Source organism: Dasypus novemcinctus, chromosome 12, assembly GCF_030445035.2.
Source record: "Dasypus novemcinctus isolate mDasNov1 chromosome 12, mDasNov1.1.hap2, whole genome shotgun sequence".
NCBI classification, from domain to species: domain Eukaryota; kingdom Metazoa; phylum Chordata; class Mammalia; order Cingulata; family Dasypodidae; genus Dasypus; species Dasypus novemcinctus.
The window spans coordinates 42552708-42624796 of NC_080684.1; the positions used below are offsets into that span (position 1 = coordinate 42552708).

General features: G+C 35.7%; 1 pseudogene; it reads right to left on the reverse strand.

The window, feature by feature from the left end:
- Positions 1–24093: 24093 nt before the first annotated feature.
- On the reverse strand, positions 24094–25868 carry LOC101436926 (NXPE family member 3 pseudogene; annotated as a pseudogene).
- Positions 25869–72089: the final 46221 nt, after the last annotated feature.

Below are 72089 nucleotides of genomic sequence, written 5' to 3' on the forward strand. Positions count from 1 at the left end.
GGAACAAAACATGATAAACTTTTTAAAATCCTCTGTATTGTCAATAGACACGGAGTCATGAAGGATAAATCATAAATCTTAACAGCAAAATGGGAAACGATATTTCAATAAACCATTTAAAAATTCAGAAATCAACATCTTATTTTTCAGGAAGCATAAAAATATTTCTGGGGAAAAGTGGTAATCTAAGTATATATATACATTGTTTATTTCCATTCCATCAATATCCTAGATTGATCCTGCAAAAGAAATGGTCTAATAAGTGTTAAAATAGCAGAATCTCTGCACTAGCTATAGAAATTGACAAAGATATTGAAAGTATACAGATCTTATGAAGTTCTGGTATATAGAATGCAGAAAAGATAGATTCAGCCTGAAATCTTTAGGTTGCATAGTTCTTTTGGTTGGAATCTAGTTGTGAGGATCTTAGATCTACCAATATATCTTAGGTTGCAGGAGCAAGGACTAGAGGCAAAATTGGGCTCCAAGTTCAAAACTCCATGTAAAACCAACTCAAGCTTTTAAAAATACTTTTTAAAAAATCTGTTTTAAAATGTTTATGATGATATTGCCAGTAAAGAACAAAGACTGGCAAGAGTTAAAAACTCCTGCATGCTGGAGTCAGTTGGGTTAACTATTTTTTTTTAAGATTATTTATTTCTCTCCCCTTTCCCCCCACCCCGGTTGTCTGTTCTCTGTATCTATTTGCTTCGTCTTCTTTGTCCGCTTCTGTTGTTGTCAATGGCATGGGAATCTGTATTTCTTTTTGCTGCATCATCTTGTGTCATTTCTCCATGTGGGCAGCGCCATTCTTCGGCAGGCTGCACTTTCTTTGGCGCTGGGCGGCTCTCCTTATGGGGCGCACTCCTTGTGCGTGGGGCTCCCTTACATGGGGACACCCCTGCGTGGTTAACTTTTAACAACAAATTTCTGTCTGACAGTCAGCTGCACTATTCAAAAGGCCAAGAACTCAGAGAAGAAATGGCAGGGATGCAGTGGATGGAAAGAACCTATTAATAAAGATAATCTAGATTTCTATTGACAAGAATATTGGAATAGCTGTCCAATAATTTTAGACAAAAAAACATTAAAAGTTTGAATAGTGGGGATAAAGCAAATCTACCATTATTGGCAGATGGCAAAATTGCCTATCTGGAAAATTCAACTTAAAAGCTATTCAATAATATCAGACAATAAAAAAACACTATATATATATATATTAGTATGAATAAACAATAACTATTTGGATAATTTAATGGAAAATTTTCCAAGAAATGGATGGGAAATAAATGAAGAAATGACAAAATGATCATGATGAATATGACACAGGGACGCAATAATTTTGTAAACTGAGGTGAAATGAGAGGATTGATGGCCAGAACATAGAACAATGCCAAATAAAATCCTTAAACTTTGAACAAAATTTATTTTCAGTTTGTTAATGAACAAAGGAATGAAAAGAAAAGAAAGCTATCAGTTATTCAATGGGACACAAGAAATTAGAAGCTAATCATTAAATAGATGGAATGTCATAGGGGAATAAGGTGCATACCTCCACAAGCATTATTAAGTAGTAGACTATGGTAAACCAAAAGTCACCTCCTTTATTCACAGTGATGCAAACTTTAACATACATTGAAAAACTCCTTTTATCTTTTCACCCATTTTCATTCACCTGTCAGTTCCCTTAATAGAGGTTTAGCTTTCCCATACAGCCTCATACATTTAAAAATAAAGGGAAAATATTTTAACTAGCTATCTAGTTGAACTCAATTTTGGCTGATTTGTTAGGGAGAAAAGAAAAAATAATCTTGTAATTGGAATAGTTCATTATGAAATGTTTCCCCCAAATTTGAAGCGATATAACTGTAAATTTAAATTTGAATTCTAAAATTGAAACATATACAATTTCTAATTGTGCTTCTATTCTCACTTTGGAAGACTCTCAGGTTTTCATAAGTCATGATAATTTAAGTGGAAGTAGTTTCAGTCTAATACGGGCTACAAATGGATTGTGGAGTGAGTTGCTATATGGTGCATCATGGAAACACTAATTCATGCACAGCAGAAATGTTGAGCAAATGACTTCCTTATTATTTATAGTGCATAAAGGATCCAAAAGAGCATCAGACAAGACTGCATCATGGTCAGTCTCCCAACTGCTCCAGACAGCTCTTGCACATCTCACTTAGTACCAGAGTGGAGAGACTAATGCTACTGCAGTACCCAAGAACAGCAGTATTTATACCACCCAGGGTAGGAGCCTGCCATTGAGATTTCCTGCTCAGGCTGCTCTATCTTAGCTTCCGGGTTCAAGTTATGGTCAGGCCTTTTTATTAGACCCAACATCTCCCCCGCTGTGGAATGGAAACCTTTGCCCACAATAAAAGAGGGAGCAGGAACAGGTAGGCAAGGGCTGGGAGATGGCCACTAAATATGTCTGTGACTTCCCCATTCTAGATATTCTGGTCACATATGTAATAATAAATACCTTTAAAAACCATACTTAGTATCTCATGCCTGGATGCCACTAAATCTTTAAGAAATCAAATTGAAACTAATTACGGTTATTGTAGGATCAGCATGGAAAGATGGATATCTATGTCAATCTTATACAAGTTCAATTGCATTAAGACTTCAGCCAGTAAATAATAATTCATATTACAGAATACATGTATATATTCTTTAAAATGAATCAAACTTTACTTTTAAGAAATATTCCAGGTAAATAAGTTCTCATTCTTTTTTGTTTTTTAACTATAAACACCTGATTTTTTCAGTTCAGATACTTTTAGGAAAAATAATATGGCACAAACTGATTTTAACAGTAAGAACTGTTTTTTTATTTCACATAATACAGAACATAACATAAGACTAGTACAGGATCGGTTAATTTGAGGACTCAAAAGATACTCTCAAAGCCCAGGTTTTATCCTGAATGATCAGAATGCCTTTTAAGATAAAAAATTATAGCAAAAGCTTTGCAATCCAAGCATTACACCCAGACACAACTCTATTCTAAAGAAGCTTTTTCATCTTATATGTCCCATTTTAGATGTGAGTGAATCATTCCCAAAATACTCTCCCATCCACCATAGGTTTTTCTCATAAGTAATAAAGAAAAATTATATGAAAGGCCATGCTTAAACCATTGAAGATAAGGAGTCATCCTTAACCAACTTCACCTCAGCTGAGTACTATTAAGAAAAAATAAAAATAAAAAATAATATGTTTTCACCTCAGGCACCCCATATTTATAATATAAAAGCTGATACTAATACCATATCAAAAATCATTAATTTTAATTTTCTCTAAGAATTAAAGAAGAATTGTAAGAATATGGCACAGAAGTCAAAAGATGTCATCTCATTCAGGATCTGCTATTCTCTGGTCACCTAACATTTAATAAGTTTTAAATCTTCTTGAGACTTGATTTCCATATTTGGAAAATGAGAAAAAAATTAACAGTCCTGTATACTGTTTAGTTTTGAGGATAAAACAAGATAACATATTTCAATATACTTTGTCAATTATTATGTTTTGTATAAATTTGAATTATTATTCTTATTTAAACTCCACCCATTTTAGCATATCAATTTTAGTTCTCCATAGAGAAATAGATTGGGGACTAAAAGGTAATGTAGAATGGGTTATTGAACATGATGTAGTCAGGCAGTAGAAAATCACAGACATTTTCTTTGTGGACCCTTAAAATTGCACTGTTAGCCCTAGGATTTTTTATCACATGAGCAGGCTTAGCAATAATTTGTGCTGTTGTTAGTAAAGACACAAACGTAGATGAAGAAAGAGCTAAAGTACCTTGTATGTGTTTTAAGTGTTGTGCTATAAGAGAGGAAGCAGATATTAATGAAACCCAGTCCTGACTTCAAAGAAATTTTGCAATATTGTGAAGGAGACAACCATGTACACATATAAGGCTAATAAAGCCTAGTGTGTAGAGTGTAAGCACATGAAGACAGGAGGGTCAGGATTCATTATCCAGTTCTGTGAGATTGTCTTTTTAACCTTGGACAAAATATTGTGATTTCTAAGCTTCAAGAATCTTTTTTTTTTATATACCATATGCTGCTGTCAAACTTTCCCCTGCTTCCTGAATCCTTATTCACAATTAAGAAACTGACATATAAATATGATAGACAGCATGAATAAGAGACACTATATATGATTTGTCAAGTGATGAGTTGCTTACAAAATTCTATGAATTTATAGCACTTTGGGAAAAAGCAAGATAAAATCCTGAAGAAAATGCTTTAAGCATTAGTCTCCTAATTCTTCTATAATTAAATAAAATTATACACTAAAGTGCAAATAAATTTCAACTTCTACCAATATAATTCCTAAATAGTTTGATCAAACCAAATACAGTACAAATGTATTAATTCAATATGTTTGACCTATTGTTTTGTTCTCTGTCTAAGCAATGAAATTACCTATTCATTTTTTATAGCATCTACATGAACTCTAATCCTATCATCTGCTTCAGGCTTTTAAAAACATCATTAAGTAGAGAGCTGAGATAAGAACCATCTAATGTTACTCTAACCCTGACTCTTGGATCTATTATAAGGTAACAGCCAAAAGAACTGGTCAGATTGGCCCATTTGAACTTGTCAGCAACAAAGGCAATTTAAAATTGTTATCAAATTAATGCCTCAAAGTGAAATGATTTTAATGTGGCTCAACTCGGTTTCATTCTTTAAAAGCAAAGCATAGCACTCCAATTGCTTTCTGCTTAAAATTGCTTTGTACCAAACTAACAGAAGATCTTGATTGGAATAATTATGATTATCAATCAAATTCAATTTATGCTTCCAAGAGCCATAGAATTTCTTATTGCTTACCACTTTCAACAAATGATTGAAAGCTTAATTTTTTAAAATGTTTCTTTCTTCCTTTATTCTCTTTTTTGCCCATCAATATATCACCTGAAACTATGCTTTTAAAAAGTTTCTCTTTAAAATATTCTCCAAAGTTATATCAATTCTGAGATGCATATTTTGTTCAGCAAGGGAAAATAACTTACATAGTTAAGAAAAAGGAAGATGGCTTTCAAAAAGAAAACATAAAGCATGTTTTCTCCTTACTTTGATTTTTTAAAAAATTATCTCAATAGACAAATTTCATTACCTGATATCTTGACTCAAAAATTGTTACCAATATTATTTTTAAGAATATTTTATTCAAAACATGTTCTTTTCCCTATGCATGATTAGAAGGATCTCATAGGGTAGTTGAAATAATAAGACTAGTGAATATAAAACTGATGACAAGGGAGATTTCTGGTCAAATATTTAAGTGTGCACATTTTTATACCCTCTTTATTTTATAACAATAAGCATAATATTAATTACTTGAAAATAAGGGCATAAGAAATATTACAGACATTATAATTAAGACTAACATTACATCTTCAGTGAAATTCATTCGAGACAAAAGTTAAACCTACAGGAAGAAACAATTCATAAAATGTTTTGGAAATTATAACTGATTATTGATATCAAAAAAGAAAATAAATACATAATTTATAAATTATAAAATTTAATATTTAAGCAACAGTAACAAATAAAATATTCATTTGGTAGCTAATGTCATACAAGGTTTGCATTTGTCAGGAAGAGAATATAGAATAGCTTCAAACTTTATTAGATATTTGTTATATTTAACTGTAATAAAAGCATATAACTACAGTATACAGAGCCCATACCATCGCAGTATAGTAAGGAGAATATATAAAGCTTTATAAATTCATCAGAAAACACAAAATTAGATTAGAAAAAAAATCAAAATACATTTGTAGAAACAATAAATTAATGGATTAAACTCAATTATAAAATCAGCCTCAGATTAATTTTTTTAAAAACAAATAAATAAGCAAAATAACAGAAACAGACATTTGCTTCTAAAAGGATGCGCATAAAACAAAACTATAGATAGAGGTTGAAAATAAAGAGGTGAAATAAACTATGCATGACAAGTACTAATCAAAAGAAGCTAGGAGATCAAAAATAATAATGGGTTAAACAGAATTTAAGAGAAGTAGCAGGATTAAAAATAATGAGAAACCATTAATAGGTTCTTAGGTCTCAGGAGATACATGTTGACTGTTCCAGGGAAAATTTTAAAAAAAGTTATCAGATTATCTAGACATAGTTCAGTGTTCCAGGAATTAACATATTAGGAAGGAGACCTACATGTTAACAGGCAATTTCAAGGTAGTATGATAAGTTTTAATACAGAGTATTCTGAGAGCCCAGGGCTCCGGGGATGCCCCCACTCCTTAAATGAAACACAGCCCCAGGCGAAAGCCACAGGCATAACACTCACTTTGAAAAGTAAAGACCTCCCTGGAGGAAAGAATGTGCAGATGGTACTGCAAATTTTAATCCTCTCAATGCTGTATACTCCCTTCCTGTGACAACATCACCAAACACCGCATTTGTGCACCTCATGTAACTCTTGCAGAAACTCCGTTCTTATACCCTATGGAATGTCTTTGTTCTGCAACACCTTATTTCACCCCTCACCTTCCCATTTAGTAGTGCAGAGCACTACAATCTTCCAGTGCCCGCTATCAAAGGGCCTCTCCTCTTCGTAAGTCCCAATAAGGCCCATATCTAACCATTTGCCTGGTGTGTTCTTTGGTCTTACAGCTGCCCCACCTCATGCCCTTCAAGGCTGAGTTGGAACCCACCCAGTCTTTTGGGAATAATCAAGAAAGGTTTCCTAAAGGCACTACACTTTTAGAGATCCAGAGAACTAGCAGAAGTCAGCCAGACCAAAAAAACAGGGGAAGAGCGTTTCACACAGGAGGAACAACCTTCATAAAGGTGGGGGAGAAAGCATAAAAAGCTTAGGCACCTGCGAGCATGGCTGCAGCATCTACTACAAAGCAGAATTTGGGACGGGATGTATGTCAAGGGATCGAGGGATGAGACTAGAATAGATAAGCAAGTCCTGTTAGGTTGAATTTGGACTTTCTCCTGTGAAAATTGAGCATAACTGAAAGGGTTTATATAGGAAAGGCATAGTTGGGTTTGAACTTAAGAAACAATTCTATGGTTACAGTGTGGATATTTGGACCAGATTGAAATAAGATGTAGGTACAGAGTTGTGCACTAATCCATATAAAAGATGAAGATGATCTGAATTAGTATAAAAATCCTGGGTTTCCATATTTGAAAATAAAAACTTAAGAAAACCCTAATCTCAGTTTCTCATGACAGTGACAATGGAAAGTTTACATTTATTCATTATGTCAAGAGTTCCAAGTTCTTATCACTTATATGGTGTAATAGTATAATTGCCACCTTGCCCTTATAAAAGCAATTTCTCATTCATGGAGATGTTTGACACATTTCTTCTTGATATAGATTTATGTGTTTATAATATCTTGGTATATTCTCAATCTCCCTGAAATGTTAGTACAAGAAAATGTAGGGAAACATTAATCTACTGAACATACTAGTCAATCAGAATTTAATATTGTATAAAAGAATAGAATTAGATAATTATAATATTTTTAACCTATTGCTTCTTGCAAATATTAATGCCCATAAGTATTTAGAGGAAGCACTACATATAATTTCTATACAGTGTAATTATGTATACATGTAAATGTGTAGCTACGCATGAACAATAATATAGTGATAAGTTCTTGATAGTGGAATTTCATGATTCATTGCATCATGGAGTTAGATTTATTGTAATGGATGCCAAGTGTGCACTTTTATAAAAATAGCATAATTGAGAAAAGGTACTCATACACAGAAGAGTCTTCTAGAATAAATCAAAATCAAGATTAATGTTAAAATCAAGAGATGTTAATAAAGAAAAGGCATGTCAAGATCACAAAACAAATAATTCGGGGGACTCAAAGATAATAGTACCTGTTCCCAACCAGAAATAGGGCATTAACTGCCATTTAATAAGCAGTACAATTTAACACATAATCTTATAAATATCTGTGCTTTAAAAATGAAGACCAAGTTGTTTTAGAAGGTATATCCTAAAATTAAAGGAGAAATAGAAAAAATTATATAGAAAACAATATCTCACAGGAAGCGGACTTGGCCCAATTGTTGGGGCATCCGACTACCACATGGGAGATCCACTGTTCAACCAGGGCCTCCTTGACCTGTGTGGAGCTGGCCCATGTGCAGTGCTGATGCGCACAAGGAGTGCCCTGCCACTCAGGGGTGTCCCCCACATCAGGGAGCCCAACGCACAAGGAGTGCGCCCCGTAAGGAGAGCTGCCCAGTGTGAAAGAAAGTGCAACCTGCCCAGGAATGGTGTCACACACACGGAGAGCTGACACAACAAGATGACACAACAAAAAGAGACACAGATTCCCATGCCGCTGACAGCAAAAGAAGCGGACAAAAGAAACAAGAGGCAGCAAATAGACACAGAGAACAGACAACCGGGGTGGGGGTGGGGGGAGATAAATAAATAAATAAATAAATCTTTAAAAAAAAAAAGAAAACAATATCTCAGATCTGTTCACTTAACTGCATTTTCACTACCATTACCCTAACAGAGGCCCACATCATCTTTTACCCAGACACCTAATACAATTTTCTCAATTAAATGGCTCCACCACTACTCCCAGGATAAAATCCAAATTGCATTCTAAGGCCCTTCATAGTAATTTGCATGTCTAAAAACAACTTTATTTCACTTTTGGTTTTTTCCTTTGTATTGTCATTTTTGACAGCTTTACTGAGATTTATGTATATAATAAATACATTGCATAATTTAAAAATAATTTGATTAATTCTAGCATGTGTAAAATAACTTGTAATATGCCATAATTAAAATAATGAACAAAGCTGTCATGCCCAAAAGTGTTCTTGCTCCTCTCCCTCTCACCCCAACTCATTACACACATTCAGCCTTATGAAACTACCGATCACTTTTCCATAACTATAAGTTAGCTTGTATTTTCTAGAATTTCATATAAATGGAATTACATAGTATCTATTCATTTTGTCTTCTTTCACTCAGCCTGATTATTTTGAGCTTCAGTCATGTGGCTGCACATATCAATAATTTATTTTTATTGTTGAGTAGTATTTATTATATGGATGTATCAAAATATGTTTATCCATTTACCTATTGATGTATGTTTGGATTGCTTCTGCATAAAGCTGCTATAAACTTATTTAAATATCTTTGTAAGGACATATGTTTTCATTAATACCTAGGAGTGGAATGGCTGTATAATATGGTAGATGCGTGTTTAACTTTTTTAAGAAACACCAAATTGCTTTCCAAAGTGGCCATACCATTTTACATTACAACCATTCATTGCTCCATTTGCTACACATACATGTTCCAGTTCCACTACATCCTTATGAACAGGTGATTTTAGCCATTTCTAATAGGCATGTAACTGTATCTCATTGTGGAGAGACAGTGGGACCTCTGTGCTAGAAAGTGGCACAGCTAGCTCCTAAGCTTAGCCAACCAAGCAAGTCTAAGAATGCTGGTGACTGGGGTGATTCTCACATGGGAAGGTCCACAATGGCCTAAGATTACCAGACCAAGAGGGCAAGCAGCTGTCCTTCAACACCAAGGATGGCTGTTAAAAGGCAAAGAATCCCAGCTCAGTCTAACACCTGGCCTATGGCGTGTGTCCAGAGAATGCCACTTAATAGCTCCTTCTTTGCACTCTCAACATTCCCACACTTCTCAGGGCTTGTCATATCCAATGACCCCCAAACCTCTAACTATCACCACCTATCTAGCTTCTTCTTCTACCCATTTTAGGAGCTCCAGATATGGATTCCATCCCAGAATTGCCTATTTGCCCATTTGTCACTCCCTTACCCCCATTCTGTCCCTCCTGTGGCTTACTTTCCAGAGGATAAACAGACAACAAACAAATAGATGATTTCAAGTAATGAGAGGTGCTACAAAGAAAAGTGAAGTGGGGTTAGGGGTTCATGAGCATCAGAGTGGGACAAGGAAAGGCTGTGCTAGCTAAGGTAGCCAGGGGCACCTCAGAGGAGGCTGCACTGAAACAGATCCAGAAACCTGGATTAAGCAAGATCCAGAGACCTGGATCAAGCAAGAGCAGCTGTGTGAAAAGGGAGTTGGGGATGCCAAAGCACACATTATTTATGATGCCGTGTTTTTATTTATTTTTAAATATATAATACGAAGAGTCTCTGATTTTATTCCCAACATACTATGCCTCCAGTCCCTGAAGAGAGGCCAATGGATGAAGTAATGTTAGATGGGACTAAAAAAATCCTTTGTGGGTAACATGTCACTATTTGATATTTCAACTTTTTTTCCATATCCATGTGTATTTAAGCAGTGTGTGTATTTAAGCAGTTTTATTTGCACTGAAAATGAAAGAACCTTACATTTTCTGAGATTTGTAGAGGAGAAATATAAAGCTTGAGTTTTCAAATGTCTCCCTCAAGTAGATGAAAATAAAAGAGCATAATCTGGAGAAAATGAGGCACTGAGAGGACAGTGGCCATTAAAATGGGTTTCAAATGTTATTTTGTCTACGCCCCAAAGTTACCTGCAGGGTCAACAATATATTGAGAGAGGTAATAGAGGAGCAGGAAGTATTCTTAACCAGTTCCCACTTCTGACTAAATAGCTATGCTTTTTTTTTCAAAGATTTATTTTATTTATTTAATCCCCCCGTCTTGCAGCTTGTCTTTGCCATCTGTTCTCTGTGTCCATTTGCTGTGCATTTTTTCTATTTCTGTTTGACTCCCTTTGTTGCATCATCTTGCTGTGCCAGCTCTCTGTGGTCATGGGCTGTCAGCTCTCCACGGCATGCAGGCCAGCCTGCCTTCACAAGAAGGCCCTGGGACATGAACCCAGGGCCTCCCATATGGTGGATGGAAATCCAACTGATTGAACCACAGGGGCTTCCCATCTGACCAAAATAGCTATGCTTTTTTAAAAATTTGTACACCATGATTCTGCTAAAGACTTTATCAATAAAAAGCCCTCAAAAACAAATATCTGAAAAACACTTAAACAGAACTATCCCTTTGTTTTTCATCAACTATCAGGCGAATGGCTCACCTCTCTCTTCCTGGGATCCTAGGATCCTCTTCTGCTTTTATGGAGCTATCTCTCTCTTCCTTGTATTTTCTTCTGTGTTCTCCTTTAAAGTTAGTGTCTATATATATATATATATATCCCACAAAACTGAAAATGAGTCACCCTAATGATGTGGTCAAATCAAAGCCCTAATCTTAGCTGAATCTAATACAATCAAAGGGTATCATGCTCAGAGGAACAAACCAGTTTGGAAACATAATCTCTCCTTTTGGAATTCACAGATAATCTCAAACTGCCACATGGTTGTTTAAGTTTTTTTTTTAATTGTTAGGTAAAATCAATATACAATTTAAGTGTAGAATCCTTCAGTAAACCATCATCCATCATTTTATTATAAAAATTCCAACATACAGTAAAATTGAAATGACTTTACACTGAACATCCATAAACCATCCACCTAGATTCTACAATTAAATTTTTATTGTATATACTTATCACATTATCTATCAATCCATCCTAATCAGTTCTAGAAGTAGTTTTATTCAATCCTCAGGGTTTTCTGTTTAAACAATGATGCTATCAGTAAATAGAGATTATTTTCTTTCTTTAAAATATTTTTATCTTTTACTCTTTCCCTTGTCTTATTGCACTGGCTAAGACTCCAATTTAATTTTGAATGTATCTAGCCCAGTTATTCCTGCCTTTTTCATAATTGTAAGGAAAAATGTTTTTCTTTTATTTCCTTATAAAGTATATTATTTTTATGTTTCTTATAGATTCCTTTTCTCAAATTGAGGAAGTTCTTTTATTTGTCTTCTGCTGTGAAATGTCGTCATAAGCAGATGTTAGATTTTGTCAAATGTTTTTTCACATCTTTGAAATGATCATGAGGGATTTTTTTCTGCTCCAGTGTATCTCCCTTCTCCTTGATTACGAGAGCAGATGTTACAACTTGGCATAATTTTTACATGTTCCTGCAGTTCTATTTATTTATTTTACATATATTTTCTCTTTTTTTTGAAAGGTTAAATAAATTCCATCAATCTTTCTTAAAGATTACTGATCCTTTCTTCTATCATCTCCATTCTGCTCTTCTTTGTATCTGGTGACTTTTTATTTCAGATACTGTAGTTTTCCTTTTCAGAATTTCCAGTTGGTTCTCTGTTCTAGTTTCTATTTCTCTGAATATAGGTCCTATATTTTCATTTATTAAAAACATGATGTATTTAAATCCATAAGCATAGTTATTATAGTTTTTTAAAAATCCTTTTCTTCTAATTTCAATATCTACTTCATCCTAAGTTTGGTCTCTTGTAGATTTCCTTATCTCTTGTGCTCATATGTTGCATAATTTGGGGTTGTATTTTGGATTCTGTTTTATTCCTCTAAAGAAAAATTATTTTTTTTGCATAAGTTTGTTTCAGTACTCATGTAATCTGGTTTGTCTCAGTTGTGAGTGCAATATCTCTTAAGATGGGTGGCTTTGAATCTGCCCCTGCCTTCAGTGTTCTCCAACCATCCATGAAACACTGGCCAACCCTTAGAACAAAGTCCATAAACATGGGATTGTCACTCACTTCCATTCCCTTCTACCAAGTTGTGACACCACCCACATGTATATGTATGTATGTATGCATGTGTACATGTGTGTGTGTGTTGCTATCAAGGTTGGGGAGTATTTTAATAGGAAGTCTTCAGCCATAATGGAAGCAGAACTGAAGAACTACTGCTTAATTGCTTTCTAATTCCTTTATTTTGCAGATGAAAAACTGCACACATCTCTCTTATTTTGCAACAACCAGAAATGTTTTCTTCCTTGATCACCTATCTTCCAAAGATTTACCTTAGACCCCCATTACAGATATAAGGAGGTGGAAACAGGATATTTGCATGATCCAAGATAGGCTTAAGAATGCTTAAAGAATGTATTTATTCACTCAACAGATATCCACAGAGGGTACATTGTATGACAGGCATTTTATTAGGCAATGTGTAGTCACAAACAAGACAGACAGGAGCTGTCATGGAACTTACATTCTAGTATGGGAAGGAGGCATTGCAAATAATTAAACAATAAAATTTCATATAATGATAAATGCTCTAAAGGAAAGGTTTGCTATAAAGAAAGAGGGGGAATGGGTGTAGCTCTAATTTATTTCAGTAGCAGGAGAAAGTCTTACTGAGATTTAGTGTTTAATCTAAGATGTTATTATCAAAAAGGATATAGCCGTGAAAGATCTAGAGAAAGAACATCCAAGTAAAAGGAAGTATAAATGCTTAGGCAGATGCAAACATGGTGTGTTTCAGAAATTCTAGGTATCCATTCAACAGAAATGTGTACATTTGGTGAAATGTGTTCACCGAAAGAAATATGTAAGTACATTGATAGCAGCACTATTGGGTTGGGCCTCAACCTGGAAACAACCCAACTGTCAATACTAGAATAAATATTATATTATAGAGCAATGAGAAAGTTTATTACAATCAAGATGATAAGTGTGTGAATAAAATGAATCAATTATGTAATTAAAAATTCATAAGAAATGTTTAGAAACACAAAGGATGGGCATATTATTATTACTTGACTATTATTATTTGTGTCATTACCATTATCATTATTATGTTTGAACATACTCACTGTTGGATTTCAAGCTGTTATTAATATTAAAAGGAATTTAATTGGTTTTTCTAACTGAACTTAGTATCATTAATAAGGATCATTGATCTATTTCAGCTTCTCTTCTTAGCTGTTTCCTGTCCATATGATTACTTTGGTTTTACCAGGTCTGCCCAACAGAACGTTTTGTGATTGAGGAAATCATCTATATTTGTGCTGTCCAACAGGGTGGCCACTAGTCACAGTGGCTACTGATCATGTGAAATGTAGACAGAAGAACTGAATTTTTCACTTTGATCAATTTTGAAATTTAAATAGTCACATTTAAATTGGTTAATGTGGAAAACATTGAGAAAGACATTAACATATTGTGAAAGACATATTTCCCTATCTCCCACATTTTATACTTTGCTTTGAGACTTATGTGAGCTTAATTTCTTTGTGCTTTCACCCTGTTCCTCTAGCATCTCTAAGCATCAACCCTGACACTTGCATAGGTCAAAGGACAAATCTTTGAGTAATTAAACTGAGAGCTTCTATCAAAAAAAACATCTTAATGATAAAGGTCTTTATATTTTCATTTCATACTGGTAACTATTTTTGCTAAATCTGTGAATAATTTATTTAGAAGTAAAATTAAGTATTACAATATATTTAAAACATAATATCTGATCACAATGGATATTATGTTAACGAGCTATATTAGTCATGTTATTTAATTTTTATTTTTGTTATTTATTTATTTTGTTCACATTAATTATTCTTGATTCTTACTTGAAATATCTATGCAAGAGCAATGAAAGACCTTACTTTTATATAATGCTGCAAAATATACAGAACATTGCATACATATTACCTTATTTTATCCTCCTAGTAATTACATGAGGTACATATTATCTCCAATTTAGACTATATGTAAACGGAGGATCAGCCAGTTAGTTAACATTTAATCCAAGCTTTCTCTCTCATTTTAGTGACAAAAAATTTTTTCTTTCTTAATACTAGCTATTCTTCATTGTGCTTATAATTCATTTTGTTGCTATTGTATATATACTCAGAATTTTAAGAAAACAATACAATAAAACTATTATAATAGTGGATTTCAAGCAAATGTTATTTGATGGAACAATATGTAGAATTACAATCCAGGGCTGTTCCCTATTTTTTGCGGATACAAAATTTTATCATTTAAGGAAATGAACTAGAAATTCTGGAAATTTTGGCTGATCCTTTTGCTGTTTTAGAATGCACCATACTGCAGACATACCTCCTTTTAGCGTATTTCACTTTACTGCATTTTGCAGATATTATGTTTTCTTACAAATTGAAGGTTTGTGGCAACTCTGCCTTAAACAAGTTTATTAACACCATATTTATCAATAGCGTGTGCTCACTTCGTGTCTCTGTGTCACATTTGGTAATTCTGGCAGCATTTCAAACCTTTTTATTACTATACATGTTATGGTGATCTTTGATCAGTGATCTCTGATTTTACTATTGCAATTATTTGGGGATGTCTTGAACCAGCCCTATAAAATAGTGAACTTAATTGGTAAATCTTGCCTGTGTTCTAGCTGCTCTGGGGGCTGGTCATTCCCTCGACTTCTCCCCAGGGCCTCCTTATTCCATGAAATACAATATTGAAATTAGGCCAATGAATAACCCTAAAATGACCTCTAAGTGGTTGAGTGAAAGGAAGTGTATCGCTTCTCTCACTTTAAGTCAAAAGCTAGAAATGATTAGCTTAGTGAGGAAGGCATGTCAAACGCCAGGATAAGCCAAAAGAAGAAAAAGAGGCAGAATAAGAGATGAAATCTTAGGAGGCAGGAATTTTTTCAGATTTTTATTTAGAATGTATTGTAATGGAGTTCATGCAAAGGGAGGGAGGTAAAGAGTGGGGACCATGTAGGGGACACAAGAACACAATGACATGGCCAGGGCCACAACTCTCATGAGGAAGGGGAATGAAGAGAAAAGGCCAAGGTTGGAGCTGGGGTGCAAGAGGGAAGGGGCAGATATGGCAGTTGCATTTCCCCCATCCTAGGAAGCACCTCCAGTCCCTGGATCCCTCTACTTATTGTACTAATTAGCCAAGCTGTGAATGCAAAGGAAAAGTTCTTGAAGGAATTTAAAACTGCTACTCCAGGGACCACAAGAATGATAAGAAAGCAAACCAGCAATGCATGTTACAGAGAAAGCGTTCATGAAAGCAAGAGTCAATTGTTGCAGCAAACTTCAGTGTTATCTTATTTTAAGAAATTGCCACAGCCACCCTAACCTCTTGCAACCACCACCCTGATCAGTCAGCAGCCATCAACATCACAGAAATACCCTCCACCAGCAAAAAGATTATGACTCACTGAAGGCTCAGATGATGGTTAGTATTTTTTAGCAATAAAGTATCTTTATTTAAGATATGTACATTGTTTTTAGACGTATGCTGTTGCACACTTAATAGACTACAGTATAGTGTAAACATAACTTTTATATCAGTGAGAAACAAAAAAAAAAGTGGGACTTGTTTTATTGTGATATTTGTTTTACTGCACTGGTCTAGAACTGAATCCACAATATTGCCAAGCTATGCCTTTAAATAGACTGAAAAGAAATACAGGAGTCTATTACCAAATCAGCTCTAATAGTAATAATAATTATACAGATTTGAGAAACATGTCCACCGAACTCCTTTCTCTATATAGTTTGGAATTGGTAGGAAGAAAATGGAGGTTTTCTCTGAATGTGGCTAAATGTTTAATAACCTATGTAAGTGCTTCCACAATAAGGTTTTAAGGAAGGAAACTTTTTTACATGGCTAGTGTCTCGTAAATTTCTGTATTTATGAAGCAAAGCTGTGGTGACAAAAAACAAATCTATGGTAATAAAAATTAAAACAGTTCTCTATAGAGAATGGAGATTGACAAAAGGATTTTCTGGGATGACAGAAAGAAACGTTCTATACTTAAGTGGAGGTTAAAAGGGTATATAAATTTGTTAAAACTAGTCAGATTTCACCCTTAAAACCTGTGCATTTCACTTAATATGAACTTCCCTTCAATTAAAAACAGAGAAAATAAAATTTATATATTAAAGTTCTGACTTGATGATGTCAGACTAAGTTTTGTCACAATACTCAAAATTTCAGTGGTTTGAAAGAATAAAGATATACTTCTTTTTTAAATAAAATAAACTTTATTTTTAAAGAGGGACCCTCCCTGCCACATTTGCCAAAAGAACATTCCCACAATTGTATTTTCAACCAGGAAAAGGTTTATTCTTTCTCATATTCCTTGTCCAATTTGATTCAACAGTGAATTCATTCAAAGTCCTCAGCAATCGAAGTGCCACAATCCCATGAAATCTTTATCTTAACAGAAAACTTCAAGATTCATGACTAGAGGAAAGAGATTCTAGACAATTGAAGAGCAAATCTTAATCCTTTTTCTTCAAATTGACACAGATCATACACATATGATGGGCTAAAGTAAACCCAATGTAGCACCTAACTTTATAGGGGTGGGATAATGTACTCCTCTATAAACAGAAGACATTTAAGTATCAGTAAACTTTATGGATGTATCCCACAAACATTTTAGGAATTTTAATCAAGACCATGCATTTAAAATAAACAATTTCAAACTTTCATTTTGAATAGAAAGAGGTGAAAAAATCATTAACTAAATAAAGTCAGTATGACCTAGCAAAAATAACTTTCTTGTCTTTGAAAATAGTCATATTTTTATCATGTGTATGTACAAGAAACAGCTTTTGAACAACAACAAAAAAACTACATTAGTGGCACTACAATACTCCTTAAAAAATAGGATATGCTTGGATGAGATGTAGGTAATCAGGATATGCTCTTATAAAGCATCCTTCCATAAAAGCTAAGTCATAAGTACTGAAATATTTCCTGAGAATTCTTACTGCCCATAAACAATTAACCAAATAACACAACTTATTTTATCATTATTGAAAACCAAGTCCCAGTATTTCAAGCAGAGAATCATGTGGTACTAAAAGCAAATCATTAAGAAGGAAAGAAATATGGTTACATGTGATGTATGTGTGTATGTGTCTTAATTTTTTTTGTCTGTTTGTTTGATTCTCCACTTATTTAGTCTTTTCTGATCCAGGATAACTTCCAGTCCCCCATGTGGCCGACTTAGCAACATACAGTTGAATTGATATCAAATATATTTAAAATGAAAGCCATTCTGATTAGCAAGGTATGCGTAACAGATACTACCTTAGCCTGTGAGATTGGTTGCATTCTTACAGAAAGAGTTCTTTAAACATAAATAAATTATTAATTAAGGTGACTTTAATTGTTAAAGTAATTGTGGAGAAAAATGTGATTAGGATTTATGGATTAGAACCAAGAAAGTAGTGTTTTTCCTTTGAGTGGAATTTTGAGGCCAACTATCTTTGGCACTTCCTTTTTTTTTTCCTTTTTTCTTTTGACCACATATGGAGCATCTTATCATCACTAAGCTTTTCCCACAGTTCTCAAGGTAGAAGCAACTCTCATTTTGACATTGTGAGATAAGGAAGATATTTCTAAATGTAAGTTGCTTGTAGGAGGGACTCAGTTTAAATGCTAGATCTTGGTTAATCAGCAAGTTGTTGCTCAGCTTTCCAAAATTCATTGAACTCCATTGAGCAGCATTTTCTACTTATGTTAATAAAGAAAATATGACTATTTTCCAAGGTTGGAATCATAATAACTATGTTTATCATCTCTTTGTTCTTGAAATAGCTCCAGAAAACACATAAAGAGCCTTTATAAAACTTGAAGAGCTTGTTGTTCTGAGACAGCTGAGTGATTTGGAGTGTTAACTATAGAACAAAAGAGAAAGCATGGCAATTATTATCTTTCCCTACTAAATGCCTTCAGTAAAGTAGGTCATTTACATGTAATTCATTTGTTTTAGGACAGGTCAGTAGTCTTAAAAGTTAATAAAGGGAAGCAGATGTGGTTCAATCCATTGGGTTCCCATCTTGGGGATCTCAGGTTCGATTCCTGGGACCTCCTGGTGGGGGCAAGCTGGCCTGCACAGCAGAGAGCTGGCCTGCTCTTCAAGCTGACACAACAAGATGACACAACAAAAAAGAGACGCAAAGGAAAGACAATGAGAGATGCGGAAAACCAAGGAGCTGAGGTGGCTCAAGCAATTTAATGCCTCTCTCCCATGTTGAGGGTCCTGGGATTTATTCCTGCGTCTACTAAAGAGAAAGACAAGAAGGGAACACAAGCAGACACAGACGAACGCACAACAAATGGACATAGAGCAGACAGTGAGCACAGGTGGCAAGGGTGGGGGTGAATAAATAAAATAAATCTTAAAAAAAATTGTTATAGGCATTTCTATGAAAGTCTATTAGGAAAATTTATGTTAACTTACTGAAAAAGTTCTCAATTTTGTAGAATTATTTGGGCTAAAATATTTCTTTACATGAAAAAAGTTTTCAGTTTATAGTCTTTGTTAGTAAATATAATTTAATGTCTAGATTCTAGAGAAGCCAGTAATCCAATGTCCACATAGAAGAGGTGGCATTGGATTGGGAAAAGTGGACATGGTGGCTGATGGGTATGGGGAAAGGCAGGAAGAGATGAGAGGTGGAGGCGTCTTTGGGACATGGAGCTGCCCTGGATGGTGCTTCAGAGGCAATCACCGGACATTGTAAATCCTCACAGGGCCCACTGGATGGAATGGAGGAGAGTATGGGCCATGATGTAGACCATTGACTATGAGGTGCAGAGGTGACCAAAGATGTACTTACCAAATCCAGTGGATGTGTCATGATGATGGGAATGAGTGTTGCTGGGGGGGGGAGAGGTGGGGTGGGGGAGTGGGGTTGAATGGGACCTCACATACATATTTTTAATGTAATATTATTACAAAGTCAATAAAAAATATATATAATAAAAAAAAGGAAAAAAAAAAAAGAATATCATGGAACTTGGGAAAATTACAACTAATGTAACTTATGGGTGACAGTTAACAGTAATATTGTAATATTTTTGCAGCAATGGCAAAGACTACATCAATTGTAAGGGACAACATTAGGGAGTAATAAGTAGGTATTTTTCTTTTGGAGGAATGAAAACATTCTAAAATTTACTGAGTTAATGACAACACTACTCTGTGATGATAATGACAGTCATTGAGTATACATTTTGAATGGATTGTACAAAGCATGCAATTGAGTAACACAGGGAATCCAGTAGTGGAAGATGGACTGTGCTTAACAGTACAAATATGAGAATGTTTTCTTGAACTATAGTAAATATATATTAATAAATCAGGGAGTTAATAATTTGGTGAGTTGGTAGAAAAATGCCAAACAAGATATGGGCTATAGTTAGTAGTAAGATTTTGACAATGCTTTTTAAGTTTGTAACAAATGTTTCACAACAATACAATGTATTGCTGATGAGGTGTTATATGGGAATAATACACGTTTGTTTTGTAAATTCATAATTTCTACTATACACTTAATGTTTATGTATTTTAATGCATGAATAATATATCTCAATAAATTGTATTTTAAAAACTAAAATAAAAATCACAAGAAGGAAAAAAAAAAAAAATTCTAAAATAAGAACACGTTCATAAGCATTGCTATGAGCCCAGGATCAAACTAGCTCCCCCTGGAGTCTTGTGAAGGATCTCTATTTGTGAAAATAAAAAAATATTAAAAATGTTGATTCTCTAAACTAAATGTCTTTTTTTTTTTTATTTTTTTTAATTGATTTTGTAATAATATTACATTAAAAATATATATGTGAGGTCCCATTCAACCCCACCCCCCCACCCCACCTCTCCCCCCCACCCCCAGCAACACTCGTTCCCATCATCATGACACATCCACTGGATTTGGTAAGTACATCTTTGGTCACCTCTGCACCTCATAGTCAATGGTCCACATCATGACCCATACTCTCCTCCATTCCATCCAGTGGGCCCTGTGAGGATTTACAATGTCTGGTGATTGCCTCTGAAGCACCATCCAGGGCAGCTCCATGTCCCAAAGACGCCTCCACCTCTCATCTCTTCCTGCCTTTCCCCATACCCATCAGCCACCATGTCCACTTTTCCCAATCCAATGCCACCTCTTCTATGTGGACATTGGATTGGTTGTGTCCATTGCACCTCTATGTCAAGAGGAGGCTCAGATTCCACATGGATGTTGGATGCAATCCTCCCACTAAACTAAATGTCTTTACAGCCTGTAATGATATTCTATGTATTTGTTTGTTGGTGAATTTGACTTTGGACTCTTTCTTTAAAAAATTAACTTATATTTAACATCCTAACTGATAAGTACAATTTGTTTTATTATAATAATACAACAGTAATATTAGGTGACATTCAAAATACAATAACAAGAGTTGTTTTAGTTACATAATACAACATGACAATAGTGTACTTAAAATAATTTATATCTCTTTTATCTGATTCCAATGAAGAGAAACCACTATGATTGAAGTTTAATTTCTTCCTAATTGCTACAAAGTAAAGCCAATAGCTGTGGCTATACGGTATTGCCAATGTAGCTAATCAATCCAATTGCTGTTTTAAATAATCAATTTGTTCTATAAAAATGCAAATTAACTGATAGATTTTTGCGATGATTAAACAAATGCTGTACTGACTATCTTTTTCTTTTGCTTCGGGTTTAGGTAGTATGTTAGTATAGGTTTTTTGCACACATTTTGAAAGGGGAAAATCTACATTCCTTTTCAAGCTCAATTATAGAAAACAGCTTTAAAAACAATTAAACCTTTTTATTCCTTATTAACAACTCATTAGCTGGATTCTCAAATTAATTAATATCCATCATTGTTTTTGAGTAGTAAAGCAGTATTAATCGGCACTGCTGTTATTATTCTTAACACTATATCTGTGTGTATGTGTGTGTGTGTATATGTCTCGGTGGCTCTCATGTGATAAGGAAAAAATTACCAACATTTAGGGAAATGTTAACTTCTATAATGCATTTTTGTAGTGATAAAAATGTGATATTTGTTCTGGCATATGTAGCACATGTTAACTGTTATATCAACCATTTAAGAAAATTAAAGCCATTCTAAGTTTGTTAAGGGGATATTGCTGGATATTTTCCAATAACAAAATAATTTGATAAGATGTTTATTTTTCCCAAACTGTGACTTAAACAAAAACAAGCTCTTTAAATGAACATGTTAGCCTCATACTTATGAAATCACTTCCTACCACCAAAAATCTGGGTGAATTTTACCAGTGACTAAAATTGCTTTGTAGCAAACCACTGATCCAGAACAACATCAGCTCTTTGATACGTAAATGTTTATTATCAAATGAAAATTCTGAGACCAATAGAGTTGGGGAAAAGAAATCCACAAAGCTGAATTTATTACTCATTAGGAAAGGGAGTGCTGCATCACCCCAAAGAAAGTTTATTGAGAGACTGAATTAAAAGCAGAAAGTTGAACATAAAAAGAGGAACTTTAGGAAGAGGATTGTAAAGTTGCCTCTAGAACTACTGATTGCACTGCTTTTTGTCACAAAAATATGTGCATAGTTTTCAGAAGGTTATATGTGTTGCTGGTCACAAAATAGGCACATTCTTACATGCATGCCTGACGACTGGAGAAATTTTCTTTAACAAGGTTAAACACACTCAAGAAAAGGAGGCTGGACATAAAAGCAGGATCTTCAAAAATTGTTTTAAAATAACACACTTAAAGAAAATATGAAGTGAATTCCTCAATATAACCTCCTCCAGATCAAGAAATATCAGCATTCCAAAATCTACCCTAATGGTACTCCAAGACACTAGTACCTAAAGTAGCAGCTTGTATCTTCTTATCAGTTTTGCCTCTTCTTAAACTTCATATAAATAGGATTATAAAATATATACTCTCTTGTGTTTGGATTTCTTGCTCAACAATATGTGTCTGGGACTTACTACATTGTTGCATGGAGCAGTAATTCATTTATTTGTATTGGTGTTAAATTTCCCTTTGTACGAATCCACCACCATTTCTTTAACCGTCTTTGCCTACCCACAAGGACATTAAAAATATCCTTTACGTTTTCTTCTAAAATCTATATTGTTTAAAATTTTATAATCCATATGGAATTGAGTTTTTATATGGTGGAGGATCGAGGTTGACTGTTTTATTATATGGATAAGCAAATGATCCAATACAATTTGTTGAAATGATCATCATTTCCCCACTGCTCAGGACTCTTTTCTTTGTCAAAAGCCAAGTAGTCATATAAGTGGGATTGTATGCCTAAATTTTCTATTTCCATTGATCTATTTGTATATCTCTGTGATGAAAATATTTATTAATCACTGTAGCTTTATAATAAGGCTTTCCAGTATTGTTAGTATTATAGTTTGCCTTTTCTACTTCAAGTTTATCTTAATTATTTGGGTCCTTTTCATTCTGTTATACATTTTTAAATAATCTAGACAATCCACAACTCAAATCACCTTTTTTTTTTTTTGACAATTTGATTGAGGCTTGCCTAACATAATTTTTGCTTAATACAATTTTATAGATTTTAATATCTAATTTTTATTTCTAATTTTAGTAAGTAGTTCAAGATAACCAAAAAAGAAACACTTGACATTGGTGGAAATAACTTTTACAACTTTAAAATAATAATACCATTATTTATGTAAAAGTCAATTCTCAAAGTTCTCAAACTTGAGAACACCCAAATGAGCTTCCACTTTGAGTTTTTCCCCTTCCAGTTCCAAAATCTGGTTAGTTTAGAATAAGTATTCATCATGTAAAATTTAGCTGAATCAAAAAAGAAACAATTACACAATGTAAATATCAATTCAAAGCACAGAATTTATATTTACTGCTAGTTCTCTCTTTTCCCATCTTTCCCTGCTATTTGAGATAATACCAGGATATAGTAAATATTGTCACTATTAAATTCTGGCAAAGCCCACTGGCCTTTTCAAGTAGCTAAGAAATGGTAGCTCATCAAGGGAAATTCCTAAGACCAGACAGTCTTCAGGGTATTCACAGAAGCCACTGATTCTAAGCCCTCTTTGGGTCACCCCACTAAAGATGTACCACTTGTGCTATTCATGCAGATATACTCAACTTCCTTTATTAGATAAGCTAAGGAATACTTCACTGCCAACCAAAGTTGTCCCTTCCAGTTAGGGTGAGAACATTTTTCACGCTTTTCAGGATAGTAATCTCTCCTCCCAAGAGAAAGCTAATTCGAAAACACTCATTAGCATTTTCAGTTATAAGGATAATACAGTGTAGATGCTGTTAACGAAGATTCTCCCATGGCTAAGTTAAGACTGGAAAGAATCCAATATGTAGATGTAAACATAACCTGCATTTCCTAAGACCCTTATAACCCATTATATAAAGTCCAGGTCCCTTTGAGGTGTTTTACATATCATTGGCAGCCATCTCTCCATGGGGCCATCCACAAACTTCCTATAAGGCAAGTGATGGTGAAAGTCACTGGAAGCAATCTCTCCAGTCCTCTCCAGGACAAGGTCCTCTCCAGGACAAGGTAGGTCTTCATGGGGCACACAAAGGACAAGAACATGTCCAACTGGTTCTTCACTATAACCTCATCTGGATGCAGCTTGTGGGATAGATAATGGGCTGGGGTCATCTCCCTGCCATCCACGAGATATACTCCAACTCTTGAGAACAACCTCTAAAGGATGGTGTTCAGCTGAAAATTGTACCAGTCACTGTTGAAAAGGCTCTGCTCAGGCCCCAGCTTTTGAACACTGGCCATCCAGATGACCATCACAGTCTTAGGGCTTTGATCCAGAAGCTGGACAACTACTCAACAGATGTTACTGAGCCATCAGCTGTACACTTCTGAAGGGAAAGTACTGAAATGAAACCATCTGGCTATAGCAACTATAGTTTTCTTCCCTCCCATGAGGCCATTCAGCTCATTTGCCACATAATGGAGCTCACTGCTGAAGACAGTAGTGTAGTGGATGGGTGGACCATGGCAGTGTAGTTGAGCAGGATATTGGTCCACTGCACGGAAGGTACCAAAATTCTTGGGACTCCCCAAGTTAAACTCCACTAAACGTGGGACAAATGTGGTAAGGTATTGAAACTATTGTCTGATTGTTGAGTCACTAACTTAAATACACCACTTTTCTTTGTAAGCATTCTGTAATGTTGTCAGTGTCATTAAACCGGTGCATCTTAAAATTTCTGGGCCTCCACTGGTCTTTGTAATAATACCCAGAAAGAAAATTTCTTGAGCCTTGAGATAGTTCTGAGTTGTTAGATTCTTTTCTCTCCTGGGAATTAGTCACCCTTTCAAGTCCACTGACATTTATTGGCATTTTAATATTGACACTTATTGACACCTCTCTGCATAAAAACACTCTCTGCAGCAGAGAGGAGCCCCTTTAGGTATCCACCTTTGAAATGGTTAATTCTGCTACTGCAAGGAAGCCTCTTTGGTTTGAAGCAAAACCAGAGCTTTCCTGGGTAGACATCTGTAAAGTTATACAGGGGCAGACTCTCACGAAGGCATACATTGCATTTGGAAATTTCAGAAATTCTTCCTGAATGGAAGAGGCCCTTGAAATAGACTCTGGTTTTTCCCCTAATAGGTGCTGAAGAACTCTGACCTGCTCACTGGCTACTTTAACTTTGCCTGGCTAGAGGAAGTTAAAAAAGACCTTGGAAACCCATTCTGGTAGTCTACCCCTCTACTCACAACCCCTGCCTGCAGCTTGGGAAAGTGGTTTCTGGCCTTCAGATAGTTTCTACCATATTTCTTGGGCTTTGTTTGAAAATCCTGTACATGACTGAGCACCTCCAACTGGCTTCCCACCTTAAAGAAGGCTGCAGTATTCAAGATGACAAAGTAGCTGGAAGAGGACCTGTGCTCTTTACAAAGGGGACTGGACCCATGTTAGTCACCTGCCCCTGCATGGCAGGCAGCAAGGAGTCCTCCTCCATGTGCTCCTGGCTGGACAGGGTCTGGTACTCAGAGCCACAGTAGAGATTCAGGCTAATTCCTGTCACCTGGGAGGAACCAAACTGTCCACTGCTGTTGATGAATATGGCTGACATAATCTCCTGGTCCAAATACTCCACTTGAGTAACAATAATGACTGGCACCACCATCATCAACACAGTAAGGAGAAAGCAGAAAAGCCATAGTTTGAAGAAATTGGTCTGCATTGTCCAGATGTATCTTGATCACCCATGGCTGGCACCATGCTACTTTCACTCTTCGAAATTCTGTGTCTTTGCTTTTCTGAACTGGAGATTAGCTTTCAGTTTAATTTGCTTCTTTCCTGCTTGTATCCTTAAGAGTTCTTTGTAAAAAGAGACTGGAGTTGATATAGGAGCACATTTTTCTTCAAGTAACTCCTTTTTGGAAATTCCCAGTTCCAAGAAGAAATGTTCACTTGAACTAGGACATTAGAGTTTACATTTAGCTTTCCTTCCAGTGTGAAATCCTGAACCCAGTCAATCATAGAAGCACCCCTTATTTTTTTCTTACCTCATTCAAAGCACACATTGATGACTTTTCATTTTTATGCCATTTTTCCTCCAGACCTCTCCTTGCGCTTTCCCACAGCTTGGAATATGGACACCCAGGGCAGTTGCTGCGTGCCCAACTGCAGTACCCTGTCCCTGCCTGTTATATCATTTCATTCCCTCAGTATATTTTTGTTGAATGAATGAATGAACGAATGAACAAGTGGAGTAGAGTAATTAAGAGATAAACTACAAAAGGAATCTTCCTGTAGGACTTCATCCTATGCCAAGTTTCTCTGCAGCACCAAAGTAGAAATAGGGAAGTTAATATCCCCTCACAGTCCTCTGACTAAATTCATTTTCAATCCCTTACTGTGTATTTATTGAGTACAATTTAACACTCAAAACTCTGCTGGTAAACATGACTTATTTTGAATTTCTTTACGCGATCTTGAAAGCAGAACCGGGGTTAAATTGATGCAGTATTACTCAACATTATCAACAAAGTAGTTTGTTTCTTAAAAACTTATTCTTATTTTGTACTTTTTCTAATTAGTAATTATAAATAGCTTAATTGCTAGGCTTATGTACCTGTTTTTAAATAAATATATTTGTAAGGAGAAAAAACTTACATGGAAACTGGCAACAATTTGAGACAGATAATTTTCAAGGAAGAAGCCTAAATATTAATATTATAGAAGTTAAATTCCACCATTTAATAGAGAGCTTCTTTATAAAATTCTTAACAGGTTAAATAAACAGTAAGTAATTTCATAAGTCATATCATTATAAAATGTCAGCATTTCTGAAATTTTGTTATTTGAAAACTTGTAGTAACTTTTATTAATATAATTTCACCAGAAGACAAAATTGGCAACATTTGGAAACTTTCTATCCTGAGGTCTTTCAACTTTCAATATTCATACAGCAAAAATTAGCTGACAAAAGTAACCAGTACATAATGGTATGAAACATACACAAAAAATAAGACAACACAACTCAAAGTAAACAGCAGGCTCCTTGGGAACTGGGAATCTAATATGGGAGAAGTAAGGACCTAGAAACATAATTAAAGAGGTACGGAGGTACTAAATAGACATGCTGTGAATAAAAATGAATTTATAATAGGGCTAATGAGAGTGGGAATACTAAAGCTGTATATTGGAACAACACTATACACTTGCTGGTTTCTGTGGCAAATTTATAGATAGGAATTTTTCTTTGCTTTCCCTTAGTAAATAGGAGTTAGAAGGACATTCCAAGAAAGCTAATTTTGGGAGACTATAATAATGAGAAAGGAGAATATTTTGACCAACCAGAAACATTAATATGAATATTAATATCATATATATGAATATAACTTTGAAAACATAAAAATACATTTATACCTCCTGGAAATGTTAGAAAAGTGAAGTGATTTTGAGATTTAGCAATCAGCAAGTGAATTTATTTCATGACTAAGAGAAGAATATCCTCAACAACAAAAAAAGGCCAAACAAAAAAATTTAAAATTCTTATATTAAATTGAATCAGTTCTATACATTAGTATTTGCTACATAATTTTGTAAATCAAACCGAGAAGTATGTATCTGACCAACTATTATTTTCTCTCTTTCCAAGTGAAAGCAGATCTGATACTAAAATATTTTATTTATGTATCATTTAGATAAAATATGGCCTTGCTGCATAAGACAAAGGATAGTTAGTGCCTGTAGTCACATACCTAGAACTACACTAGACAGTTTTCAGAGAATGGTAGGAAAAAAATAATAGATACATTTCTGTCCTCACATAGAGTACTTCCTCTTTATGGATACTACAGTTATATATATATGATAAGAGTAAGAAAAAACTTTTTAATATTGAAGAGAAAGTTTATTTTAATTACAACATAATACAAATTTTAAGTGTTTATTCATTTAAATAAGTTGCATATGCTAATTTAGATATGGTATTTCTCTTTTTGGTAATCATGGCAATATGGGATAATAGTCTATGAAAAATCATTAATAAACTAATGCTGCAAAAAACTAAGGAAATGCAAATATTCATCTAGGTACCATCAAATCCACAAGTGAAAATATGACAGGCTGAGGTTATACAGACCTTGGTGATTTCATCTTCTTGTGGAGTTGCTACATCCTCCTTATCCCTAAGGGAGCCTTAGTTTCTTTGACTATATCCCATCAAATAATGGTGCCAGTGCTTTTGTGCTTCTGAGAATTTGTCCTGTGGAAACTTGAACAGAAGAGAAATTCTAATTGAGTCCTATTGAAATATTTTATTCCAGAGGGCCAATATGATAATGTCTCTGCTACCATCATCAGAACATAATAACATGCCTCTAAAAAAGCACCATATATTCTTGTTGAAATGCCATTCACTCCTGAATTTCCACTGGCATTGTAAAGTGCTCTTTTAACCCCACCCAAACATGAATTTTACTACTTCTTTATTTTATTACAACATTCACTATATTGTATTAAAATAGCAACTTGCATCCTACTCCCCACTAGACCTTGAAGAAATCAAGGATCAGGTACTATCTAGGTTTGGCAAAGACACATAGCCAAAAAATTTTTCAATGAGTGAATAAATGGAAAGGTTTAAATATTTAAATGTTTTGGTAATTGAGAAAAGTCTTTGATTAATGAAATTAAAATTTTGAAGAAACGAAGCAGAAGGCTTGTTTTGTTAGACAGAACAAGCTCTTACATACCAATAAAAAGACAAATAATCAAATAGAAAAAAAGGGCAAAGTACATAATTTATGAACCCTAAACATAAAACGTTTAATAATGACCAATATTTATAACATTTTATTATGACTTAGGAACTATTATAAATGATTTACATATATTAACATTTTTAATCTTCACAATAACACTAAGAGGTAGGTGAAAGTTTTATGAGTCCATTTTATATAGGAGAGAAGTGAAGCACAGAGAAGTTACTTGGATACTAGTCACCCTGTTATTAAATAATGGAGTTGGGATTCAAACAGTGTAACTCCAAAGCCTGAACATTTAATCATTATTCCACACTGTTCTAAGAACCATGAATACATGAAAAGCTTGTCCACCTTACTCATAATGAAAGAAACGTAAATTAAAAAAGAATGGATACTACATTTCAACTCAATTTAATAGAGAAAGAATTTGAGAATATCCACGATTTTCTTTAGGAAAACGTGTATTCCATATACTGCAAGTAGGAGTGGAATTTGGAGAGCAATCTGGCAATATATATCAAATATATTTTCACATATGTGCAAAGAGACATATACAAGGAAGTTCAGGACAGAACTGCGTGTAAAACTTAAAACAAAACAAAACTGGAAATTATCTAAATCCCCAGGAAAAGGGTTCCGAATCTATACATGCAAGTATGGCCATAGCTTAACATAATATGCAGCAGTTAAAAAATAAAATACCAAAGTAAATTTATTCATAATGACATAGAAACCTTTTCTTGCTATAATTTCAACTGAAAAAAAAAAAATAAACCACTGCAAATTGCTGAAAAAAACATACTTTTAAAAATTTTATGACACAGATTTATATTTTAAATATGCTTAGAAAGTCTCTTGAAGGATGCTCTTTAAATTATTAGTAGTGTTTATGTGTAGAGAATCTGACTATTACTGAGGATAGGTGGATCTGGGACAGTTTCCTTTTTTAAAACGTACCCTTTTTTTTCACTTTGTTTTCTTTTTTGGTTACCCTTTTTTTTAAAGATACATAAATCACACAAAATGTTACAATAAAAAATATACCCCACTCCCACAACCCCCAGTCCTTCCACATTGACAACTTCTTTCATTAGTGTGGTATATTCATTGCATTTGATGAGTACATTTTGGAGCATTGCTACACAACATGGATTATAGTTTAAGCTGTAGTTTAGACTCTCTCCCAGTCCATTCAGGAGGTTATGGCAGGATATATCATGTCCTGCCTCTGTCACTGCAATATCATTTAGGACAACTCCAAGTCCCAAAAAAACCCCAATATCACACCTCTTTTTCCCTTTCCCTGCCTTCAGCAATTCCCACAGACACTTTTACAATAAATTTATTTTAATGGTATATATCATCTTAATATTGAAAATAAGATGACAATAAACTTCCTTTTGTAAATATTAAAGCATGTGCAGTCCAAAGTTTATACTTCCCAAAACACTCAACTGCATCCCCATGTGTTAGAGAGACAAAGATCCAAGCCGTCTATCCCAGCAGTGCTCACATTCAGGTATCCAGTGTCTGTTTTGGCCCCATTTAGATCTGTGACAGAATTTTTCCTGCCAAGCAAACTCTGATGGTATCATTCTTACAAACAGCTCCTTAGGGCTTCTTTCTTGTTACATTGTGTGGAATTTTCACAAAACCACAGCATAGTATAAGTTTCTGAAATTGCTGTTAGCTTCCAGAAAGGGGGAGTCAGGTGGCATTTTCTTTCCTTGTCTCCTGGTTCTTTGTGTTAATGCAGTATTAGGCTTCCCTGTAGGACCATTATAGACCTATTGTTTCTTTCTTAAGAACTTAAATTGATTGACCACATGTCATCAGACCCTTTACCTATACCATGTTTTGCCACTACTATCATTAGAACTTTTAGTGCACACGAGTTGGAATCAAATGATAAAGTATTAACTAGCCAGTAGAAAGGATTTTTTTTTCCCTCTCTATTTTTTACCAACCCAAACCTCCATTTCTATACTAAAATAAGTAGCTTCTTCCAACAAAGGAAAATCAGGAGGGTTAATATGGGTCACAAAGAAAAAGAAAAGTTTTCACACCTAAAATAAGGATAAGAATATTTTCACTTTCTTTGCCTTTATTTTCTTGAAGATTTACATTTGCTACAAGTTTCAGTATTAAGGTATATAGCACCTACTGAAAGATGGCAATGTAAAACAATTTGTAGATAGAGCAAGGGGTTACAAACAGGCACTGAAAATACAGTTTCTTATTTCAATTGTATAGCATTATTTTAATTATTTTAAAAACGTGTTCATTATTTCATTATTTCAATATCAGAGTGCATCTGATATTAGGTCAATATGCATGCTCTCATATGTAAATAAAAAAGCTTGCAGATAAATCCATCTCTAGATTGTCAAAAGGTAGAATAAATGTATACATATATGTGTGTGTAAAACTTGGCTTCCAAAAAAGAACACTTTAGAATAAAGGAAGTTCCTATTAGTAGTATTATAGGACAACAGGTACAAACTTGGACTCTTTACAGGCAAACCAGATAAACAACAGCAAAACAACAGCATAGAAAATATGCAAGATGGTAGCATAAGATGCTACAGGAAGACATTGCCCCACATAATCTTTGACCAACTAGCAAAACCTGGCAGAGGCATCTTATTGAACGTTTCAGAAAAATTTTAAAGGGATGCAATAACTAGGCAAGTGCCAAATCAAGAAAATACAGCATTAAAAGTGGTAAGAGGGAAGCAGCTGTGGCTCAATCGATTGGGCTCCCATCTATCATATGGGAGGCCCTGGGTTCACATCCCAGGGCCTCCTTCTGGAGGTAAGCTGGCCCACCCCCACAGAAAGCTGATGACCTGTGCCCATGGAAGCTGATGGCATGGGCCACAGAGAGCTGGTGCAGCAAGATGAGGCAACTAAGGGAGACAGAAAGACACAGAAGAACACGCAGAGATCAGACAGTAAGCAAGCCACAAGGGGGATGGGGATAAATAAATAAAAATAAATAAATAAATCTTTTTTTAAAGGTGGTAAGATATGTATGTTGCTCCCTTACTGGACCCTATCATAACCCCTCTTCAGCATGGTGTGGAGATAGCTTGTATTCCCATTGTTGGACTATGGCCCTATTTGAGAAGGAATAAAGTAACCCTTATGTTCATATGGTGGTACCTATATGTCAATGCCAATCTATTAGGTGCCAGCCTGAAAGACTGAAGCAGGAACATCACCCCTGCCTTCCCAGATTGTTCCCTGTAGGCAGAAGCAGCTTGAAGACAACTTAAGCAGTGTAAGAAAAAATTAAGTCAAAACAACCTCAGGCAAATATTACCTTCTTTAGGTCTTACAATAGAGCACCCAGGAAGTGGAGAAATTCTATTTCATAGGAGTAGAGAGGGCATTTGAATTCCTATAAATGGAGAATTATTAAGGCCACAAGTCCAAGATTAAACATAGGCTCAGAAAAGAAAAAGAGAACACTGCAGTTAAAGTTACCCTAGTGTGATCCTCTTGATAGGAGAACTAAACTCTGAAGGAGAACACTGGCATGCAGAGTTAGCTTGCAAAGATTGAGAAAGGTATTATTTACATTGGTGTATTTGTTTTTATTAGCTTCTGGCACTAAAGGAAATCTCTATTGTACCTCTAGTTTCATACAGTTTAAGGAGTAGACATGTCAGGGACTAAATCCCAAAATTAACACTTTATGTATTAAAATATAAAGTATGCAACAAAAGATTACATTACAAACAAAGAAGGAAATGGTGGTCCATCTAAAGGAATAAGATAAACATCCAGAAACTATTAACAAAGAATACCAGACTTTGAACATACTGAAAAAAGACTTTTAAGCTTGATCTTCAATATGCTCAAGAAAATAAAAAACAAAAGGAAAACACAGAGAAAGAACTATCAGGAAAATAATAAATGAACAGTATTAGAATCTCAATACAGAGATAGAAAATTTTAAAAAGGAAAAGGAACCAAACAGAAATACTAGAGTTGAAGATATTCCATCATAACTGGAATGAAAAATCCCCTAGAGAGTTTCAACAGCAGACAGGAGTTGCTGTCTGGTGGAGGAAAGAGGCAGCGAACTCAAAGACAACATAGTTGAAATGATTCAGGCTTAAGTGCAGAAAGGAAAAGGAATAAAAAAGTGAAGAGAGTCTGTATTAGTCTGCCAAAGGGGTGTGTATGCAAAATACCAGAAGCCTATTGGCTTTTAGAAAGGTTTTTATTTAAGGTAACAGCTTATAGATACCAGGTCATAAAGCATAATTTACTTTCCTCACCAAAGTCTAGTTCCACATGTTGGAGCAAAATTGCTGCCAACGTCTGCCAGGATTCATGCTTCCTGGGTTCCTCTCTTCCCAGGTCTTGCTTCTCTCTGGGCTCAGGGTTCCTCTCTTCCCAGGGCTTGCTTCTTTCTAGGCTCAGGGTTCCTCTCTTCCTGGGGCAGGCTTCTCTTTCCTCTGTGTGCTTACTTCCCAGGGCTCCAGCTTAAGACTTCAACATCAAACTCCAACATCAAAACTCCAACATTAAAAATCCCCAAACTCTGTCCTTTTCTGTGTATTTTACTTACTGATATGGCCCAATCAAAAGCCCTAATCATAATTTAATCATGCCCAGGTACAGACCAGTGTACAAACATATTCCAATAACTATTTTTGTAATTCATAACTATATTAAACTGCTACAGAGCCTAAGAGACTTTCAGACATCCAGAATACAAATATACACATAAGAATTACAGAAAGAGAGAAAGGAGCAGAAGGAATATTTCAAAAGCAGCGAAAGCATCCCAAAGTTAACAAAACACATAATATGCACATTCAAAATATGAATAAATCCAAAGCAGGTTAAACTCAAAGAGAACATGCCCAGGAATGTAGTGGTCAAACTGTCTAATATCAAGGACAAGGAGAGAGTTCTGAAAGCTGCAAGAGAAAAACCACGTGTTACATACAAAGAAATCCCAATAAGAGTAAGTGCCAATTTTCATAAGAAACAGTGGAGGCAAGAAGGCAGTAGGATAAAATATTTGAAGTGTTGAAAGGAAATAATTGTCAACCAAGAATTTTATATCCAACAAGAGAGTCTTACAAAAAATAGGGTGACATTAAGACATTCTTAGGTAAACAAAAGCTGAAGGATTTCATCATCACTACACCCACACTACAAGCAATGCTAATGGGAGCTTTTCTGATTGAAAGAAAAGGACACTAGACAGTGGATTGAAGCAGCAGTTAGGAATAAGTATTTCTGCTATAACTAGCCATATGGATAGTTATGGATAGCCATATTCTTATAGTTTTCGGTATGTGTCTCCACTTTTTTCCTTCTTGCAGATTTTTAAAATTCAAATGCATACAAATTATGATAAATCTGTGGTCTTGAACATAAAATGTATAAAGATATACTATGTAACAAATACAACAAAAGATGGGGGACAGTGGGACATAGAAACAGACTGTGTATGCTATTGAAGTTAAGTTTATATCAAATCAAACATGACTACTACAGACTTAGGATGTTAAATTTAAGCCCCATGAAGCCACAAGGAAATTATTTGAAAAATAAATACTGAAAAAATTAAAAGAAACTTAAAATGGTACAATATGAAAAACAAATAAATATGAAAGGATGCTTTAACATAAGGGTTCTTAACCTTCTTTGTTCCATGTACCCCTTTGCTAGTCAGGTGAAAACCATGGACTCCTCACTAAGTTCACACTATACTGTGTATTATTTAATAAATATGTCACTCCTACACCAACATGTCCCCACAAGAATAATGTTTTCTTTAATTTCAACTCATGCTCATGGACCCTTTTTAAGAATCATTGCTTTAGCAGAAGAGGAGAGGGAAAAAGGAGAAAGATTTTCAAAGACAAAAATGCAAAATGACAAAAAAAAAAAGTAGTCCTGCATTATCAGTAGTTGCTTTAAATGTAAAGAGATTAAATTCTCCGAAGTGCACAGATTGGTTGAATGGGGGGGGGGGGGAGGGGAAGAGCATGACCTAACTGTACACTATTTATAAGAGACTCACATTAAATTTAAAGACACAAGAAAACTGAAAGTGAAAAGATGGAAAAAAATATACCATGCCAAAGAGAACTGGAATAACATATTAATATCAGCTAAAATAGGCTTTAAGTAAAAAAATTTTACTATGAACTAAGATGGTCATAATTGCTGGGGAAGTCACAAACACACTAAGTGGCCACCTTCTAGCCCTTACCTAGCCACTTTTCTTTTCTGTTTTGTGCAGATGTTTTGATATGTTAACATTCCTTAGCCAGGGGACACATTAGATCTAATGAAAGGCCTGACTATACCTTAAAGCTACAAACCAGAAATAAGCAGCCCTACCCACTTATCAGGGTGGGAACTCTCTCTCCCTTGAGCAGCACAGATTTGTCTTTCCTCTTCAGCACAAACTGGGACATGTGGTGCTGCCATCCACCAACACTGACTCAAGTAGTTGGCCTCCCTAGGACACCAGCCATGATGGAATCTCTTCTTATGCTTTTTTGGACTCTTTGTGCTGTATAAGTAACAAAGCAGTCACTTACTGAAAGTTTTTGTTTATCCTGAGCCTATGTACACATGACACACTATATAGAAACTTGCTCTACAACTATGTACTGATAATGGGGTCAATTTCAAAAAAAAAGTATAACAATTATAAGTATAAATGCACTTAATGCAGACACCAAAACATATGAAGCAAATATTGTCATATAGAAGGGAGAAATAGATGATTCTACATCAGTAGTAGATGACTACAACACACCACTTTCATTAATTTTCAGAACATTTAGACAGAAAATATTATAAGGAAATAGAAGTTGTGAATGATAATTAAAAGCTAACTAGACCTAACAGACATATATAAATTGCTTTACCCAGCAGAATATATTCTTCCCTAGTACATACAGATCATTTTCTAGGATAGAACATATGTTAGTAACAAAACAAGGCTCAATAAATTAAAAAATACTGAATTATACAATGTATCCTCTCTGACTACAATGCATTGAACTAGAAATCAATAACATAGGGATAAATGAAAGATTCACACATATATGGAAACAAAACACACTCAAACGACCAATGGGTCAAAAGAAGAAATCACAAGGGAAATTAGGAAATATCCCAACACTTGTGGGATACAGCAAAGGGCAGTGCTGAGAGGGAAATTTTAGCTCCAAATTTTTACATTAAAAATGAAAAATGATCTCAGATAACAACTTTCAAGTTACAACTGAATGACCTAGAAAAAGAAGAGCAAACTAAACCTAAAGTGAGTAGAAAGGAAGAAACAATAAAGATTAAGACAGAGATAAATGAACTAGGGAAAAAACACTATAGAGAGAATCAACAAAAGCAAATTTGGCTCTTTGAAAATAGCAATATAACTGAAAAACATTTATCTAGACTAGAAGGAAAAAAGAGAGAGGATGCAAGTAACTAAAATTAGAAATGAAGGGGGGAATTACTACTGACCTCCCAGAAATGAAAAGGATTATCAGAGAATACTATGAACAACTGTGTGTCAACAAATTAGATAAACTAGATGAAATGAACAAATTTCTAGAAACACACAAACTATCTACACTGACTGAAGAAGACATAGAAAATCTCAACAGACCAGTAATAATAAAGGGATTAAATCAGTAATCAAAAAACCTACCAATAAAGAAAAGCCCTCAACCATTTGGCTTTACTGTTGAATTTTACCAAATATTCCAAGAAGAATTAATATCATTTCTGCTCTAATACTTCCATAAAATTGAAGGGAAAAGAGAAATTCCCAACTCATTCTATGGTGCCAACACCATCCTAATACCAAAGCCACAAAGCTATACTACAAGAAATAAAAATTACGAACCAATAGCCCTATGAATATAAGTGCAAAACTTCTCAATAAAATACCAGCAAACTGAATTCAATAGCACATTAAAGACTTAAATAACATGTTTAAAATGTGATTTATCCCAGGTATGCAAGGATGGTCCAGCTTAAGAAAATCAATTAATGTTATTTCCATATTAATGGAATGAAGGGAAAAACACATGAACATCTCAATAAATGTCAAAAAGTCATTAGATACATCCAGCATCCCTCCTTAATAAAAAACACTTAGACAAATTATAAAAGGAAACTTCCTCAACATGATAGGGCATATAATAAAAACCACAACAAACATCATATTCACTGGCCAAAGGGTAACAGCATTCCCTCTAAGATCAAGAATAAGACAAGGAAGCCCATTATCGCCACAGTTTTTCAACATTGTATTGGAAGTTCTAGCTAGAGCAATATGGCAAGAAAAAGAAATGAAAGTTATCTAAATTAGAAAGGATGAAGAAAATCTTTCCCTGTTTGTAGGTGACATGATCCTACATATGTAAAATCCTGAAAACTCCACAAGAAAATCTTCCAGAGCTAATTTTAAAAATCAGCAAAATGGTGGGGTACATAGCCATACACAAAATTCAGTAATGTTTCCATGCACTGGTAATGAAAAATCTGAAAAACCTGAAATTAAAAAAAAGTCCATTTAAAATAGCAAATATAAGAATCAAATATCTAGAAACATTTTTGACCCAGGCTGTCAAGGACTTATACAAGGAATATTATAAAACATTGCTAAAATAAATCAAAGAAGACCTAAATAAATCAAAAGACAATCCATTTCATGAATTGGAAGACTAAACATTGTTGTCAATTACACCAGATGTAATGCAATCCCAATCAAAATTCAATAACCTTCTTTCCGTATATGGAAAAGCCAATCATCAAACTTAAATAAAATGGTAAATTTCTCTGATTAGCCAAAACCATTTTGATGAAGGGGAACAAAATTGGAGGAAGCAAATTTCCTGATTTTAAACCTTATTGTGGGAGCTGATGTAGCTCAAGTGGCTGAGTACCAGCAGACCACATATGAGGTTCTGAGTTTAATTCCCAGTCCCAGTCCTAAAAAAAAAATTTTTATTAAAAAAAAAACTTTTTACACAAATAAAGTAACCTTTGTGTGGTACAAGGTCAATCATATACACCAGTGTATTGAAATTCAGTGTGCGGAAATAAGCCCCCACATCTATGGTCAATTGATGTTTTTACAAAGGGTTTCCAGTCCATAGAATAGTCTCTTCAAAAAATGCTGTTGGAAAAAAATGAATATCCAAATGCAAAATAATGGGAAGATGGATCTTTGCTCACACAATTTACAAAAATTAACTCAAAATGGACCAAAGACCTAAATAAAATAGCCAAAATTATAAAACTCCTAGAAGAAAACATACTGAAGCATTTTCTATAAACTTGTGTTAGACAATGGTTTCTTAGACTTTACACAAAGCATGAACAACAAAAGAAGAAAATAGTAAATGAGACTTAATTAAAATGAAAAAAAAATTTCTGCATCAAAGGACTTCATTATAAATGGAAAAAGACAACCTCCAGAATGGGAGGAAATATTTGCTATCCAATAAGAGTTTAGTATCAAGAATACATAAAGAACTACAACACAGCCACAAAAAGACAAACAACCCAATTAAAAAATAGGTAAAAGACTTGACTACATATTCTCTAAAGAAGATATAAAAATGACCAAAAAGCATGTGAAGAGTTGTTCAACATCATTAGCCATTAAGGAAATGTAAATCAAAACCAAAGTGACATACCATTTCACACCAGCTAGATTGTCTACTATCTAAGGAATGGAAAATAACAAGTATTGGAGAGAATCTAGGGAATGGAAAATAACAAGTATTGGAGAGGATATGGAGAAATAGGCATACTTTTTCATTGTTCGTGGGACTGTAAAATGGTGCAGCTGCTGTGGGAAGCAGTTCATTGGTTCCTCAGAAAGTTGAGTGTAGAATTGCCATATGATCTGGCAATCTCAAAAGAACTGAAAGCAGGGACTCACATAGATATTTGTACACAGATGTTCATTTTGACCTTATTCAAAACTGCCAAAAGGTTAAAGTAACCCCAATGTCCATTAACTGATGAATGGATAAAAGAAAAGCAATACATGTACAATGGAATATTATTCAGCTATATAAAGGTATGAAGTCCTGATACATGCAATGATATGGATGAACCATGAAGACATCATGTTGAGTGAATAAACCAGACTCAAAAAGACAAATACCATAGGATGTAATTGATATTAAATAATACAAATAAGCAAATCCATCAAGTCAGAAACTAGAATATAGTTGGCCAAAAACTGGGGTAGGGGTAAGGAATAGAATGTTAATGCCTAATTGGTACAGAATTTCTGTTCTGTGGTAGAAAATTTTGGTAATGGATAGTGGTGATAGTAGCAAAATAATGTGAATGTAACTAACACCACCAAATTATATACTTGAAAGCGGTTCTTTGGGGAAATTTAGGCTACATACGTGTTATTAGAATGAAAATTGTAAAAACATAGGACCACGTAACATAAATAGTGAGCACCAATGTAAACTATGGACTATAGTTAATTTTTCATTAATTGTAATTAAGGTACTACACTAATGCAAAGTGTTAATAACAGGGAAACTGTATGTGATAAGTTATATGGGAACTGATTTTTCTGTAAACCTACAACTTCTCTAACAGAAAAAAGTAGTAATAAAAATTTTTAAATATCAGCACAGCCTTTTAGAATGATCATCAGCTTTCGTGTTAGATAGACCTGTGTTTGAATTCTAATGCTCCAGTTTTGGGCCAAAACATTTATGTGAATCTCAAAGTTCTCATTTGCAGATGGTTTTAATACAGACACCTCCAAACTGTGGGAAGCATTATACTAAGCTATTACATGTAAAGCATGTAGTGCATATCAGGCCCTGTATTAGTAGTCTTGTACAATGAATAAATTTCTTGCTTATTGCTGATCTTTCTGCATTTAAAGTTTTTAAACACATCAGACTTTTCAACAGCAGTGCTCTTTGCCAGGAGAAAATGGAATAAAATATTCAAAATACTCAAAGAAAAAAATGTAAGCTGCAGTTTTATATTCAGAAATCCGATTTTCAAGTATAAAGGGCATAGATAAACTGTTTATGAACATGTAAGAACTCGGAGAATATTGTTCCCATGAGAACTTCCTATGTTAGCTACTTGAAAGCAAGATTTAAGCAGTCAAATATTAGATATACATTGACACAGAAACTGCTGGTAAGAATCAAACATATAAGTTACTTATAAAGCTAAGACTGAAAGATGATGAAAAAGAGAGTATAATGTGTAATGGCTAAATGCACAGGGAAAGGAATAAATTGGTGGTGGTACTATTAGTGCTGCTATTCTGGGACTGGTGCCTCATTACAACATAGAATAAATTATACTATTACAATTAAGAGACAGTGAAGAAGAAAGTAAATGAAAAATAGGATGTATTCGAAATTTGTATCCCCAGTGCCCTTCAAAATGAGGATTCTTGGTTTGGAAGATAATATAGATGTAGATAGAAGAGCCTAAATCAAAAATTCTCTGGTACTGAATTTAAAGTAGAAGAATCAGTATGAAATCATGAAGTATTTTATTACATATCATGTATATACCATATAACTTTATCTATAAATTCTACCCCTGTCCACCAAAGAGATCTATTCTATAAGCAATGACTAAACCAGTAGCAATGATCAGCCCTAGTGCACAGATTGTGGTTTTGAAAAATCGTTAATAAAGGAAAGCAGGCCTTTGGGGGAAATGTCTCCCTCCAGGTCTGGGTCAGAAATTGTATAAGGGGAGTTTGGAATATCTTGTCATATTAAATTGGAAGGAAGCTATCCTTGATTTGGGTCAAGTTAAAAGGAATCAAAAGCTAATCTGAAGAAGCTCTTGCTTCCCAAGATGGGAAATATGAATTTCCTTCATAATAGGAAATGCAATTGATTTGAATGTATCAAATGTACTAATCTACAGCCTTATAACAAAATTTAAGGAGAATGATAGGAAAGTAATTCATTATCTTGAAAAATGGGAAAGAAATAAGTGTTTACCTTGCTTTCCCTAGAAGCATTACACTACTGGATAACCAAATAATAGATAAAGGGAATCTTATCTATATGATAGCTTTCTAAATAATAAATGAAAAAGAAATTATTGAATTAGAATATCTATCTACCTTTCACAATCTCCAATAGTACAGGTTCTTCAACAGATAAACTATGAAGAAAAGAAATGGATGGAAGCATAAAAGGAGTAACAGTGTTTGAAAAATGGGCCAGATTAAATTACATTATTTCCATCTTCGCTTCATTTCTTGGCAAGCTCTGTTCTTTCCATTTCCTAATAAATTCATTTTACTGGCCTAACTTAAAAAAAAAAAAAAAAAAAGGGCAAGACTAAATTATAGAGGCCAGGGTGTGCACTTGGATGATAAAGCTATGAAGAAATACAAAGAAGTGATTGCTATGAAATTCAAATACTGGTTACTTTGAAAGGATAAAAGGAGTTGGGTTTAGAACAGAGGATATGGAGGGAGTTCTGGAGTGACTGACATTTTTTTACCTAAGAAATGGTTACAAGGGTATAATAATCTATATGACTTTAGTGAGATTTTCTGCACTGATGTTTTAGCTTAAAAGAAAAATTTTTTTAAATTGCATTGGTCCACTCCCTGACATTCTGATTCATTGAAGGGGAAGAGAGAGAGCATTAGAAGTTTTATGAAATCTTCACAGGTGATTTTAACATGTAAGTGCATTTTTCCCGTGCCTCTATGTGCTGGAAAAAAAATGAGATCCTTGAAACAGAACTTACAGTCTAGACTAAATCAAAAAGTCTTTTTTTTTTAGTTACCTTTTATCCATTTTAAGGTGTTGAGATTTATGTTAACAATATCTCAGAGAGAAGACATATATGATTGCATTTGTTTTGAACATCTATTCTACATTCACCAATACTTTCTGCATCAACAATTTAAGACCTAGTATTTCTCCAACGTCATCTTCAGTATTTGCATTCCTATGAAGTTAAAAACAAGCCCAATTTTTCCATTGCCAAATCTCCTAAGCTAAAAATGTAAATATATAATAATTAAAATTTATATTATATTATTTTAAATATAAATTTTATTCTATAATTTTAAATATATACCATAAAACTTTTGTTAAATAAGTTTCCCCTACACTGACCAAGCTTTCATATTTCTTCAAGTCTCTAGACTCCCTTCATTGTAAATGTTTTTGTTCTTAACTAAAATTTTTCTCCTTTATATTACTTGAAACATAAAATCTCTGATACTCTATTACCCAAGGCTTGCTAGCTTGTAAATTTTGTAAATTATCTAGGTCCCTTTATTCTCTTTTTTTTTCCTTGCTGTTTCTGTTCTTACTTATTAGCTTTTCCCTTGTTTATTTTGAATTTCCTCCACAGGATAGTTTAGGAAATGGAAATTAGATGACATCCAAATCAAACCATTCCATACTTATTACAATTAGTAATAAAGTTGTCTGAAGGAACACAGGGTGAATCGAAATGTTCACATTCTAGATCCTGAATAACCAGGCCTTCTCTGTTTTAACTGATGATAATATTCCACTATATGAACAGCCTGATTTTTAGTTTTCTTAATGGATATAATAGGTTTGCACTGTTTTAAACATGTTTACAAAAAGGCAGCACTTTTAAATATGCTATTAAGACCCAGGTACTTGATTTGGTACTCTTATCTAATCAACTTATTCCCCATAGTTAAACATAATTGAGAGTTAATTGTCCTTTCAACACTTTTAAAACATAATTCTGCACCCTAAGGGTAAATGCTTTTAATAATATATTTATTATCCTTTTTATATTTCCATCACAATAAAACTACAATCCAAAACAGTCTACTTTAGCATTAAGTGACTTGTCTTATTTTGTTCTTTTTCTAAAACCATCATAAGCAATAGAGAAAAGAAAAGGCTTCTACATGATATTTATTTAAGGAGACCACAATCCAGAGCTGAAATTAGCCCTCATGTGTGCTAACTACAGAGGCTAGTCACATATCTGCTGGCACCTACCGTACTAGAATCCAAGATTATAAGTGAAACATTGTTTTAACTCTGTCATTCTAAAATTATATTGTATTGCTGCTACCAGAACAGAGGTGAAAACAAATGAAAAAGAAACCATTGTAACACTTTGAAATTTAACAATATGCCTCTGAAAAACACCATCTTGAATCTCTTTTCTTTCTGTTTAAAGTCTGATATTTAAAGCTAGAGTGTTTTCATTTAGGATATATTTGAGGCTTCCCTTCCTTCCTTCCTTCCTTCCTTCCTTCCTTCCTTCCTCCCTCCCTCCCTCCCTCCCTCCCTCCTTCCCTCTGTCCCTCCTTCCCTCTGTCCCTCCTTCCATCCCTCCCTCCCTCCTCCCTCTCTCCCTTCCTTCCTTCCTTATTGCCAGATAAAATATGTTTATTTGTTGGGACACTCTTGAAATTTAAACAAGAATTTTTAAATAATTTATTACATTAAAATACTCATCCCTCAAAAAGCCTCTTCATAATCCATGGTCTCAAGTAGACCTATGCAGGATCTAAGTCTAATGCAAGGAAATTGGTTGCAATGAAAGACACACAATGAAACAATGAACTTTACGTATTCATTTCCCTGTTTTGCAAGAACATAGTTCATATATCCTCCCACTCTTCACTTAATTCAGAATTTTAAATAATTTTTAAATGCTTAAGAAAATTTTTTGACCCAACATTTCTGTACAATGTTTAAAAGTAAAATGAGGAGAGCAAATGTGGCTCAAGTGGAGGAGCACTTGCCTCCCACATGGGAGGTCATGGGGTTTGGTTCCTGGTACGTCTTAAAAAAAAAAAAAAAAAAAAAGCAAAAACAAGTGAAAAAAACAACTCAGGGAAGATGTTGCGGCTCAGTGGTTAAATGCTGGCTTCCCAGCACCTGAAAAATAATTAATTAATTAATTTAATTAAATGAGAAGGAGTATGAGAAGATGGCATCCAACTAACAGACTGGGCTCATGCTCTTACAAAAACAATGGAGAATGAGCCAAAATCTGTCCAAGGTACCTACTTGGGGGGTCAGCAGGCCAGGACAGTGATACACAACTCCCAGGAGGGAGAGAGACAGAGAAACAAACAACCTAAAACAACAATTGTGAATTATCAAGCCCCTATGGCAGCTGGGAAGAGCTCCCCTCCCCCACCCCCAAGATATTAAGCTGGGATAAAATCCCTATATTACTACAACCGACTAAGAGGGGAACAGACATCTCCCTCCCATCAGCTGTTTCAAGGGAAAAGGGAGGGGGAGTCAGGGGGCTTTTCTTCTGTGAATATGGCCATCAGAGCCTGCTTTGAATCTCCTCTCCAGAGATTCAACACAGGAACACAGGAAAGCCAAGACTAAAACACCTTCATGGAAAGGTGCACAAGCAAGGGCCATCAGCTAGCTGGTCTGGAAAAACCATGGGCAAAAACTGCTTTTGGTTCTTTCTGTATCCTAATCCTGGTAGAAAATCCATGCCCCATTAGTGAAACCCTGGCCCAATTTTGATACCTTAAGTTGGGCAATTTTAAAGACAGAATAAATTGAATCAAATATCAAAGAAGAGGTATTAAAAAAAAAAAAAAACAATAAGCAAAGAGAGAGTTGGCCATCAGAGTAAATTTACCAACATATTCAGAGGCCTAGACATTAGCAAAAATTACAAGTCACACTAGGAAACAGGAAGAGATGGCCCAGCCCAAAGAACAAACCAAATAAATTGAAGAGATATAGGTTTTAAGACAATTCATCAGTGATAATCACGCAACTCTCCTAAATCAATTCGAAGATGTTAAAGATAATATGACTAGAAAAATAAAGGAAATTAAGAATACACTGGGTGAGGAGCATAAAGAAAAATTCAAAAACCTGAAAAGTAAAGTAACAGAGCTTATGGGGATAAAAGAGATGAGATTACAGATACATTAGAGGCAAATAAGCACAGATTTGAATTGCTCAAAGACAGAAATCTAAACTGGAAAAGACAAGAGAGCAAAAAAAATAGAAAATGGAAAAAATGGAATAGAATAAATCAAATAGATGTACTCTGAGACACCTACTATTCAGAATAACAAATATCATAGGTAAAGAGAGGATTCTGAAAGCAGCAAAATACCATACACAAGGTAAACTCAATAAGTTTAAGTGCCAACCTCTTATCAGAAACCATGGAGGTAAGAAGAAAGTGGTATGATACATTTAAGGTACTGAAAGAGAAAAACAGCCAGTCAAGAATTCTGTATTCAGCAAAACTATTCTTCAAAAATGAGGGTAAGTTCAAAGTCTTTACAGACAAACAAAAACGAATAGAACATGTTACCAAAAGACCAAAATTACAAGAGATAGTAAAGGGAGTGTTGCAATCTGAAAGGAAAAAACAAGTGGGAGAGATTTGGAGAAGAAGGTAGAAATGAAGATTATTAAAAGGGTAGACAAAAGGGTAAGAAGACAGACAATAGAACAATATGACAACATAGAGCCAAAGGACAAAAATGGATACAGTAAGTAATGCCTTTACAGTAATAGCATTGAATGTTAATGCCTTGAACTCTCCAATCAAAGGACATAGACTGATAGAATGGATCAAAAAATATGAGCCATCTATATGTTGTCTACAAGAGACCCACCTCAGATACAAGGACACAACCAGGTTAAGAGTGAAAGACTGGAAAAGGATATTTTGTGTAAATAGTAACCCAAAAAGAGCTGAAGTAATGATACAATATCAGAAAGAATAGATTTCAAACGTAAATCTGTTATAAGGGATGAAGAAGATCATTTTATATTAATGAAAGGGCAATTTAACAAGAGGAAATAACTACACTAAATATTTATGCACCTAACCTGAGTGCCCCAAGATATATGAGGCACACACTGGCAAAACTGAAGGGAGAAATAGATGTCTCTACAATAATAGATGGAGACTTCAATACAGCATGTTCAGTATTGAATAAAACATCTGGATAGAGGATAACTAAAGAAACAGATAACTTGAATAAAATGATAAATATACTAGATCTAGCAGACATCTATAGAGCATTGCACCCCATAGCAGCAGGATATACATTTTTTTAAGCACTTATGGATTATTCCCAAGATAGACCAAATGATGGGTCACAAGTCTCAAGAAATTAAAAAATAATGAAATTAGAAGCAACACTTTCTCTGATCATAACAGAATGAAGTTAGAAATCAATAAGGGACAGGAAAAGGGCAAATTCATAATCTCATGAAGAATAAACAACACACTCTTAAACAACCAGTGAGTCAAAGAAGAAATTGCAAGAGAATTCAGCAAATATCTTGAGATGAATGAAAATGATAACACAGCATATCAAAAACTACTGGACACTGGAAAAGCAGTGCTGAGAAATTTATAGCCCTCAATACTTATATTAAAAATAGGAAAAGAGCAGCAAACTAATCCCAAACAAAGTCAAAGAAAGGAAATAGTAAAGATTAGAGCAGAAATAAATGAAATTGAGGGGGAAAAAATAGAGAAAATCAACAAAACCAAAAGTTGTTTCTTTGAGAAGACTAACAAATTTGATAAATCCTTTACTAGACTGACAAATTTAAAAAAGAGATAAGATGCAAATAAATAAAATCAGATATGGGAGGGGGGGACATTACCACTGACCCTCCAGAAATAAGAGATATCATAATAATACACTGTGAACAACTGTATGCCAAAAACCTAGACAATGTAGACAAGATGGACAAATTCCTAGAAACACACGAACCACCTGCAATGACCCTAGAAGAACTCTAAGACTCCAATAAACCAATCACAGGTAAAGAGATTAAAATAATCATCAAAAACCTCCCAGAGACCTGATGGCTTCACGGGTGAATTCCATCAATCATTCGAAGACAAGCTAATAATACAAATCTTGCTCAAGTTCTTCCAAAATATTGAACAAGAAAGAATGCTATCAAACTCATTTTAAGAAGCCAATATCACTCTAATAAAAAAAAAACAGATAAAAAAGCTATTAATACTAAAAAATAAAATTAAGATTAATACAGCTAATGAATATAAATGCAAAAATCCTGTCCACTGCCATCATTGTTATTCAATATTGTGCTAGCTAGATGGTCTAGCTAGAGTAATTAGGCTAGCTAAAGAAACAAAAGCCACCTACATAGGAAAGGAAAAGTAAAAATTTCACTATTCACTGAAGATATGATTCTGTATCTAGAACCTCCTGAAAAATCAACAACAAAGCTACAAGAATAAACAGATAAGCTCAGAAAAGTGGCAGGAAGCAAGATTAATATGCAAATATCAATAGTGTTTCTATATACAACTGATATGCAACCTGAGGAGGAAATCAGAAAAAAAATTCCACTTATAATAGCAACTAAAACAATCAAATATTTAGGAATAAACTTACTCAAGGATATAGAGGACCTGTATTAGAAAACTATAAAACATTGCTAAAAATACTTCAGAAGACTTAACTAAATCCATACTCATGCATTAGAAGATTAAATATCATTAAGATGTCCATTCTACCCCAACTGTTTTACAGATTCAATGAAATCCCAAAAATCTCAACAGACTTTTTTGCAGAAATGAACAAAGAAATCAAATTTATTTGGCAGGGTAAGGGCCCCAAATAGCCAAAAAACATCTTTAAAAAGAAGAGCAAAGTTAGAGGGCTCTCACTTCAAGACTTTAGCACATATTACTTAGCTACAATATAAAAACAACATGATACTGGCATAAAGACAGAGTGGCCAATGGAACCAAATTGAGAACTCAGAAATAGACCATTACATCTAGAGTCAAGGGATTTTTGACAAGGCAGTCAAGACCATCCAGGTAGGCCAGATCAAGCTATTCAGGAAATGGTGCTGGAGGAACTGGATGCCCATATCCAAAAGAAAGAAAGGAGACTTCTGTCTCACACCTTGTACAAAAATTAAAATCTCAAAATGGATCAAGGACCTAAACATAAAAGCAACAACCTTAGAACTCCTTGAAGAAATGTAGGAAAATATCTTCAAGATCTTATGGCAGGTGTAGTTTCTTAAACCTTATACCCAAAGCATGAGCAATAAAAGGGAAAAAAGATAAATAGGACCTCCTCAAAGTTAATCTTAGAGTTTACACCTCTAAGAACAATTCAATGGGAGAAAAAATTTGGCAATCACATAGACGATAAGGGTTTAACATCCACGATAAACAAAGAAATGATACAATTTAACAATAAAAAGACAAAGCATACAATCAAAAAATGTGCAAATGACTTGAGAAGGCAACTGTCTAAAGAAATATAAATTGCAAAGAAACACATGAAAAAATGTTCAACATCATTAGAGATTAGGCAAATGGAAATCAAAACTACAATGAGATGTCATTTCACACCTATTAGACTGGCTGCTATTAAAAGGTCAAAAAACTGTAAATGTTGGAGAGGATGTAGAGAGATAAGAATGCTTATTCACTGTTTGTGGGAATGTAGAATGGTACAACCACTGTGGAGAACTGTTTGACAGTTCCTAAGGAAGTTGAATACAGACTTGCCATGTGACACGGCAATTCTATTACTAGGTATATTACCATAAAAACTGAGAGTAGAGACACAAACATTCATCTGCACATGGTTGTTCATCATGGCATTATTCATGATTGCCAAAAGTTGGAAACAACCCAGTTATCCATCACCTGATGAATGGATAAACAAATTGTTGCATACACACATATGGAGTATTATATAGCAGTAAGAAGAAATGAAACTGTGAAGCACATGACAACATGGATGAACTTGGAGGACATTAAGTTGTGTGAAGCAAGTCAGACGCAAAAGGACAAATACTACATGATTGCGCTATTATGGAACCAAACATATTGTGTCAACTCATGAAGTTAATAATTAGAATATAGGTCACCAGAAAATAGAAGGAGGGTAAAGAATGGAAAGCTGAGGGTTAGTCTGTGCAGAACTGGTAAAAAGCTTGTTTGTAAATCTTTGGAAATGAATAGAAATAGCGAAAGCATATAATGGTGTTTATAACTAGCAGAGCTATAATTTTATATGGATATGACAGTGGTTGAAAGGGAAAGTCTAAGGTCATGTATATTACTAGAAGGAAAGCTAAAAACTGTAACATGGGACTATATAACATAGTAAAACCTCTTGTAAAACACAAATATGTATATTACATATATAAGACTGCTTTTACAAAATATAAATACAAATATACTTGAGAGAAGGAAAACGAATATCAGCTATGTATGGCATGGGAAGCATAGAGAGATGGAGAGGTAATGAGATTTGTGGGGTCTTTTTTATTACTATTATGGAAATATTGAAAGTGCTCTAAGAATGATTGAAGTGCTGAATATACAAATATGTGATTACACTGAGTACCATTGATTGTATACTTTGGATGGATTTATGCTTTATTAATACATATCAATAAAATCGATTTGTTTAAAAAATTGGAATTTATTTGCAGGTGATACCATAGTCAATTTATTCAATCCAAGTGAATCTATAAATTATGAGAATTAATGAGTTACAACATACTAAAATTAATTACATTCCTATATACAGCAACAAGTAGAAAAACATTTTGTCCATATATCGATTACAATAGCAAAAAGAAAAATTAAAATTAGTGTTAGATCCAGCAAATGAAATGTAAGATGTTTTTGGCAGAAGAAACAAAGCGTTATTGAATGGTATAAAAGATCTAAATAAATAAATCTATATATAAAGTTCATGGGTTGAAAACTCAGTAGCACAAAAATGGCAATTCTCTCCATATTAATTTCTAAAGTCGATACAATTCTAATAAAAATCTCAAGAGGAAAAAAATAAAGTAAAACAAGATTGTGTAATTTTTACATTTGTATTATGTGCTGGAAGTCATTTCACAAAAATATCTACTCAATCATATTTTGAAAATTCTACTAATATTTTTATATTATAGTGTGTACTATAATAGGGCTATATATGTTTGAAATATAGTTTATAAAATCAAAATTCATGTTGTTACATTTAAAACATTTTCAAAATATTTTTGTATTCCCAAAAGTGTAATTAGAAGTCTTAAAAGGAAAAAAAAAAAGTCCACTATCTGAAGAAGAAATAACAAGGTTCACTACAGCACATTAATATTTTTAAACCTAACTTTAAACATGTTCTGTAATCATATGGGTCCCATTAAAAATATAGTTGGGATTCAGAGATTTGACTATTTAAGATTTAAAGTGCAATATGTACCATGCAACTCAATTCATTCCGCGAACATATGAGAGCTTTCCCCATGGCCAAATTTGCCTTCTAGAACAAAATTTACCCTAAACTGAACCCTTTCTACTTCACAAGCTTTAGAAAGAACAAAGAAAAAAAAATAGGACCAAAGAACAGATAATCCCAGGATTTATGAACAGATATTCAAAAGAAACAGGTGGAAAAGGGATTGGTATTCCAATCATCTTATTTGCATCTCACTTTTAAATATGAATGGACAGCTAAAATAATCTGATAAATATACAGAAGATATAGGGGCCTCTTTAAATGAAGGATTCACAACAGGCCTACTCCATGAACAGCAACTGCAATTTTAGGAGAAAGGGTTTATTCTACAGTCAAACTGCCTAGATTGAAATGATGGTTTCATCTCTTAGTAGCCGTGTTATTTGGATAAGTTACTAAGTTTTTCAAGGTTCACTTTCTGTCTCAATCTAATAAGAATTATTATAATAGTTCCTACCTCCTAGTTGCTTTGAGGATTAAATTAATCCACACAAAACATCTAGCTGAGTACTTGGTAAAACTATTATTTAATATGTTCATTATTATCATCATGATCTCTTACTTTAGAACAAATAGATCTATAGGTAGTAGAACCCAATTCTCAATTGGCCTTTTAGAATTTCTCAGTTGGCCTTATCTATGCTACAAAACTCTTCACTATTATCTTCCTGTTCACAGCTGATTAATCTAGAGTTGCTCTGTCCACTATGGTAACCACTATTCCCATGTGGCTATTTACATTTAAATTAATAGAGTTACATACAATTTAAAATTCAGTTTCTCGGTTGGATGTGACACATTTCAAGCACTCAAAAACCACATGTGTTTAGTGGCAACTTTATGTGATGATTCTAATAGTTCTCTTGAACTGCAAGTTAGAGATAAACACAGAACATTAAGATGAGCCAATCAAATTCTCTCCCTCAGAAGTCTGAAAATGGAATGAAAAAACACAGAGCCAGAAAGCAGAGAGAATGTCATACACTCCAGATGCTAACTACGAGATGTCCTGTTTAACCAGCCTCTCCAAAGCCTGGGTATTAGGCAATTCATTATATTCTTCAGTGTACATTAAAAAAAATAAGGCAAAAGAAGTTTAAGTTAACAAAGGTTTTCTCACAATAATTACTGTGTTAGGCTTGTGTGTAAATTTGGCCCGGTAATGGTGCCTGGTAGTTTGGTTAAGAAAGCGCTGGCCTAATTGTTACTGTGAGGGCATTTTGTGGATTTACATCATTAGGAAGTTGATGGCATCTATGGCTGATTACATCTACAGACAACTGAGGAGATTGCCTTCAGCAATGAGAGAGTTTTGTCCAATCAGTTGGAGGCCTTAAAAGGAGAAGTGATGCTTTCAGTAGTCAGAAGAGAGAGAATTTTCATTTCATGTCTACTTCAGCCAGCCAGCTTCTCCTGGGAAATTCATCAAGCACCTTCATTGGAGTTCCTGGCTTGCTGCCTGCCGTATGGAATTTGGACATGTGTATCCCCCAAAGTCATATGAGACTATCTTATAAAATCTTGTAACATTTACAATTATCTCCTGTCTGTCCTGTTTCCCCAGAGAATGCTAACTAATACAGTTACTTTTCTTTTAGCTTTTCTTATGATGTTTTCCAACTGACAAACGTTTTAACTTTTTTATTTATTAAGTCAAATCTGCTATTATTTTATCACTTGGGAGATTAACTTCATGTTTACAAAGGCCCGTCCATTCCCCTGGTTTTATAATTTCTTCTGGTACTTTTATAGGTTCACGTTATTTGTGCTTGTCTTATTTCTATAGAATTAATTCCCCTAAAGTAGACTTGCTGAGTGTGTGTATTTATTTTACTGTTTGTAACAATACAAACATGGTAAATAATTTAAAACATGCAAAAAGCTATAAAGTCATCATTAAGTTTCCTGCTGCCCCTGACGCACAGGCCTGCAGTTCCTTTCCCTAGAGGTAAACACATTTATCAGTTTTGTGCAGTATATTTCAAGAGATAATTTTCTTCTTTTTTGGTATTGTTTCAATTTTGGTTCCTATTCAAGCCATAATTTAGTCTTCTGTTTGGTTCAATGCAGAATTTCCTCTTCTTTTTTTGTGTGCAAATATATAATCAATTATCCCAACATCATTCATTTATGGAATAGCTCATTCTTTCCCCAAGGAATTTTTTTTATCTTATTCTATTTTTAAAGAAGCTTTAGATTATAAGGTAATCATAAATGTTACATCAAAAATATAGGGGATTCCCATATACACCATCCCCTCTCCCCACACACACACTTTTCCCCATTAACAACATCTTTCATTAGTGATACATTTGCTAAACTGATGAACATGTATTGAAGTAGCTACTACTCATGATCTATAGTTTTATATTATGTTCTGCACATTTTTATAGGTTTTGACAAAATGTATAATAGCCCATATGCATCATGGCAATGTCATGCAGGACAACTCCAATGTTCCCAAAACGCTCCATGTTACACCTATCCTTCCCTCTCCCTCACTTCAGAACCTCGGCACTTCCTCAGGAAGCTAACAATAGAACTGCCATATGACCCAGCAATTCCAGCACTGGATATATATCCAGAAGAATTTAAAGCAGAGATACAAACACATATTCACTGGGTATATACCCAGAAATATTGAAAGCAGGGACATTAAACAGAATATGCACACAAACAGATATATGGCCATAGCAGCATTATTCACTATTGCCTAAGTTGGAAGCAACCCAAGGGTTTTTAAATGCCAACGTTTTCATATTCCAATTCCCCATTTATACCTGAGTCATTCTGGCCACTGTCTTTCATACCACTGTGCTATTCCATTTTTCACTTCTCAGGCAGCTTGTCAAATATTTCTAAAATTATGTCTGGAAGGATAATGTTGGATAGGGACTAAAAAGAGATTTAACAGAGAAACTAACCATGTGTATAACAGTGGGGATTTAGGCAGTGGAAGGCTCTCCTCATTGCTTTCCATTTTCAACATCCTAACATCTAGGGGAACTTTAGAATAAAAAATGTAAGGTCCATATAATATCTAGTGGAATTTGTTAAAGGATTGGTTTGAATCCATAGAATAACTAGGGAAAATACAAGGAGAAAAATAATGAAGACTTCAAGGAAGAAAAGGACTCTATACCTAGAAGTGCTTTCATAAAGTGTAAAGCAATATATAAATTATTATTCCAAAAGGATTTAAATTCATAAGGAAAAAAATTGAGCATGAAATATTAAAGTATGCCTATGTGCTATGGAACAGTATTCTATTTGGCATAGTGTTGGATGTCTATTTTGATTATGATATAAATTGCAAAACTGTATTTAGTAAAATCACATTGAGTGAATTTCAAAAGAATGACTGCATTTTTAAAAGACTACAATGTAAATTTATTGCATATATAGACAGGTGTGGAGGAATTCAAAGTTATCAGCAATGTAATTTAATTCAACTAGCTTCCTTGACGCAGAGCTTTCCTTGACTCACATACTTTACCTTAAGGAATTATGGTTGTCTATACTAGCATATCAGACTTTGACATATTATTTCATACTTGGATTTTGCCCATTCAAATCTTCATAAGGTTGCCAGGTCTTTATAAGTATTATTTTAAAAGTTATAAAAGTGAGTGTTGTTATATGGAGTCATTGTTTTTAGAGAGGTGATCACACGTATCTTCATAAAATCTCTTCTTTCACCACCTTATGGTAACTCTTTGGAAAATTTCTCTCTTTAGCTTCTCCATATGTGAATAAATTTCCCTTTCAAACTTGTCATGATTTCCCTTAGTTTTGGGAAGTATATTAAGTTCTAACAAGCTTTTACATTCTAGACAAAAGGGAGGATGAATAGGAATTCAACAAAGGAAAAGCAAAAACACTGCAACAGTGTGTTATTTGTAAACTAACTACAATATAGTGAATAGGCGGGTCCCTCCTGTAATGTATATTACAGAGAGTTTAAGTAAAATTTTCAAAACTAAGCACATTCACATTTGGTTTTCAACTGGCATTGAAAATATGATCAAGGGCCTTTATTCATTTATTTGTGGCTTGAGGCAGAAGCAGTGGTCTGCCTTTACCATCTGAGTAGTGCCAACAACAAAGACCATCCGCAACTGCTGGGCTCTCGTCTATCCTTGGCCTTACCAAAAGCCACTGCAGGTTCTGTGCGTGCAGAGTACAATGCTGTTAATCCTGACACCACCACAGGCTGGGTGGGCCTAGTTTGTGTCTGAAAAACATTTCCCCAGTCAAGTGGTCAAGTGAGATTATTCCTTTGGCCACCTCTTAAATAAGACTATGAAAACTAATATGATTTTTGCGTCACCATTTTTCTCAGTCACCTTTTAAAGGGACTGTCACAAATATGTATCTCCAAGCTCTGCCACTCTTTTGAGTTCCAGGTCCATATATGTACATATACATTTATAACACTTTCTAAATAATTACTGTTTAAATGCCTCAAAAATACCTTGGAATCAATATGTCTGTAACAGGAGGCAGGGCAAGATGGCGTCTGAGTAAGTACACCCACCGTTGTCATCTCTTTTACAAAGGACCAGCTGTGTGGTGACGGAGTCCTGCTGGAGCAGGGTGGGAGGTATCTGGACATAGGCAAGAATTGCAGCAGAATTGGTGCTTGTTCAAGGTAGAACTGCAGGTTTCTAACACTGAACTCTGAAGCCGTGGGAAGGTAAATCCCTTCCCCCTAGGGCTAAGAGCTGTGGCGGCCACTGAGAACAGCTGGTCGTGGGGCAGAGTTTCCAAGCCCCGCATTTCCCAAATGCGTGAACCCCAAGCCTTAGTCCCCTGAACCCCCACAGCCCACGTTTCACAGACCTAAGTACCCCGAGTCCACATTCTTCCAGGCCTCTGTTTCCCGAGCTCAGCACTCCTGGAAATCCGGCATTGCCACACCCCTCTGGTAGCTCACTAACTCTGGGAGTGGGAGAGTTTCAGTGAGAGGGCAGAGGGGCCCAAACAGTGCAGGTTCAATTTTCTGGTCCCCCCCTTTTACTGAGTTTGGAGGAGCATATCAGCTGACTTGGGGAGAGCCTAGGAAGAGAGGAGAGGTGAATCTGGTGAGAGAGCCCAATTTACCTAAACACCCTGGGATAGCAAACTTGGTCTGGGAGAAGGTGGAGTCAGAAAATTAACCAGCCCCCTTGTAGAACACCTAAGGGAGAGGGACAGTAGCACGTACTTTACAGGATTCCAATAGCAATATTTAGGGTTCCTGGCAAGGGGTCAGTGGTCTCTCAAGAAATTAAGAGACATTATTTTCTCAGGTAAGTTGGTTCACTAGGGACCCATTTGAATTTGCTACAGTAGCCCTCACGCAGCCTTCCTGCTGCATTGGGAGAGACAGAAGTAAAGAAGGGAGAAAGGGGGAAGGTCAGACTCCTAAGCAATTTACTCAATTGCAAAGAGGATTCTTTGTCTGAGGCCTTGTCTGGTCTTTTTTGTTGTTTTCTTGATTTTTCTTCCTCTTTATCCCCCCCAAGGCCTTTTTTTCTTTTTCTTTTTTCTCCCTTCTCTTTTTCTTGCTCTGCTTTTCTTCTTCTTCTCTCTTTCATTTTCCTTTTTTTCCTTTTTTCTTTTTTTTATATTACTGCTGCAAGGCAACATTTCTTATTTGATGTTCTTCCTCATCCATAATTTTCTCTTTTCTATGAGTACTGATTTTAACTACCAATGCTATCCCCTTTCCTTTACATCATTCTCTCCTCCATCATTTATTGTTTCTCTTACATTCTGCTTCTCTCCGTTTAGCCCCCAATATTTCAGACTTTTTATTTCTAACACCGTTAATCTGTTTTCTATCATTTATTCACTGTTTATATTACTGTCCTTTCTTTTCTTTTTCCCTCTCTTCTGACCACACTGACCTTTTAATTCATAGTATATTCCTCTCCATATTCAGTTTACTATCTCGTAATAAGTAGTCCACTTTTTTATGGTTATAGCTATACACAGCTTACATGAGTCCTATATCCGTTCTCCTAGATCTCACATGGTTCTTGGGCTAACATTTACTATCAATACTACTATTATATTTTTCTTTTCTTACCCCTTTTGCTTTCTCTGGATCTAATATTTTCCTTCAAGGGAACTTAGCCAACAATGAGGAAATCGAATAAGAAGAAAAAAGTGACAAAGAGAAGACCTAACATGCACACAAAAACAACAACTAATTAAACCCCAAGACTAGATGAAGAAGATAGTCAACAGAATAAACCCAACAAGATAAAATCATGAGCAGAGAGCAACAAAAAACTACAGACCATACCAATAATCAGGAAAACATGGCCCGATCCAATCAACAAACTAAAACCAGGAAGAGAAATGGAACACTGAATAAGTAGTTAAAGCTCTCAAAACATGTATCATGGACCAATTCAGTGAAGTGAAGGAAGAGATTAAGCATATTAAGAAAACACTTGGAGAGCTACAGAAGAAATTGTGATGATGCACAAAAAGATCATGGATATGATGGAGATCAATAGCACAATCCAAGAAATCAAAAATACACTCTCAGCAAATAACAGTAGATTTGAAGAGGCAAAGGAAAGAATTAGTGATGTGGAAGACAGTACATCAGAAAACAAACAGATAGTAGAATTAATCAATAAAAAGATAGAAAAAACCAGCAGGGACTTAGGGACCTGAATGATGATACAAAATGCACAAACATATACACTATAGGCATCCCAGAAGGAGAAGAGAAGGGAAAGGGGACAGAAGGGGTGGTGGAGAAAATAATGGCTGAAAACTTCCCAAACCTATTGAGGGAGATGCATGTACATGTCCAGGAAGCACAATGCACCCCAAACAGCTTAAATCCCAACAGGCCTACCCAAAGACATATACTTCTCAAATTATCCAATGCATGAGACAAAGAGAAAACACTAAAAGCAGCAAGAGAAAAGAGAACCATCATACAAGGGTGGCCCCATAAGATAAAGTGCTGATCTCTCATCTGAAAACATGGAGGCAAGAAGGCAGTGGTATGACATAGTCAAGGTACTAAAAGAAAAGAATTTTCAACCAAGAATACTCTATCCAGTAAAGCTAGCATTCAAAAATGATGGAGAGTTCAAAATATTCACAGATAAACAGAAACTAAGAGAGTATGCCAACAAGAAATCTGCCCTTCAAGAAATAATAAAGGGAGTTCTGCAGGAGGAAAGGAAAAAAAAAAAAAGGAGAGACAGAGTTGCAGGAGAGTGTGAGAACAACTAAAAAGATAAAAAGAGAAAAAAAATCACACAACATAGGACAAACACAAATTCAAATACAATATTGGCTAATATACATAATTCCTTGAAGGTAATAACACTAAATGTCAATGGATTAAACTCAACTGTTAAGAGACACAGATTGGAAGATTGAATAAAGAAATATGACCCATTTATATGTTGTCTACAAGAAACTCATCTTAGACCCAGGGATTCAAGGAGATTGAAAGTGAAAGACTGGAAAACAATCTTACAGGCAAACAATAACCAAAAAAGGGAAGGGGTAGCTATATTAACATCAGACAAAATAGACTTTAAATGCAAAACTGTGGTGAGAGAAAAAGAAGGACACTACATATTAGTGAAAGGGATAATTTTTCAAGAAGAAAGAACAATCATAAACATTTATTTCCCTAACAAGGGCACCTCCAAATATGTGAGGCAAACACTGGAGAAACTAAGGGAAGGAATAGATGCCTCTACAATTATAGTGGGGGACTATAACACACCACTATCAACTTTGGACAGAACATCTCAAAAGAGAATCAATAAAGAAATAAACACTTTGAACAATATATTAGAGGATCTGGACCTAACAGACATATACAGAACATTACACCTAAATACAGCAGGATATACATTTTTCTCAAGTGCGTATGGATCATTATCCAAGATAGACCACATGTAGGCCACAAAGAAAGTCTCAATGAATTCAGAAAGATTGATATCATACAAAATAATTTCTCTGACCACAGTGGAGTGAAGCTGGAAATCTACAAGGGCCAGAGACCCAGATTTGGCACCAAGATATGGAAGTTAAACAACACACTCTTAGAAAAACAGAAGGTCAAGGAGGAAATCTCAAAAGAAATCAATAGCTACCTTGAAACTAATGAAAATGATAACACAGCATAGCAAAACTTATGGGATGCAGCAAAAGCTGTACTGAGAAGGAAATTCACAGCCATAAATTCATACATCAAAAAAGAAGAAAGAACTAAATTTGAATAACTAACTGAACAATTGGAGAAATTAGTAAAAAACAAACAAACAAACAAAAACAAAATATCCCCAAAGAAAGAAGAAAGAAAGAAATAACAAAGATCAGAGCAGAACTAAACGAAATAGAAAATAGAAAAGCACTCCAAAAAAAAAAGCTGATTCTTTGAGATCAATAAAATTGACAAACCCTTAGCTAGACTAACAAAGAAAAAAAGAGAGAAGGTGCAAATGCACAAAATAAGAAATGAGAAGGGTGATATCACCACTGACCCCACTGAAATAAAGTCTATCATAAGAGGATGCTTTGAAAAACTGTATTCCAAAAAGATAGATAACTTAGAGGAAATGGATGAATTCCTAGAAACACATAAGCAGCCTACATGCACAAAAGAAGAAATAGATGACATCAACAAACCAATCACAAGAAAAGAGATAGAATTAGTCATTAAAATCTTCCAACTAAGAAGAGCCCTGGGCCAGATGACTTCACAGGCGAATTCTACCAAACCTTCCAGAAAGAACTAACACCAATCTTGCTTAAACTCTTCCAAAAAATTGAAATAGAAGGAACATTGCCTAATTCATTTTATTATGCCAGCATTACCCTAATACAAAGCCAAACAAAATCACCACAAGGAAAATTACACCCAATATCTCAAATGAACCTAGATGCGAAAATCCTCAACAAAATATTTGCTAATCATATTCAACAACACATTAAACAAATTGTATACATGACCAAGTGGGTTTCATTCCTGGCATGCAAGGATGGATCAACATAAGAAAATCAATTAATTTAATACACCACATAAACAGATCAAAGGATAAAAATCACATGATCATATCTACAGATGCAGAAAAAGCATTTGGCAAAATACAGCACCCTTTCTTGATAAAAACACTGCAAAGGTAGGAATAGAAGGAAACTTTCTGAACATGATAAAGGGTATATATGAAAAGCCCACAGCTAACATCATTTACAATGGTGAAAGCCTAAAATCTTTCCCCCTAAGAACAGGAACAATACAAGGATGACCACTATCACCCCTTCTATTTAACATTGTGTTAGATGTACTTGCTTGAGCACTGAGGCAAGACCCAGATAAAAAGAGTCCAAATAGGAAAGGAAGAAGTCAAAATTTCACTATTTGCAGATGACATGATCCTATACATAGAAAGCCCTAAGAAGTCTACAACAAAGTTTCTAGAACTTACAAATGAGTTCAGTAAAGTTGCAGGGTATAAGATCAATGCACAAAAATCAGTAGCATTTCTGTACACCGATGATGAGCAATCTGAGGAGGAAATCAAGAAACAAATAACATTTACAATCAAATACATAGTAATAAATTTAACCAAAGATGTAAAAGACTTATACACAGAAAACTACACAACATTGTTCAAGGAAATCAAAGAAGACCTAAATAAATGGAAGATTATTCCCTGTTCATGGATAGGAAGACTAATATTATTGAGGTGTCTATCCTACCAAAACTGATCCACAGATTTAATACAATCACAATAAAAATCAACACAGCATTTTTTAGTGAACTAGAAAAACTAACTATGAAATTTATTTGGAAAGGAAAGAGGCCCTGAATAGCCAAAGACATATTGAAAAAGAAAATGAAACTGGAGGAATCACACTACCAGATTTCAAAACATACTACACAAAGTTACAGTAGTAAAAACGGCATGGTATTGGCACAAGGATAGACACACTGACCAATGGAACCAAATTGAGAGTTCTGATATAGATCCTCATATATACAGTCATCTCATATTCAACAAGGCCACCAAGCCCACTCAAATGGGAGACAATGGCCTCTTCAACAAATGGTGTCTAGAGAATTGGATATCCATATGAAAAAGAAGGAAAGAGGATTACCATCTCACACCTTATATAAAAATCAACTCAAGATGGATCAAAAACCAAATGTAAAAGCCAAGACCACAAAGACCTTGGAAAACAGTATAGGGAAGCATCTACAGGATCTTGTAATAGGAAATGGCTTCATGAACTTTACACCCAAAGCACGAGCATCAAAAGAACAAATAGATAAATTAAAGCCTTTTGCACCTCAAAGGAGTTTGTCATGACAGTGAAAAGAGAGCTTACCCAATGGGAGAAAATATTTGGTAACCATATATCTGATAGGAGACTTATATCCTGCATATATAAAGAACTTCTATATCTTGAAAATAAAAAGACAAACAACCCATTTAAAAAATGGGAAAAAGATTTGAACAGACACTTCTCCAAAAAAGAAATACAAATGGTTAAAAAGCCCAAGAAAAGATGCTCAAAATCACTAGCTATTAGGGAAATTCAAATCAAAACTACAATGAGATGCCAACTTACACCCATTAGAGTGGTGGCTATTAAAAAAAACAGAGGACTACAAGTGTTGGAGAGGATGTGGAGGAATGGGAACACTCATCCACTGCTTATGGAAATGCAAAAGGATCCAGCCATTCTGGAGGACGTTTTGGTGGTTTCTGAAAATACTTTCTATACATTTGCCATGTAACCCAGCAATTCCACTGCTGGGCATAACCCAGAAGATCTGAAAATAAGGACACAAACCAATACATGTACATCAATATTCATAGCAGCATTATACACTATTTCCAAAAGCTGGAATCAACCCAAATTCCTATCAATGGATGAATGGATAAATAAACTGTGGTACATACATACAATGGAATACTACTCAGCTATAAGAACAAATACAGTACAAACACATGTGATAACATGGATGAATCTTGAAGACCTTATGTTGCGTGAAGCAAGCCAGGCATTGAAGGACAAATACTACATGATCTCTCTGATATGAAACAAGCAAACCAAGCTCTCAGAGAGCTAAAGACTGGAAGATAGGCTTAAAGAAATTTGGGGGAGAGAGGAAGGTTGTGAGCTGAGGTCTAAATGGGTGAAGTCTATGATAAACTGGAGGTAAGTATTTGTAGAGGGAAGGGATAAGATGGGGGCATAGGGATACCTTTGGGTGGGACTTTGTGGGCTTGAGGAGGGCTGGGGTTGGGAGGATGGGTCAGATGACCCAAAGAATTGGGGGGGAGGGCTGGGGAGAACCGTTGAATATGGGACACTGTCAGGTATATGGTTGAAATTATACTGTTGAGAAAACTCTTTAGAAAATACAATAAGGAAGGATCACATGTTTAAGGTGCTTGGGGGGGGGGGCAGGCACCTGGTACAGGGGCAAGCTTCCAGGGAGTATGTGAGTGCTCATTTAGTCATAGTGTGTTATATGATTGGGTGGAGACCCATAAAATGAGTGTGAAGGTGTACCCATATCCTGGGGAGACCTGATATTCCCAAAGAGAGGGAATTGTGTCTCTCGAGAGGATCACTGGCTCCCAATTAGTTAGGGCAGTCTAGTTTATCAAGTCCTCGTCATTGTTGCAGTATCTGTAAATCTGGTTCCACAAGTAGTGAAGATTGAGTGTCACGGTGTGCCCTGAGGAGAGGGGGAGAGAGGTACAGATATAGCTTGAATGGAAGCAGGGCAACTGGGGAGCAATGGAAGTGCTCCACAAGATCATGCAATGATGGACATGTCAACTTACATCTAAAGTATATAAAAGTCTAAAAACTAAAATGTAAACCATAATGTAAAACATAAGGAAACTAAAAATTTAGAAATTTAAAATATAAACAATAATGTAAACCAAAATGGAACCATGTTTGATAGCTGTGTTTCAAAATTTGTACATCAGCTGCAGCACATATAACATGAGCATGTAAAGAGATCATTGCTGGGGAAAGGGAAAAGGGTTTGACGTTGGATATCTTGGAGTCCCCTATATTGTGTATATGAATTACTGTGAGCTAAAACTTTTTTGAAGACAAAATTAAAAATTACAAAAAAAAAGAAAAAAGAAAAGATATAGACACTGAGGAAGAAATGAAAGTGCCTTGCCACTGTACATACAGGACAACACCTATTACAGTGATGAAAGGGAAAATGTTAGAAACAAAGTTTTATAATATTTCTCATTTTATTAATATACCAATTTGTTTTTCCTTTATTTTAGTATTTCTAAATTACTATGTATTTTATTTCTAAACTTTAAACCCATCACTGTATTTCAATTTCCTATTAATTGAATTTGGCAATATATTAGGATTCATTGTTGAAGAAGTTTTGGACCACAGAGAGCTTCAACTATGGCAGGAGAGGAACTCTGGTGTGGGGTGTTTTTCATGGGGGCACATGGCTGGGGGGCAGTTTTCCAGGACATGTATATAGGGAACATAAATATGATAGTATATATGTTGAGTATTTTTACAGTAGTTACAGTTACAAACGTCAACTGAGGGAGTGCTGAATTCCCACCCAGGGGAGCTCTGTCACATTCCCCAATAGAACAACAATAATCCCCCAAGTGCAATGGCAAAGATTATCAAGGAAGGATGGTCCAATAATGAGCCCTTGATACTGATGACTATGCTTAGGAGCCTATGTGCCTGAAATATGAACTAGGCTTAGAGCTGTAGGGTGCCTAAGAGTTATCTCCTGAAAGCCTCCATGTTGTTCAAATGTGGCCACTCTCTAAGCCAAACTCAGTATGTAAATGTATTACCTTCGCCCCTATGGGGATCATGACTCTTGGGGATAAGCCTCCCTGGCACTGAGGGATTACTACCAATCACTAACTGGAGAAGCAACTAGAAAGAGGCCTCAAATACAAGGGTCAACTGAGACCGGCAGAATATCTCAGCCTACAAGTTGGATCAAGTATTAAAAACTGCTCTTTGACCTTGAATAAAAGGGGGAAATGGCAAAGACAAATGAGTTGATATGGCTAAGAGTCTTCCAAAAAGAGTCAAGAGGTCATCAGAGGGGTCGTGCTTATGCACACCTCAGCAGGACCCAAGAAAAAGCCAAAGTAGATACAACCCTAGGTACTGGTTCTCCTGAAGGCTATGGAGATCCACAGGGTATATAGTCATGGCAGATGGATTTGGAGCTCTATGCCATGTCAGAGGGCCCTACTTTGGAATTTGTGCTCCTGAGTGTGATGGAGCTGGACTCAGATGTGACTTTTCTACATATGCCTCTTCTGTCACTTTTACTGAACCTGTGGTTGGTGCTAGGGATGGTACATACCCAGGAGACTTGAATCTTTGGACTGTGCATGCACTAGCTGGGCCATGAGCCTCAGCAGAGTGGTGACTCCTACTCTCTGGTTCATTGGTCTTACCCAGGTCAGCTATCAGGTAGGTGAAGATGGTCAACCACCACACCAGGGAATCAAGAGTGCCTACAACTGTAAGCAGAGGAATTGCATCCATCAATCATGTGAAATATAAACTCCCTCTTGATCTAGAGATGGAGAGGACATCCCCATCCCAGGGTCCACAGAATGGAGGAATAAAATATGGACTACACTGGACTTACTGATATTCTACTATAAAACTATTGTGATGAGTAATAGAAGAAATTTCAGCATTGAGGTGAAGAAAGTGGCCACAGTAGTTGCTGAGGGCAGGGGGAAGGTAAAAGAGATGTGATGTGCAGTAATTTTTGGGATTTTGAGTTGTCCTTAATGATATTGCAGGGTCAGATGCTGAACTTTATATATCCTGCCATAACCCACTGAATGTACTGGGGGAGAGGGTGAACTACAGGGTAAACTATTATCTGTGTAGTGCAGCAGTGCCCCAAAATGTGTTTCACCAAGTGTGATGAGTGTGCCAAAATGATGAGGGAGGTTGTTGGTGTGGGAGGAGTGGGGGGGGGGGTAATACCGGAACCTCATATTTTTTTAAATTTATTGAAATATATCACTAGTACATAAACATACATAAACAATAATGTATAATAGCTGTGAATTTACAAAATAAACATAAATAACATAAAACAAACATATATAACATCTCACCCTACCACCAATAACTTGCATTGTTTTTAAACCTTTTTAACTAATGATAAAGAGCATTGTCAAAATATTACTACTAAACAAAGTAGTTTTCCCAAACCTATCTGATTGTTATTATCTTTGTATCATTTATATATGAACATACATAAACAAGTGTATAGTAAAAGTTGTGAACTTACAAGCAAGCATGCATAACATCATACACAGGGGTCCCATACATCAACCCTCCACCAACACCTTACATTGTCATGAGACGTTTGTTACAAACTATGAAGAACACTGTCAAAACCTTACTCCTGGGAAGTGGACTTGGCCGAGTGGATAGGGCATCCGTCTACCACATGGGAGGTCCACGGTTCAAACCCCGGGCCTTCTTGACCCGTGTGAAGCTGGGCCATGCACAGTGCTGATGCGCTCAAAAAGTGCCATGCCATGCAAGGATACCCCCCACATAAGGGAGCCCCATGAGCAAGGAGTGTGCCCCATAAGGAGAGCCGCCCAGCACGAAAGAAATTTCATCCTGCCCAGGAATAACACCACACACATGGAGAGCTGACGCAGCAAGATGATGTAACAAAAAAAAAGATAGAGATTCCCATGCCGCTTACAACAACAGAAGCGGACAAAGAACACGCAGCAAATGGACACAGAGAACAGCAACTGGGGTGGGGGAGGGGAGAAGGGGAAATAAATAAATAAATCTTAAAAAAAAAAAACCTTACTACTAATCATAGTCCTTATTTTATATTTGGTGTGTTTTCCCCCCAACCAATCCTATTATTTTTTAAATATATTTTTTATGACATAAGTTGTAAACATAAAATAATCATGCACATGTGTGCAGAATTCCCAAACAACACCTCCCATCAACATGCCACTATATGGTGTGTCATTTGCTACAGATAAAATAATATCATCTGATTGTTACCATGTCCATAGAGTACATTTGGCTCACATTTTTCATATTGCCTCAGTATCAACACAGTATATCTTTTGCATAGATGCAAAAATATTATATTATTACTGCTAACCACAGCCCATAGGTTATTCCAGCTGTATTTTTCCCATGCTTCTCCACATTACCATCACCCTGCAGTAGTGATATACATTTGTTCTAGCTAACAAAGGACACTCTTACATCAGTACCATCCACCACAATTCTCACCCACCTCTTGGTTTACTGTGCTATCCAGTTTCTAGATTATTCTCAATCATTCTGTCAATTGCCATTTACATGCCTAGACTACCATTTTCAAGCACATCCCCATTTATAAACTAGCTGTTACTCACTGCGTGTTACCATCCACTCTATACATTTCCACACTTTTACAGTAAAGCTAATTAAAACTTCTACATACATTAAACAGCATTAATCCACTCAGTCCTTCTCTTATCTTCTTAAAGAATCCACCACTTACCACCAGGTCTTGAGGATATTTTCTAATAATTTCTTCTAGAAGTTTCATGGTTCTTGCTTTTATTTTTAGTTTTTTGATCCATTTTGAGTTAACTTTTGGATAAGGTGTGAGATAGGGGTCCACTTTCCTTCTTTCAGCTATGGATGTCCAATTTTTTCAGCTCCATTTGTTGAATGGATTGCTCTGCCTGAGCTGTGTGAGTTTGACAGGCTAGTGAAAAATCACTTGACCATACCTGTGAAGGTCTGTTTCTGAACCATAGATTTGTTTCCATTGGTCTATTTTGTCTGTCTTTAGGCCAGTACCATGTTGTTTTTACCACTATGGTAGATATTATGATTTAAAGTCTGGAGATGAAGTTTCACTTTTCCTTTTTATGATGTTTCGGGCTATTCAGGACTCCTTACCCTTCCAAATAAATTTAATAATTGTGTTTTCAATTTTTTCTTTAATGCTGGTGGAATTTTTATCAGGGTTGCATTAATTCTGTATATCAATTTGAGTAGAATTGACATCTTAATGATATTTAGTCTTCCGATCCATGAGCATGGAATGTTCTTCCAGTTATTTAGGGTTTTTTTTATTTGTTTTAACATTGAGTTGCAATTTTCTGAATGCAAGTGCTTTACATCATTGTTTAAGTTTATTCCTGACTATTCAAGTTTAATCTGTCATATTTTATTTTCACCACTATTTTGACATCTTTAATTACTTTTATTGATATAATCTTCATTTCTAGACTCTCTTCCAGGCCCTTTCTCCTGTCTTTTCTTTTCAGGCTCTAGCTCACACTTTAGTATTTCCTGAAATTCTGGTCTCTTGCTTAGAAATTCTCTGGGCTTCTGTTTATTTGTGAATATTCTAATTTCACCCTCATTTTTGAAAGGCAGTCTTGCTGGAAGTTTTTCTCTTGTTGTATCTTAAATATATCAGACCACTGTCTTCTTGCCTCCATGGTTTTTGATGAGAAATCAGCACTTAATCTTATTGGATATCCCTTATATGTTTTGCATTGCTTTTTTCTTGTTGCTCTCAGAATTCTCTCTTTTCCTTGGCCTTTGGCATTCTGGTGAGTATGTGTCTTGGAGTTGGTCTATTTGGATTTTTTTGGATGAGAGTATGTTGTGCTTCCTGGACAGGGATATCTATGTCCTTTAGTATGGTTGGGAAATTTTCTAACATTATTTCTTTAAATATTCCTTCTGCCCCTTTTCCCTTCTCTTCTCCTTCTGGGACACCTATGACATGCATGTTTGCGTGCCTTTTGCTGCCATTTAGTTCCCTGGGACCTTGTTCAATTTTTTTCCATTCTTTTCTTCATCTGTTCTTTTGTATGTTCACTTTCAGAGGGCATTTCTTCAAACTCACCAATCCTTTCTTCTGCCTCCTCAAATCTGCTAGTATATGATTCCAATGTTTTTTTTAAAATTTCATTAATTGCACCTTTTGTTCCCATAAGACCTGCTCTTTTTCTATCTATGCTTTCAAATTCTTCTTTGTGCTCATCCAATGTCTTCTTAATATCCTTAATCTCTTTAGCCATCTCATTGAATTTATTAAGTAGATTTGTTTGAACATCTATAATTTGTTGTCTCAACTCCTTTTTGTCATCTGGAGGCTTATCCTCTTCCTTTAACTTGGCCATAATTTCCTGTTTCTTGGTGTGGATTGTAATTTTTTTTTTTGTGTCTTCACATCTGGCTTACTAGAGTATTTATTCTGGGTGCAGTTTTTCCCTTTAGGTTAGGGCTTCCTATCATTTCTACCTTGCTGGTTGTGCAATGGGAGCCAAGCATGTAGTTGGTGCTGTAAGCTGTGGAGGCTCAAGCTGCCCTCATTGCCCAGGGACCAGTGAAGCTTCTTCCAACTTTCTCCTTTGCCAGGAGTAGGGACAATGTCACAGCTATGTGGCATAATCTACATGCAGGCCTAGACTGTAGTTGCCCAGAGAGACTGATGAAGCTTCACATCCCTTTCTCCCCTGCTGGGGCAGGGATGGAGTTGCAGGTGTGTGCAGCAATCTATGCAGTGTGGGTCCAAGATGACTGCAGTTGCCCTGGTAGACTTCCGATTTTCAGTCTATGCCAGCCAAAGTTCCCTGCAGTTACCTATATAGGCTGGTGCAGGGCTCCTCAGCCTCCTCCCTGCCACAGGTGGGGCTGAAGCCTAGGTGAGCTGCAGGCTGATCTGGTGAAAGAAATTGGTTCCTACTGACACTGAGAGTTTCAGTCAGTCTGGCTTCCCCTCAGGCTGGGGGCAGAGTCAGAATGATGGCTACTGGTCTCTTTCTGACTTGGGCTGATTCAAACACACCCCCCCCACCCCCCCCCCGACCCCCGGTTCCCAGGGTTATCTTTAGCCAGCCAAATCTCCCATTCAGTAGCTGAAATTGGCAGCCATCCATCTCCTCCTCCCCTGTGTCTGGGAAATGGAGCTTTCAATTCCCATCACAGAACAGCTCCTGGGGCGGCTCTTGCTGCCACAGTAGGATGATCACCAGCCTCCATGACTTGGTGGGTAACTTCCCAGAGAGCCTGACCCTGGTCCACACAGCTTCCTTCCTGCCAGAGGTTTAAATTAAGGTCCCTCTGACATTTGTCTCATAACTTCATTTGTCTTTTCTTTAATAACTTTCTATACACAGTTAATTCCACAAGGACAGAGAACATGTCTATTTTGCTCATAATTGTGTTTCAGCACTTAGTTTAATGTCTAGAAATTTTATTGCTATTCAATAAATATTTGCTCAGCAGATAAGTAAACATATTGAGTCTTTACTATGTATCATCCACTCTATTAACTCTGTGTGAAGGAAGTAAAGCAAAGGTACTTCCTTTCAAGGTTTTTGTTACTTCTGTCTTATAATCCAATTGTCTTCATATTTAAAACAGCAAAATCCACCCCCTGCATTTCTAACATTCTTAGTCAACCTTGCTCTGCTTTGTTTTTCCTTAGCACCTCTCACCTTCTAATATACTGTAAGATTCACTTAACTATTATGTCTATTGTTTATGCTTGCTTTCCCACACTAAAATTCAAGTATCATGAAAGAAGGAATTTTTGTGTATTGTGTTGACTGGTAAGTCCCAATCACTTAGTTTATCATATAGCAAGAACTCAACAAATATTTGTTTTGTAAAGGAATGCATGAACATTTACAATAATGGTTAACTAAGAAATGGGTTATTCAAAAGTGTTTTCTCTCCACAGCATCGATTTCTACCATAGTTTACCACATTATACAACTGTAGCAATGCTTCTCCACTGGGATAATCTTGACACCCCCAGAGATTATTTGGCAATGTCTGGAGACATTTACAGTTGCCACAACTAGAGTGGGAGCAATACTCGTATCTACTGGGTAGAGGTCAATGATGTTGCTAAACATCCTCAATCTATAAGACAGCTCCCCACAACTAAGAATGATCTGGTCCAAAATGTCAGCAGTGCGTGCCAAGGATAAGAAATCCTGAACTGTAGTCTCCACCTCTCTGTGTCCCTGCTCTTCTTTCTCCATCAAGTTGCATCATGTCTTTCTCTCTACCATGCCAAAGGCTTTCTTCCTTCAGCCCTGCGCCTTTTTCTTTCCCTTGTTTGTAGCTCAGGCTTGCCAGTATTCCCATGAGTTTTGATGACTGCTACTGAAGAGTTACAAGACTTTCTTTAGAAGTTGCTGAGTTTATTAACCAAATTAGATTCCTTATTTAATTTTCACTTAAGCATAGATACCAGGATGTGAGGTACTCAAGCTCTATCTCTGACCAGATTGTTTAAAAGCAGTGTGGTTACCTAATCTCTTTTGATATAACTTCTGAATCCAAAATCAAATGTTACTTTTTTTTTAAAATATTTATTATTATTATTTTTTAATTACAATTAAAAAAATATATGAGGTCCCATTCAACCCCACCGCCCCCGCCCCCCACTCCCCCCACAGCAACACTCTCTCCCATCATCGTGATACATCCATTGCACATGGTAAGTTAATCTCTGAGCATCACTGCACCCCATAGTCAATGGTCCACATCATAGCCCAGACTCTCTCACGTTCCATCCAGTGGGCCCTGGGGGGATCTACAGTGTCCCGTAATTGTCCGTGAAGCACTATCCAGGACAACTCCACGTCCTGAAAATGCCTCCACATCTCATCTCTTCCTCCCGTTCCCCACACCCAGCAGCCCCCATGGCTACCGTTCCCACACCCATTCCACATTTTCTCTGTGGACATTGGATTGGTTGTGTCCATTGCACACCTATGTCAAGTGAGGGCTTAGATTGCACATGGGTACTGGATGCACTCTTCCTGCTTCTAGTTGTAGACACTCTAGGCTCCATGTTGTGGTGGTTGACCTTCTTCAACTCCATGTTAGCTGAGTGGAGTAAGTCCAATAAGTCAAAGTGTAGGAGCTGAAGTCTGTTGAGGCTCTGGGCCTGGGTGTCATATTATCAGTCCAGAGATTCAAATCCCCTACATATATCTTAAACCCAGCACCAACTACAATTCCAATAAAGTAGCATGCAAGTCTTGTGAAAAGAGATCCCCTCTGAGTCCATTTCCATCACGCAGAAACACCAGCTCCAAAGAAGGGCCATCTGTCATGGCAGTGAACACCTTCTGCCATGACCATAGAACCCGTGGGTCTCTTTATCCCTCAAAAGAACCAATACCTGGGGTTGTATCTACCTTATCTGTCTCTTAGACTCTGTTCAGTTGTACATAGGGGTATTCCTTCTGACAACCTCCAGACTCTTTTTTAGAGACTCACAGCCTTATAATCTCATTTCTCCTTTCCATTTCCCCCTTACATTAGGTCAAACCGCTTCCCGAAGTCATGTTATTATATGTAGACAGGTATATTCTGCTGTTCCGCATTGAATCTTTAATTCAAGGTCATTTTCTAGTTGCTTCTTCAGCTGGTATGTGGTAGTGATCCCTCGGTGCCAGGGAGGCTCATCCCCGGGTGTCGTGTCCCACGCTGGGGGGAATGCATCACATCTACACGCTGAGTTTGGCTGTGAGAGTGGCCAAACTTGAGTAACATGAAGGCTGTCAGGAGGAAACCCCCAGGCACAATGCTACTCTAGGCCTTGTTCTTATTGCAGGTGCATAGGCTCAAAAGTGTAGCCATTAGTATCAAGAGCCCACTGTTGGGGCCTCCTTCCTTCCTGGTTATTGCCGTTGCACCTGGAGGATTGCCGCTGCTCTCCCAGGGCCCACAACAGTGACCCCCCGGCCAGGAGCCCAGTACCCCCCTAGCTGTTGTTATTAATTGTTTCCACTATGAGTATATATAGACATTACCATATACCCTGGGCATATGCCCTGTATAACTCCCTGTCAACCATATATATCCTGTCAATAACATCCCATATCAGTATTCCTCCGCTGCCATTGTTGAACCACTCTGTGATCCAAAACTTCCCGTAAAGTGAATCCCAACATAATGTCAGCTTCAGAAGAGTCTTAGATCACAAAAATTCATATATACAATATACAGTATTTCCCCAGATCCACCATAAAACCTTTTCCCTTCCACAGCAATAATCTTTTAACTTATTCATATCATATTTCCTGAAACTGATGTACAGATTCTGAAACTACAGTTTTCAAACAAGGTAACATTTGTGCTTACTATGTGGTCCATACTTTAGGTTGTACAGTTTTCTAAATTTTTTAGTTATCCTATGTTTTGTCTTATGGTTTTCATTATTAGTCTATCGTCCCCTATATGTTTTTGGTGTAATATTAGCTGTTTTATATTCATCCTTGTGTACTCTCACATAACTCCTCTTTTGCCCCCTTATTTACCTTTGTTCCATCCATTGCACGTCCATTTTCCCCTCCCCTTAGGGCCCACAACGCCTGCCAATCTAATGCCCTGGGAGCCGTCCTTTCTCACGAGAGATACAGTTCTCTCTATTCGACGGCATTAGTCTTCCCCAGGATATGGGTCCACCCCACCCAATGGTAGAACCCACCTTGGCAAAATGAGCCTTCAGCTATTCCCTCCGGAGTCCGTCCCGCATCAGACCATACCCCCTGAGCGTCCTAACCAGGTAACCCTCCTACTTATACTTTGATACGTTTTACTCAACATTTAGTTCTCAATGAACTTCTGGCACTATCCCATGTTTGTATGTTGCCCCTCCCTCCCACCTATTTCTTGGACCATATTACCCCTCTTCCCATCCCCAGCCCCCCTCAAACCCAGAAAACCCCACCCGAAGGTAACCCCTTGCCCCCATTTTGTCCCTTCTTTGTGCTCATACTTACCCCCAGCTCATCACAGATTCCACCCCTACAGACATTAACTCACAGCC